General features: G+C 42.4%; 2 protein-coding genes and 1 long non-coding RNA gene across 5 annotated transcripts in view; 2 read left to right on the top strand and 1 right to left on the bottom strand.

The window, feature by feature from the left end:
* The first annotated feature begins 11243 nt into the window (after positions 1 to 11243).
* CRACDL (CRACD like) lies at positions 11244 to 36269 on the top strand. Of its 2 annotated transcripts, none has more exons than XM_085321505.1 (10): positions 11244 to 11313; positions 12276 to 12444; positions 14820 to 14955; positions 15327 to 15488; positions 16149 to 16217; positions 19213 to 19440; positions 21479 to 23099; positions 33256 to 33458; positions 34932 to 35067; positions 35881 to 36269. In XM_085321505.1, the coding sequence occupies exons 1-10, from the start codon at positions 11265 to 11267 to the stop codon at positions 36024 to 36026; spliced, it is 2919 nt and encodes a 972-aa protein (XP_085177631.1). In that variant the 5' UTR covers positions 11244 to 11264; the 3' UTR covers positions 36027 to 36269. The 2 variants fall into 2 exon arrangements, with proteins under 2 accessions (XP_085177631.1, XP_085177630.1); XM_085321504.1 differs by having other exon boundaries at positions 21479 to 23103; positions 33239 to 33458.
* On the bottom strand, positions 29576 to 38617 carry LOC146586332 (uncharacterized). Of its 2 annotated transcripts, XR_014897826.1 has the most exons (3): positions 38299 to 38617; positions 32447 to 33039; positions 29576 to 29770 (listed from the first exon to the last, which is right to left on the bottom strand). It is a non-coding gene; the product is annotated as an uncharacterized LOC146586332 (long non-coding RNA). The 2 variants fall into 2 exon arrangements; XR_014897825.1 differs by lacking the exon at positions 29576 to 29770 and having other exon boundaries at positions 32362 to 33039.
* Positions 38618 to 50523: 11906 nt separating this feature from the next.
* The window catches only part of MGAT4A (alpha-1,3-mannosyl-glycoprotein 4-beta-N-acetylglucosaminyltransferase A), an 80235-nt gene continuing 63019 nt past the window's right edge, over positions 50524 to 67739 (top strand). The window contains exons 1-2 of the mRNA XM_085321546.1: positions 50524 to 50647; positions 55141 to 55438. Of these exons, the coding sequence (XP_085177672.1) occupies positions 55345 to 55438 (94 nt within the window). The 5' untranslated portion in view covers positions 50524 to 50647; positions 55141 to 55344. The remainder of the gene's footprint in view (positions 50648 to 55140; positions 55439 to 67739) is intronic.

Here is a 67739-nt window from a genome sequence, read left to right as displayed (position 1 = left end):
TGGAGGTACTGGAGAGAGTCCAGCGTAGGGCTACAAAGATGATGAGAGGGCTGGAGCACCTGCCCTATGAGGACCGGCTGCGAGAGCTGGGCCTGTTTAGCCTGGAGAAGAGAAGACTGAGGGGGGATCTTATCAATGTGTATTAATACCTGAAGGGAGGATGTCAAGGGGATGGGACCAAACTCTTTTCAGTTGTCCCATGTGACAGGAGAAGAGTCAAAGGGCAGAAATTGAAGCACAGGAAGTTCTGCCTGAGCGTGAGGGGGAATTTCTTCCCTGTGAGAGTGATGAAGCACTGGAGCAGGTTGCCGAGAGAGGTTGTTGAGTCTCCTTCTCTGGAGATCTTGAAGGCCTGGCTGGATGCAGCCCTGTCTACCATGCTCTAAGTGCCTCTGCTTGAGCGGGGAGGTTGGATTAGATGATCTCCAGAGGTCCCTTCCAGCCGTACCCATTCTCTGAGTCTATGATAATCCTGTGCATGTGCACACTACTACTTACCCTGGACAGATTGGCACATGCAAATGCTTTCTCCTGCCTAATCCAGTGAAATGAGTGATTTTGTGCAGATGCTGTAGGACACTAGAGACTTGGCTTTGAACATTTGACAAGGCAGCAGTAAAAACTATTAAGCTGCATTCAGGATATTGACCTCCAAAAGTCTTATTCTGAAGTGACAGCTGGTGGTGAAACATGCAGAGTGACTTGCTGGATCTCCTGCTTTCATTGAGCTTATTGCAGCAGGGAGGGAGCAAAGGGGAAAGGGAGGATCTGAGGAGGGCAGAATTACTTCTGTTTGCTTGTGTGAGTCCATATACTTGCTTTGGAGCACTGACCATACTTTGCAGCACAGAGCATAGGCCTGCAGGTGTACAAGGATAAAAAAAAAGACTACAGAAAATATGTCCCCTGTATTTCAAACACAAAATAACAACTGTGATCTAATGGATATTAAGAATGAAAATTTTGCATGTATATGTAATAAGGGAATAATTGACAAAGMATTAGCTCTCTTACATTTGTGAAATTCTGACTCTGCTTTTCTTATATTTTGGAGGAAGGTAAAGATGGAATAACTTGGCAATGCTGCTTATTGTCAGGTTGTCAGAAAGCAACTTTTTGGCCTGTCCATATAAGAAATTATTCAGCTTGGGGAAGACTTTCCGCCTTAAATAGACTTCCAACAGATACTCCTGTGGTAGTCATGTTTTGCTGTGACCTTGCACTAAAAAATGGCTTGCTCTTTTTCTAACAGTGATCTGAGAGTTACTTGGGGGGAAGAAAGAGGAGTCGTCTGTGGCTCATCTCTTTCCCATCTTGGCTCAGAAAAATGATTATCAACTGAAAGCAGAGAGGTGACTGGATAYGGAATACTTAAAAAAGACTACATATCATTCTCATTTAGAAACCTGCCRCATGTACCTCTTCTGTAAGAGCCTTGTACAACAGCTAAATAAGCGAATGTTCAGCTTTGTGTTTGGCCTGTGGGGTTTAGCGAAGCAAGAACGTGGAATGTGTTTACAAGATAGCAGTTATTGCTGAAGTATGTGAGCTCTGTTGCCTGGGGAAATTTCAGAGGACTGAGATTGCGTTGACGGTGGCTCTACTTCCTGGACAATCTATGTGGAKGCTGGGAATCCACACTGGCCTCACAGTCTGCAGCGGGAGATCGGTGGAGGGAGTGTGGTGAGGAGGGTGGCAGGGGAAGATGTTCACCTTCCCCACTGCCTCCAGTGCCCTCCCAGCTGCATCTCCCTCCATCCTCACCACTCCTTGCTAGGATGACCCAGGCGGGGTACTGGTCCTTGGACTGGAGACATGGCTTCTTTTTATCAGTGCATCCGAGGTGACTCCAGGTTAGCGTACGACGGCAACTGGTTCCGCAGAGCGGTGTGGGCTGAAATGAAGTAAAACAGAGGGAGCGCTGAGGACCGAGGGCTCCTAATGGCACCTTTAATRAGCAGCTCCTGGAAAAGAAATCTGATTGTGTTCTGTCTAGTGTCGGAAAAGAGGCTGGTATATCTCTGCATAGAAGGGCACAGACTTCCTTTAGAATATTTAATTCATTGTCTTTGCATWCTCTACTTCCTTTTTCTTCCTCTGTTTTAAATATTCAATATTAAAGTTATTCTGTGCATGGTACATAGATGATCGCAATGATTATTTCATCTTTCCAATATAGGAATTTCTGAGAAACTCAGTAAAGAGCATCTGTTTCTCTTTATTTTGTGCACTTCTCCCTTTTATTTTATGTTTGGCCTAACCAGACTCTATTTTTCAGTACATTCTTGGCAAAATATTTGCAAGTAGCCCTGGGATATAGCTATGTTCTGTGTTTGGACAAATGTGAGATTTGAAAAGATTTATCATTAACTGTTAAGGAAACTTAATAGAACGGTTGACTACACATATTAGGTAGCTGAAAGTAAATACTGCACGATAGATGGGTTTGGAGTGGATAAAAATTGATCCAGATTCAGATCTAATGTAAACAGTTGCAATTTGCTTCATAGTCCGGTTAACTTGGCCCACTGAGCTTTGTTTTGAATGGCAGCTAAAGCTAAATGAGGATCTCCTTCTGGGTAGTATTAAGTGCTTTTTGCAAAATGCCAAACATCTTAAACTCCCATTAAACTCAACATTTTACAAGATCATGCTTACATTCACTTACTTGATGGGGCAGCAGTTCATCAGGGCTTACTGCGGTTCCAGGTGAGTCTTTTTCTTTCTTTGGCACAAAGCAAGGGTGTCTGCGTATGTATATTTATATGGACAATGTACTATATTCATGGTTCCAAAAGGCAGGGAAAGATCAATGAAAGTCCTGTTACGTTTCATTGAATTTAAAGCCGTTGCGACCTTATGGCAACGTTGATTTTTCTACTCTTTCTGAATACCAAAAGAGCTTGTATGATTATTTTCATGCAATAGCTTCAGGAATGTTCCCAGTGCTGAATTCAAGAATAATTGCAGTTGTTACATGGTAGAATCAAATGTAATTTTGCTCTAACTAAAGCAAGACATTTTACTTTCTTCTCCATTGGTTTTAAAGGAAGGAGAGGCACGATGAATTTTTAAGACTCTGCTGATCCTTGGCTCTCAGTGACATTAGCTTGCTATTGTATCAAAAAAGATGAAATTTCTTCAGAACAGCATTCCTATCCAAAGTACTCTGTAGGCACACTTGAACTATGTAATGCCTTTTCAGTTACGTTTTCAAGTCTTTTGTATGGCTGTTGTATTGGCTTTTTTTTTTGTTTAAAGAAAGACTAAGGCTTTTCCTGTGAACAGAACATGACAAGAGGTTCKTTATTGAGCTCAACAATGTGTGTGTGTATTTTCAGGAAGGATAATTCTCTTTACCTTTCTAGGAGATACACTGTTCCTTGTACTATGTGGGAGATGAGGCTAGGCAATGTCAGCCGTTCCTTCTGGCCTCCTGTGTCTGTGTGTTCGTTGCAGTTGCGCTCTTCTAACAGCAGGAGAGCAAGCCCTTGCGCTCCGCTAGCTGCTTGGGAGGAAGGTTGAGTTTTATAGAGTGATTCTTTCCTTTCGTTTTGCTTTCCTGCAGAAAGGATGAGGGAAAGAGGGTCCATCAGTTCTTGAGAAGCCCAGGCAGAGACAGCAGGGTGTTCCCTTGTCCTGGGAAATTTGTTGTGTTTGTAATAGAGGATGGAATGTGCTGCTGGCAGCGGGCACGGCAGGCGGATGGCTGAGGGTCGGGCACGAGAACCTGCGCGTTACTTGGAAATAAATAGTGACAAATGCGCCAGGGACGAGCCTGGTTAGGTGGAGGAAAATGCATACTGCTGAAGAGAAATGAAAGGAGCAAAGAAAGAAAACTCTGTCCAGAGCACGTATTGAAAGGCTTAGGAGGATGCGYTTGCTGCCTCTTGCATTTTCCCTGTCCTAGGCTGGGAAGCGTAACCGGCCGGTTACGGCAGGTCTCGCTGTGTTAACACAAAGGCTCAGGGGGGAGCCCACGTAGTGAGCTATATTCTATCTTCCCTTTCCCTTCTTCCTTCCAGCAGGATCTTTTATCGCTTGAGATCCCTTGATGTCTCGTCAGTCAGTGATCACAAGGTCTAGTAAATTAGATGCTTGCAGACAAATGTTTCAAAGACTGTTGCTGCCCAGTAGATACAGCCACCACTTCATGTTTATGCAATATGCAACAGGTGATTTAGTGACAGATAAGGGTAGTGCAAAGGAAGGTGCTGGTGCGGAGCAGCAGTGGGGTTTCAGTAGTTATACGTGGCTGTTCCCTGTGCCAGAGTTTCCTGTTCCTCCACYACCAGCTCTAGAAGAGAAAAAGTGTTGGTTCAAGTAACTTCAGTTTGTCATTCTGAGGGAAAGCAAATCACAGCTAGCTCTACTCATTTTGAAAGAGAGTGGGAAGAGGATGGGAAGAGCCTTAAAAACCATGCTTTTTAAGAAGGGCATTTACTTTGTGTGCAGGCTGGGGGCTCTCACCTGGATTCTACTCTAGGAGAGAGAGGATGTGCTTAGCAAGGCTGCTCTGAGCATTAGGAGAGGCACACAGGCTCGCAGCGCGCCATCGCGGTTGTGCCACGCATAGGTGTGTTGCGTGCTACAAGGAAAGCAGTAGCTGGAGAAAATGTCAGCCACAAGCAAAGAAAATGAAACTTTTCTGAAGCAATAGCACAGATTAAAAAAGAAAGAAAGAAAGAAAGAAAGAAAAAGATGGGGAAGGTGTACCAGGGTCAGTGTGAGACTGATGAAGGTGGACAACAAACTGTCATGTTTTAGACAGCGAACCATTTGTGAAAATACCAAAGATCATGTCCCCATGGACACCAGTCAGAGTAAACAGTTAGGCACCAGCAGCCTCATCGCTGAATTGTTAAAAACAATAGAGAATACATGAAGTCAGAGACTTTCCAAAGTAACACATTTAATTTACTGATCAAAAACATTGTAGCAAAATAGAAGGAGCTGGTCATCTGCCCAACTTTGAAAACAGATAGTAAAATGTTGTATAAAAAGTATCCGAGTGTCTGTCTTCTTCAACTGGAATAAAGCTTATCTTTGATATTTTCTGTAAGCATAGTGGAGGAAAACAGTGTAATTTCTCAAAGGCCAGACTTCTTTCATTAAATATTTCTAATGTATCACCCATCCCAAAAGGATGGGAACGCAGCTAGAATGCGTACACATCATGCAAAGGCACTGACAGATAGTAGGAAGGCAGGATGGCTGCTCAGTCCCACTGAGAGTGTCTGGGAGGAGTGGCTGATACCCCTGAGGGCTGTGCTGCCGCTCAGAGAGAGCTGGACAGGCTGGAGAGCTGGGTGGAGAGGAACCTCGTGAGGTTCAACAAGGGCAAGTGCAGAGTGCTGCACCTAGGGACAAATAACCCTAGGCACCAGTCCAAGGTGGGGGCTGACCTTGTGGAGAGCAGCTCTGCRGAGAAGGACCTGGGAGTGCTGGTGGATGACAAGTTGCCCATGAGCCAGCAATGTGGCCTTGTGGCCAAGAAGGCCAATGGTCTGCTGGGGTGCATTRGGAAGAGTGTTGCCAGSAGGTGGAGGGAGGTGRTCCTGCCCCTCTCCTCATCCCTGSKGAGGCCTCATCTGGAGTACTGTGTGCAGTTGTGGGCTCCCCATTCCAAGAGAGACATGGAGGTACTGGAGAGAGTCCAGCGTAGGGCTACGAAGATGATGAGAGGGCTGGAGCACCTGCCCTGTGAGGACCGGCTGTGAGAGCTGGGCCTGTTTAACCTGGGGAAAAGAAGACTGAGGGGGGATCTGATCAATGTGTACAAGTACCTGAAGGGAGAGTGTCAAGGGGATGGGGCCAAACTCTTTTCAGTTGTCCCATGTGACAGGAGAAGAGTCAATGGGCAGAAACTGAAGCACAGGAAGTTCTGCCTGACCGTGAGGGGGAATTTCTTCCCTGTGAGGTCAGTGACGGAGCACTGGAGCAGGTTGTTGAGAGAGGTTGTGGAGTCTCCTTCTCTGGAGATCTTGAAGGCCTGCCTGGATGCAGCCCTGTCTCCCATGCTTTAGGTGACCCTGCTTGAGCGGGGAGGTTGGATTAGATGATCTCCAGAGGTCCCTTCCAACCTTACTGTTTCTATAATTCTATGATCCTATAAGTACAGGTTTGGAGCAGGAAGATGTATGGCTTTGGAAATGGTGGTAGAGTTATTATCAAACTCTCATGCGCCTTTATACTGAGCTTTTTNCGTGAGGGGGAATTTCTTCCCTGTGAGGTCAGTGACGGAGCCCTGGAGCAGGTTGCCGAGAGAGGTTGTTGAGTCTCCTTCTCTGGAGATCTTGAAGGCCTGGCTGGATGCAGCCCTGTCTAACATGGTCTAGGTGACCCTGCTTGAGCGGGGAGGTTGGACTAGATGATCTCCAGAGGTCCCTTCCAACCTTACTGTTTGTATAATTCTATGATTCTATAAGTACAGGTTTGGAGCAGGAAGATGTATGGCTTTGGAAATGGTGGTAGAGTTATTATCAAACTCTCATGCGCCTTTATACTGAGCTTTTTGAGTGTATTTATGCAAACTCATTTGATTCCCAGAGATCTGTACTGGACTCATGTGTCTATACGCCTGCTAATACCTGGGCTACTATGTGCCATGCTAGGTCAGGTGTTACACCTCCCTATGCTCTGTAGACTTCCTCTTGCAGAAATAGAGAAGCAGAGGTTTATCTTCATAACATAAGCTCAAGATGATARATGACTTCTAGAAAGGATTTTGTAATAGGATATGTTTTGAGAGATTTAATTTTGGGTAGGTAGAAGCTTCATGGCTAGGGAGCACTGAAAAGTAGTTTGAGAGTTTGAAAGGGGGTATTCTTGGGCTTTCTATTAGTAGGAAAAAGTTGGAGTAGCRTGGCATGTTGAAAAGGGGGGTTTCTTGTATTTTGTAAATACTTTCTCATCATGCACTCATTTTCTTGCTCTCCTTACACACCCTTATGCCATAACCCACTGTACAATGTCTTCAAAATCCAATCTTCTGTATCTTCAGGGATAAACCTTTCCTTGGGAGGCAGATGATCACAGCATACTTTTGAATCTGTCCTGGGGCTATGTCTGCAGAGTGCTCCTGCTAATCCAGCRTGCTGGAGATTTGGAGCATCTCCAGACCTGTGAAAGCTCTGTTGATGCACCTGCTGCTGGCAGGGGATCACTGTGGATGCCCTGGATTTGCTCCCCCTTTAAGATTTGCTGCTGTCCCTTTTCTGGAAGCCAGGTGCCAGGACAAGGGACAGCTTGGCCTGTGGATGGTGCTTTCGTTTCAGGTCTGAGCCCACAGGCAGAAGGGAAGGGCAAGGAAAAAACATCTCAGTCATCATCCCTGGAATTTAGGATGTTTTCTTTTGCGGTTGTTACCGCTGCTAGAAGAGTGAGTCTGGGTATTTGGGTTTCCTCTATATCCCCAGAATTCCTGCATTTTCCTTCCCAAATCCATAAGGCTATAGGCATTCATATCATGATATTTGAAAGAGAAAAGGGCAGGTTTCTCACTCCCTGAAGTGGTTTAAATTCTTTTAACCACTTTTAACCTTAATTGCTTTAAATTCAGATTTTAAAAATCACTTTAATTGTTTTTTTCTTTGTTTACTAGAAGTAGCAGGTTCTTATACAACACAGGAATAAAAAGTGTAAATTGCCATCATTTAGTTCAGCAGTGATTTTTTGATATATGTATCTGGATATACGGACATTTGGAAGGGATAGAAAAGTGAAGAAAAAACTATTTTTTGCCRTATTTGCTCTTCATCCTCTTTGCTCATGTATTCTCAGCTGTATTTCTTGTATCTTAGCTCATTTAGAAAGGGTGTGAGAAGGAAGAAGGAGAAGGGAAAACAGTTTCTGCTGGGAAAAGTCCAATATTGAAAAAATAGTGTTATAAGCTTGGGTGATATTTAGCAATTTATCATGAGACATTTTGTGCTTGTAAAATCTCATAATAAATTGATAAACCAGATATCTCTAGCGCTCCGCTGTGAAAAGAAGTGAACATAAAATGTAAAAGAAAAAAAGAGGAAAAGAATACAACTGCCAGTAGTGCGGTAAATCTCTCCCTTGCTAACAGGAAAAGAAGCGGTGAGACTGCTCCCRTAGGATAAGAATCCTGCTGAGTCTTCAGATCACAGCATGATTTAACTTAGCGATGGACTTCAGCAAATGCCTGGAGAAACCGGAAATGAGAAAGCTCAGCAGTCTTGCTCCTTAGCAGAGTCTTCAGCTCCAARCTTAAATGCATGCTACAGGTGCACGCGGGCGAGGATTTTGAGCTGCTAGATTTTTTTTTCAATTTCTATGCATGATTTATTTGAGAATTCCCGTCCTCCAGTTACAGATGAGCATGCCCGTTCATCCAGCTAAACAAACAAGTCTTTCTTTGGTCATAGCAGCGGTAAAACTCCTCCCCAAGCCTTTGACACTTGGTTGTCACTGTGCAGCCACACCTCGTCGTCCTAGTCACAAAGTGTGTTTTCATAACATAGCAACGGCAGAGAGAGCTCCTAACCTTCTGCTCTGCTGGCCACTGCCTTCTTTCCTATAAACCAGCATAGGCCTGAGAGAATTAAATCAAAATGCTATCTCTGGATTCAGACTGTAAAACTTGCATTTTAAGCTCAAACAAAGCCTGAGATATATCTGTTTCCAAGCTGTGAGGATTGAAAGATTAAAGCAAGTCCACGTTCAGTGTAATTGCATGCCAAGAATAAACAGCAGTTTTTCTAAAGCCTTGCAGTTACCCCATTGTTAAAAAATACCAACTATCTGACCCAAACTTCTAGCATTTCTTTAACAGAATTTAAAGCARCCCCACCCCAGAGGCCTGATGGAGCTCTCCAAACATCTGTACTAGAGTCACAACCCGCTGGTGTTGTGCATTTGGGGTTTCCTTCATTACGAGGAGATCACTCTGGGCACCTCTTACCCTCAGTTTGGATGACTTTCTGTTCCATTCCAAGGTTGTGTTCCCCTGTTTTTTTTTCACTGTGTTCAGGCTGAATCTCTTCAGCAGCTCTCCCAGAATCAAACTTCTCCAGATCTTGGGCACTTTAAAAAGACATGCCAGTTCCTAAAATAACTTCAGAAAACTAGATAAATGTTGCAAACCTGTGGCCACCTGAAGAATGGCCATGTGAGGTCAGAAGGAGACTGAAGCAATATGCATTGGTTCAAGACCCATGATTGGCAAGAACAGATCTCATCCAGGTTCAGTGTCTTTCCGTTTCTCTCGAATGAGAAGATGAATGCTGCAATCCTCATCATCTGTGACTGTCCCTGCGTACTTGGTGCTCAGAGTAGAAGCACACTTCATAACCTCAGATATCACAGATTATTCYCTGATGTTTCCCTAGTCTTTATGTTTTCTGACATTATGATGAAGCTATTTTTTTTTTCTTTTGGAAAATTGGCTGCTAAGGAATGAGGTTGAATAACAACCCATTTTGAGATTGTTGGAAGTGTGTTATCTGCATTAAATTTACCAAAGAGAATATACTTACACTTACCTATGTGTTTGAAACTAACATTTCCATTATGCTGGTATTTCTCACTTGATGGTTMTGCTATTCAGAATTGACAAAATGCGACATCTGGATTAAAAAAATAGGCTCTCCCCTGACTACAGCTGAATGCAATGGAGCTATGCCAGTTTGCCACAACTAGGGATCTGAATTATGGCATCCATAATTTATATGGAGACTGTAGGATCACCTCTCTGGACACGTATAGCTTATAGATACTACAGGGTGTGCATGTAATGGCTGAGGTTTTAAAGGTATGGATTTGCCCATCTGTCATTGCTATTACAATGCAACAAAGTGAATCTGAGAGCTAAACACCTGGAGCTTGTTTAATAGTTGACTAGATATACATATTTATCCATCACTAACTGCTGGCCAGGTATGTTTTAAATATCTATATAATCCAACTCTGTTCTGATCCAGTTATTGACTGCACTGAGACATTCTCAAACTCAAACCAGGCTGGCTTTGCCAGCACCCCTGTGGGCAGTGCCAGCTGCAGTGACAGGCTGTCAGCTGCGACAGCAACACCTGGTCTGGTAGCCTCCATGCCAGGTTGGTTTCATGAGGGGTGAGCTCCTCCAGTTGACCTGGGGCAGACCCTGATCACCCCAGAGAAAGGATTGGGGCGCTCTGCAACAGCGGCGATGTTATGGACCTTGCTGCATTGTCAGGCAATGCCTCCTGGTGTAGATTTGAGTAATGGGTGGTTCATTTCCATATCACTAACTCTTTGAATTTATGGACCTCCTTACTTAAGTCTGCTGTTATTTCAGGGGATCAAAGCAGCCCTACGTGTGTTCAGTCTATCTAGGTTCCAGCACGAGGGTCTGTCACCACTGTGACCCCATGAGCTGTTCCATGGTATCACAGTCACATCCAGTCAGTGGTATCCCTGACTTTATACTGACTCTACCATGAAATTACGSTTTTCCAGATGAAGAAAGGAGAGCGCAAGCAGACTTCTATTCTGAAAATAAGTTTTATATTACAGATATTTTGTCCTCAAGCTTGGAACATGTAATGTTTGGGAAATACTTTTAAATTTGAGAACCTTAATGAACAAAGTAATATTTTGCTTCTGTTTTTAAAAGTTATTTTATTTTTGTAGTTTTTCTGTTGTCTGTAAGAACAAAGGAATAAAAATAGTTGTTGCCTTTTCATGAATTTGTTGAAAAGAAGAAAAAGAAGAATCCATAGAATATTTCAAGTTGAATATAAATAAATTCAAAATACCATCTATTCTTTACTAGCATTACTTGCGTATGTTAAACAAATGCTGTATTTACCAGAAAGACACTATGTCTTTGGCCAGGGCAACCTGTGTGGTTTCAATAGGAGCAGAAAAGGAGAGCAAGAGAAGTAAATGTCCACAGATTTATACTTTTAGAAGCATTGGATAATYTCATTAACTGTAGTTTTGAGTCAGGAGAGGTTACTAACAGTGCCCTGGTTAACTCAATTATAATAGCCTTTTCTTATTAAGTGTAAATATTCTATGTAATTTATTGTGCCATAGCCTGAGAAATGTTGTCCTATGGGAAATTCTTGTTTTTTTTTTTAAAAAAGTATGTATTTATAAATACAGTACATATATAAAATTTTCTTTTACAGATATTATTTATGTATTTTAGTACCTTGCCTATATAAATGTTTATAGTTAAGTAATGTTATTTCTTTGATATGACTGATACTTTTTCCATCTTCCGTAGTGACTGTCACGCCACTTCCACAAGGATAATGGACCCTAAGGTGCGAGAGAATGAAGGATTTGGAGAGGACAGTTCAGGTAGAATTGCTGGGTTTTCCACTGAATGAAGTGTTATGACTTTTTGTGCTTGGATGCCTTAGCTTTATCACAGAAGTGATTCTGTTTATTTAGAAAATGTGTCCTCCCTTTCTCTCTTTCCGTCTCCAAGGCAGTTGTATTTTTCTTGTTGTCAGAGACTTAATACAAGTTTTTTGTAGCATCTTGTGACAAAGTTAACTTTTTAACCAACAGTATGATCTAACAATAACTGAAACACTGCCAGAAGTGTCTTGCAGTAATGTCATAGCAACTTATTTGGGACAGGCACAAGTTTTTGGGATGTCTTGTCCAAAATGCTGATTTCATTTTACATATTTTTCTTCTTGGATTGTGGAACTGTTCCTAATTCAGGTCCTTTCTCATTGAGCAGACTAGCATTGCCTTTCAAGATTATTGCTTGATTCCTATTTTAACACTTTTTGTGATCCATTGAGCCTCATAATTACCATTCAAAATATTCTGGAATGTACAATACAACTGATATTGTGAAGCATTAGCCTCCTGACACTATTTATTCCACCTAAGCAAGCCATTTCTATGTTTAAATTGGTTTTGATAACGACATTGTCCTTATCTTCACTATTTAGCTTGCTGAACAAAGGCAGTGTTTCCAAGTTGTAATTTCTTCTCTATGTCTCAGGCAGTTAATGCTAAAGTTTTTCTTAATAGTCTAATGTTGCCTCTCAAGAGGCAAGTAGAAACTCTGTTAGAAAATATTCTACTTGTAGATTATTTCTTATATGTCATAAACATTGCAATCCATTCTGCAAGATAATAGTAATTTCATGGTATCAGTATAGATGTGACAGACATTAATGCAAGAGTGGACCATGTTGCCTCTTCTAGGACCAAATCCACTTATGAAGCTATATGGGATTTATTATTTTTCCTAAAGCTTGCAGATGCTACCAGTAACATCTTCTTTATGTGTTGTTACTTAGGAAAGAAAAAATCGAAGTTCAAATCTTTCAAAAAGTTTTTTGGCAAAAAGAAAAGGAAAGAGACATTGTCATCTGCTGGGAGCAGCAGTCTGAAGCTATTCCAGTCAACAAGTGATGTCACAGCCTCACAAGGCACGTGTGTTGGTTATGATTCTGAAGATGAACTTGAGTAAGTCTTTGAACTGTGGCTGGTAAACAAATGAAGAACTATTAGAGTGTTTATAGATTAAGGAGACCCCTAAATTATCTCCTCCTCTTATTCAGAATGCCATATTCTTGAACAGCTGCCTGCTTAAGGAAAGTACAAATTAAAAGGTGAGGCAAATTGCAGATGAGGTGGGTGGGGTACAGCAAGAAATAATAATTTGAAAAGTTTTCATTTAAGCATAGATAAACCTTGAGTTATCATTTCAAGAGAATRTAATTCCCTTCTTCAAGTATGGATAAGATACTAAGTTTATATCTTACCAGAACAGTGTTTTGCCCCTAAAATGCATCTTTTGAAGACAGTTAAATTTAGATGGCTTATGATTTACATATGTTTTCAAAAGCAAGGAGGAGATAACAGTATGAATCCMACTGCTATCAGCAGGAATCAGAGGTTGTGTAGCCTTTATTTCTTATGTGCATATGGGATTTATATGACCAAAGGATAGATTCTGCATCCAAGTTAGTCACCGTGGTGGTCTTCTATAATCAGCAGAGGCTAAGACATGGCGCATATCATTCTTGTGTAGGTGTCCGAAGTAGTTCAGGTGAACCGTGCCCTGAAAGKGCCTATTTCTCCCTATTGATTGTAAATAGGAGCCTGGGGTGATCAGGTCTGATGTAGATACCTATGCTGTAATGTCTGAAGTTAGATGGGAAGAATTGCAGCCTGCATACCTGAACGCCTCTGAAAATCCCATCTTCATTCAGGCACTTCCAAAAATCTTGTCTATTACTTTTCATCTGAAATGTCAGCACGAGAAATGTGGTATAAAGTTCAACTGTTTTCTTGGGTGCAAGGGGATTGAAGAGTCCCTTGGCTGCCTAAAAAGAAAGTCCTTGCGTTAATCCTTGCAATAATGGACATCGGGCCTCTCAAATACAGGCAGTGGTTTTTCAGGCACTAGAAACTGTAGTCAAGAGATGCCGTTACGTTTAGGGACTGGAAAAGTAACCATCCAGTCCATTTAAAATGACGTTATGTAATGTGGCCACTAGGCAGCGCCAAACAACCAAAAGAAACCTGTTAACAATTTTTTTAATGTATGTGTTTTGCAGTATTGGCAACAGCAATATTAATCCAGTCTGATCATCTCTGCTACCCTATAATTTACAACTTGATAGTATCAGGTCTAAGAACGGGCTGTAGCATTTTTGTTCAGCAGCGTGTTTTCGAGACCTGGATGGTCAGATTAACTCTGCCTCGTGCTACTCAACCAGGCCATGTCTGAGTGCATACAGTCCTCTGCCTCTTTTGGCCATGTTCCTCTGCCAGTATTGGCAGTGTTATTACATTATTGTTTCTTAATATTTGGTTAAAGCGACAAAGGCCAGGAAATACTTTGAAAGAAAGGAAAATTATTTAGAGTGCTCATAATCTGAGGAGACATGCAGGGTACCTCCGGTACACTTCTGGAAGATGTATGTCTTCTAGAAAGAGAACAGCAAAGGAATAGCATGCTGGGATAAGTGTGCACAAGCAACATTGCTTATCTAGCTGCTGTTTCAGTCTATGTAAAATGTCAGTGCATTGAGCAGCCGTAACAGCCCTGACTGGCACTTAGCAAATTGCTATAGATCACTGTGACCTTGGATGCATTACAGAGATCACATTTTCACTTAGATAAATTGTTCTTCTGATGTCTCTAATGTTTTAAACAAAAGCAGCAGGCTTTCCTTCCTTCTGCAGCAGGAATACAGATCAACTTTTTCCTCCTATTGTTTTATCAAACATATTTATAGCAGCCATTACAAGGAAAATATTACTTTCTGCCATGTTTGTTTATGTTTCTGAATGTCCCTATGACAGTACCTTAGATCCAGAAATACACTTATACTCCATTTTTTTCCTTCTCCTTCCCCTTCTTTTGCCAGATAATTTCTTCAATTAATTTGGTAGTTGCTTGAATCCAAACAACTCAGTATTCAGATTTACCATTTCACCTGCCTTATTTAAAAAATTTAAAAGAAGAGCATTCTAGAAGAAATGCCATGTGCACACATTTCCAGTACCTGCTCAGTTAGGCTATGAGCTAAGCAGAGGAAAATGAGCACAACAGCTTTTCATAAAACATAACTCAACTGCTGGGGTTAAACCATCTCTGACTTTGATTTAGTTTGTTAAGAATATAGGTCCAATTTTGCAATTTTGTGCTTAGCTTTTAAGGCACTACATAGATTGACCTGAATGACTATACTGTATTCAGAGAGAAGTTTGGAATCTCAGCTGTAATGTATGTGATGCACATTTATCCTCCACCCCAAGTTAAGGGTTAAGAGCAAGAGGACTGACAAAAGATGCCTGTGTGCTTTCACAAGTTTGCTGTATTATTCTAGGACCCACAAAAGCATTATGGGAAGCAGAGCTTTGTCGCATGATAGCATTTTCATCCCTGAGACTGGACAAGAGCCTGCAAGGCCAGTAAGAGTGTTTTCTCAGGAGAACATTTCTGATCGAATTAGAGCTTTACAGGTAATTTACACAACATATATTTTTCAAATGCAAGGGATGCCTTCCCAGATTTGATTTTTTTTTWAAAAAAAATATATAACCTTTATAGTTCAATATTTGATTACTAAGTAATTGTCATTTGCRGATTACATTAAATGTTGAATTTGTTAATTAGACAACTGTATCATATCTTGGTTCTACTTAAATGATAGTTGTGAAATGGATAGGTTGTTTGGCCACCTAAGAAGACCTCTAAAGAAAGATGTCCTGTGCTCAGGATCGTTCAATAGTAAAGTTAAAATTAAGGTGACTCATTGACCTGAACTGAAAAAAATGCAGTGGGGAGACCTCTATCACTTTCACACATTAATATATTTTATGACATATTGTAGTTGAAACTACAGCACAACATGAAATTGGGACCTCCACCTCCATTTGGACTTCATGCAAAGCGCTCAGAGGATGCTGGGACCAGTTCGGAAGATGATGGATTACCCAGGAGTCCTCCAGAAACATCTTTGCTTCAGGAAATCCTAAATTCAGGCGCGATGAGAGTGAGTAGTTCGGGTATTGACAAAAGTCAGTGAGTAGTTCGGGTATTGACAAAAGTCAGTGTTTAATGACTTATCTCAGCTATCTGTGGAAGACAGAAAAAATTATTTGGTTTGCAAGATGTATTACTACTTCATCTCTGAATCATTCAGAAATAGCTTACTCAAAGTGAGAAAGTGGTATCTCTTTGTGTAAACAGCTACTTAAAATCTCTCTATTTCCATTGAAATATAAAGATCATGCCAGAAAATGTAGAAATAGGAAAGAGAGGGTGTGTTTGTGTGCATAGGATCGGAGGTGATGTGGGCGTTTAGGGACTACAGATAGCTGCCAGGCATAAAAAAAGGCTGAAAAATCTGTAGTCTCCCTCAAATGTGCTGATTATAATCTCTTCCTTAGTTTTTTTTTTATGTGGTCACAGGAATAATAAACATATAAGAATCTTTTCTTTCTTTTTAAATGATAGTTTTGTTACAGATGATTTCGTTCTTTATCTACATGTCTTATACTTTATGTTTGCAATGTCCTTGCTAATCCTTAAGACTATAGAGAAAAACAACTTACATTGTCAGTATTGTGTGCACTTTGCGTAGATGATTTCTACCAGTATGTCCGTCTCATTTGTCATCTTTACTGAATTTCTTCCTCATTCCATCCCACAGTTCTCTGACTCTCACAAGCACCTTAGCTCTTTGAGTTTAGCTGGAACAGGCAGTGAAGAAGAAGAACAGGTAACTTCTGCCAAATGTATTAAGGGCCAAGCAATTATGTGTATTAATCTTTTAAAGGAATGCAAGGCATAAATATTATTTCACTGTCTGCTGCAAAAATAACCTTCTGTGTATGTAATTGCATGTCTATCTGTTTTACTGTTTCAGTGGCTATTGTTCTAACATAAAAAGCTATGATTGTTTATCAACATAATTCTCCAGCATCAAATAATCTCCGGTTTRTAATAACTAAGCCATGTAGTATCTCATTTCTTCAGCAAACTTGACAAATATGATCTAATCTTCAAAATAAATAAAAAAGAATTAAAAAAAAACAGATTTAGACACAGAGAGAAGTGGTGTCCCTTTTTTAAAGATGAGAAACTACTGTAAAGGATGGTTAAGTTATATGCCTAGCGTGAGGAAGTTTGCTAAGGAGACATGAACAAAACGTAGGTCTTCTGATACCTACCCAGATTCTTGCTTTATGTACAAAATTACCTTGCACTGATACAGAAACATTTTGCCTGATGATAGTGATTGACATTGCTGCTTRGAAGCCTGGGATTCAGTCTTTAATCAGATTCTGGCCACGTGAGCTAGCGTAAGCTGTAAATTCTACTGAAGTGATATTTTCAGGACTTGAGTACAAGCAAGTAGATGGTTTTCTTCAATCAGCAGTCAGACATTGTGGCTGATTAAAGAGTGGTTTTGAAAGGCTCTGAAGAGTCCCTTTTAGTTGTCTGCAGCTGGAGTCATGGTGGAAGCAACACAGGGGGTAAAGTAAAAAACATTTCCTAGAAATAGGAGAAGGGATAGAGGGAAATTGCAAAAAGGAAATAAAGAAGCTGGTCCCAAGCTGACCATTTCTTGGTAATTATGTAAATTGCATTTTAAGGCCAGCTGCAGCAGGGCTCAGCAAAGATTTCTGGCCCCACTTGTTAGACTTACATGAGGGTGTTTGAAAAACTGCTTATATACAGTGAAGTCTTAATATGTTTTAAAGAAAAAATAGAACATGTGAAGAAAGTCTTTCTTGAAAATTGGTATGAGTTCACTGTAAAAATATTTGTCCGTTCCAGATGTATATTCACTAAAGGAGCATTTATGTCTCTCTGTAGCTCCATTAACGTCACTCTCTGACTCACTCTCCAACTGCAGAGACGCTGTGGTGACTATGGTTGGTCAGCTTTTCCACATGCCCCATAAGGTAGTTCAGAGCTCTGTGCATCCCGGTCCAGTCTGAGAGTATCTCCAGAAGGTAGCAGCACATGAATGYGTTCCTCCGAAAATGCAGAATTCAGCTGGCGTTTCGGAGAAACTCGGCCTGCTTCTAGAAGTCAGGAGGAGATGTAACGGTGAACCTGCAGGCCTGAGGGGTAGTACGGTTTTGCATATCACAACTCTGAGGTTTTGGGTGGCAACAAGACCTTGAAATGTCTTGGAAGCCTTCTTAGATGGATTTTTTTTTTCACAAGCCAGGCAGTCTTTGCAGCCAGCACAGAGATGGCATTCACTCAGCCTGCTGGAATTTTAACTGGAGTAACAAACCAGATTCTTGCTTTTCTAACATAATGGCCAACACTGAGCTTTGCCAATGAGAAGAAATGCAAGTTTTTAAGGAAAATCTGAAGCCAAAGAAAGGCAGGCAGGCAGTGACGGGCCTTGAAAGAGAACATGTGTTGTGTCTTATCAGGGAGCTGAAATGTCAATGTATTCACTGCTAGGTACTAATGTATACTGCAGCCATGTATCGTTGCTGTACATTAGTCATATTTGAATACTACATTGCAGATACTGTAGAGAAACCCTACTGCAAATTAGTGAGAGCATCCATTATTCAGCATGGTTGAGTTGCTTCCTTTTTTGTTGTTGTTTTTTATTCTTAATAGAAAGTATGATTGGAAGCTGTGGATCCAGCCTCTACTAAAATCAATGGGAGTTCTTCCCTGAATGTAGAGGAAGCGGTAGCAGGCCCTAGCTATATTCCAGAGTATCTTCTGGCTGCAGAGCGTGTGCAGAACTCTACATGCAGAAAATGCTGACACTTTTTTCCTCTCCATATAAAATAAACACTATACTGCTCTTCCCCTTTCTCAACCATTCCCTTCAGTACAATATGACTTCCAGAAGTCTTCTGTCCAGCTGAATAAGGCATGACAAAGAAGGAAAACTTCCRTAAGGAAATGCACTAGAATTTCAAGCCTCCAGAGGACTGTTACCAAGAGCTGKCAGAGGTCACTTTAACGTTATGACAGATAGCTCGGAAATACCGTTTTGCCTATTTGCAAACACTGAAAGAGAGAGAAAGGAAGACCCCTTCTTAAAGAGTCATTTTTCRCAAAGTTCTCAGTCTCCTTTTTGCATCAGCCCTGGACTTGGGTGTTTTTTGTTGAGGCACATAGGAAAGTTGAATTTCAGCTTTATGAAAGTACTGCACATTTTGGGGGCATTCAGAAGTTATTTCTGGATGGTACTGGTCAGGTTGGAAATTCCAGGCCACTAGTAGGAATTGTCCATCATTTCCTCCCCTAAAATAATCTATAAATAAAATGTTATGCTTCAGGGTAAACTCTCCACTTATTTTGCAAAAAAAAATAAATAAAGAAAAAATAACTGTGGRTAGGAGTCTAGATAGATGCTGGAGGAGAGACCCACAAAGGAAATTTCCCCTTTAGGATTGGTAACTGAGTATTCTTCATATATGTATTTCCTAAAAACATGCTGACTATGTATTTCTGTGCTTTAGATCTTYTAGTTAAATGTGACTTGTTCTCTCGCACTGGACTATATAACATGATATTCTCTCTGCTAAAATACAAAATTGCTAACACTAATATCCTGTGTGCAACATTAGGAAATCCAATTTATTTATTAAAAAGTCAAAAAGAAACCAGGACAACCACAAAATGCCAGTAAACACGTCCCCTTCTCTGTAAGATTGTTATTTTCATGTCTTAGTTTATTAGTTTATTTGTTTGATTCTCCATTTGGGGATTTTCTTTTCTTTTTTTAGGTCGCACTGGGTCCTTCTAGACCTCAACCTACTGCTAGCCAGCTCTTCCCTAGGCATGGAAGTGCTAAAACTGGAGGTCCCCAGATATCTGACAGCAGCATCTCGCCCACAGCCAACTTTGACACTCCACCTGAGCTCTCATCTTGCTTGGATAATTCTGCTGCTAAACATAAACTTTTAATAAAACCCCGGAATCAGAGATCCAGTAAAATGAGAAGGCTTTCTCAGGTAATTATGAAAAAACAGTGTCACCATTGAAACAAAAACTGGAACTTCTTACTGAGTTTCATGTGCAAACTCAGACTGGTTAAGGAAAGTCACATGAGTGCACAGATATTTTGTTGGATTTTAATAGCCTTTATTTAATACGTATCTGGAGTATACAGTAAGAACAGAATAAATATTTTGAGATTATTTGTTAATTCTCTTGATGCAGTAGTTTCTGTGAAAGTTTCTTCTTAAAGTTACCATGCGGTACAACTTAGTGTCTTGTCCATGAGGCAGAAGTTGAGGCTGACTGGTTCTTTTCATACTTTCAGAATGTTATCTTTTCAGAAAAATTATGATCAGCTTGTGCACTTTTCCTGGCCTGAAAGATCCTGTAAAATCTTGAGTCTTTGGGACACTATTGATGAAGGAGCTGTTTCTTTTTCTTTCTTTCTTTCTTTTTTTTTTTTTTTTCTTTCTTTTTTTCTTTTCTTTTTTTTTTTTAACTTCCCAGGTATCATTGAGATTATATTTTCAAAAATTACAGAAATAAATTGTGAGCTGTTACTTGTAACCAAATACTGATTGGGCACATAGGACTGTTCTGCATTCAGTCCTTCTCCTGTCCCAAACTTGTAAACCCTTTATGTGCACTACAGAGACTTGAAAATAAGTCTTCACAGGAAAAAAATATGTGTATAACTGAAACTGTTGTTCTTTAAAGTAATTTAAAACATCTTTTATCTGGTTCTTTTTGCATCTTATGATGGAGATTATTTAATATTTCTTCTTTTTCTCCCGTTTTAGACCTGAAATTTACAATTCCTACCACAGTATTTGCACTTTATTATCTGTGGTTTCTTTCAATGTTTTAAACACATTAAAACCGTTAAATTGGCTTGTTTAACATTAAGGATATCATTCTACTTTAAACTGCCAGATGATTGAGCCCTCCTGGTTTTCCATCGAGAATGTTTATACCTTTTGATATTACGATTTTTAAACATTTGCCTGCCCCCTTTTTCCTGTGTACTTTACTTGTGGCTTGCTGACTGCTGTCTTTGGCTTTTRTATTCCTGGGTTCTCACTAGATATGGGCTGTGAATGCAGGTGGCATTGCAGCTTTGTCTTTGCAATTGTATTTGCAAATCTGGAAATTATGTGAGCTCTAAAAGTGTTTTCAGAGTTCAAGTTTTGTGTTCTTAGAATCAGGGCCTACATCCAAAACACATATTTACCCAACAAACTACAGTGATTCAGTAAGCTCATACAGGCACCATATGAAAATGCATATTCAACAGTTTAATAACATGCTTTGAAATAATCCCGTATATTTAGCCAGTCCTAAGTACATATTTAAAGAAGCTTACCTGAAGCTTAATCACAAAGAATTCACAGATAACCACACATGTATTTATAAACCTTCATCAGATAGTCTAACTTTTGAAAGAAAAAAAAGGCTTCATACAAGGGAGGCAAGGTTCTAATGCTGTATCAGTGTGATTAGACAGAAGATTGCCTTATGGGGATAGATACTCAGCTGGCATAGTGTGTCATAACCTCAAGGACTTATTCAGTAGTTTTTTTTTTCTCTTCTTTCTATGTACGCTTGCCTCTTCAAGGTCATATTTCAGAAAGAATGGGTAGTTTTATTTTTAATCCTATTATGGAGTAGCAAAATACAAAGGGACAGATTTTTCTCTTTCAAGTGCTGCTTTTTGCCCAAGAGCAACACAACATATCCAGTATGCTCTGGGGCATCAAGTGCCAAGGACAGTCCAATGACCATTGTTTTGATGAACTTCCCATCTATAGAGGCATGAAAGCACCAGCTGTGCAGAACGAAGTTTCCTTGATTACTTTTATGTTGGTTAAATACATTATACCATGGTCTGCTCAGCCAAATAAGCATCTAGTATGTAGGTTATGAAAACAGCATGCTCAGCATTGAAGGCAAGTATTACTTTTCTCTCTAAGATCTCAGTTGTAAATACAATGATAAAAAAGAAAAAGTGACTCTGCACATGGTGATCAGGCTTTCTGAATTTCTTTGTTTCAGAGGACCCAGTCTGAATCTCTGACTGATCTGAGCTGTACACCAGAAGAAGAGGAGGATGATGACAGAGAGATGCAGACAGACTTACCGGATGCTGTATTGAAAACCAGTGAGCAAGAGCTGCCATGCAGCACAGCTGCAGCACAGGATGTGGCTTCATGGCAGAAGCCCAGAATGCCTAAGGACCTTCCCCCTGGTTTGAGACCAGCAATGACTCAGCCTGCTTCTGAGTGTGCTGTTGTACAGGAAGCCGGGCTACCAGAGGATAGACCAGAGAGCTGCCAACCAGCGCAGGAAACAGTAAGCACAAAGCCTGAGTCCTCACTGCTGCTAGATGGTAAAGACTACGCAACTTCTCCCTACTGCAGTCTGGACAGAGAAATACAAAAGCAAAAAGATTCCTCAGAAACACTGGCTCTGCTGTCTGAAGGTGAGGGTGATGTGTCAGTCAATACTTTAAATCAAGAACATAAGGAGCTTCCTACTGTATCTCCAGTACAGAAAATATCATTTGAAGAAGATATTTTACTTAATAAGCATAATCTTGTTTCTTTGGACAGATCAGAGGAAAATATACAGGATGATAAGATATGTGTGGAAATGTCCTGCAACAGAGAGGCAAAGAAAGAAGTTGCTGTATTGTCAGAGTCTATCCAGCAGTTTCCCAAAGGTTCTTTCCAGCACGTGGACTCATTTGTTGTCCCTTCCCATATTCTACATCCTGCTTCTTCAAMACAGGTGGGATCATCTGCTTCCTGGGCTCTAGAGGAAACAAAGACTACACAAGASGCAGCTCCTTTTGATAAGGAGAACTGTCAGTCACTGACCCACAAGGAGGAAGTTTTGGGGAAGAAAGCAGAAAAAGCAGCCAGTGAATTCAATGCCTTGAGAAAGTTTTCTGTGTTCTCTGCCCGAGAAAGGCCAAGGACCAGAAGCCTACATTTTCCAGAAAGTGCAGAGTGTGAAAGTTCATTAAATACCAGAGTCTTCCTTTCCAAAGCAAAAGTGTCCTTGAGAAGTGAGAGGTGGAAAGATTTGCAGACAGGATCAGATCTGGAGGATGGAAAAAGTAGCAACAAAAAACAGACTTTGCTGCCAGAGTCCAACAATGAGATCACAGGCCAATCTGCAGAAATGTTGGCTGGCTGTGTTTCTCAGGCTCTTGATGTGGGTCCTGCCCCAAGTGATTCTTCCGTGGTATCTCAGAGTCAGCTAGGCTGTGAAGATAAAAGTCCTTTTCAAGTAAAACTTAGATCCACGTCGCTGTCCTTGAAATATGGAGACAACTCTTCACAAGAATCAAAAGGGATTAAAAGATTCAGTGCAGAGTTTAATTTAGAAAATGAGGGATTGACTTCATTTCTAAAAGGTGAAAAGGCACAGATCAAAAAGACAGACGATGCAAATTTTGGTGGTTCTTTAAATGATAACATCAAATCCAAAGCAAGGTCCTCTGAACAGCTTAGTGGCAAACCTCCATTGCCTAAGAAACCTGCCTTGCAAAACATAACTATTCCAAATACCAGTGCAAACAGGGAGAAACAGGACAAAGTTATTCAGTCTCCTGAATCCAGAAATGAAGATAGAGACTTGGAGAAAAAGTCAAGTCCTTGTAAACTGCCTGGTAAGACTCCTGTTTTTTTATAAAGCTATCTTAACTCTTGAGCAATGGCCCTATCTGTGAAAGAGTGTGAAGCACTATTGTGTCAAACACAAAGGTGGTGAGTGTGAGTTGAGGCTCTACCTTCAGTGATGTTGTTCCCTCATTTTCCCTTGCTGAAAAAAAAAACTAATAACAGCAGGAAAGAAGTATCAGACAGAATAAGATATTTTAACTGGGATTTTAATATTTCAAGGCATTGTTTAAAGGATGTTCAAAGTGACACTTAAAAAATTTAAAAAGTGCATTAGCCAGTGTTCTGAAACAAAAATATTGAGCTACTAAATGGCACCTTAAGAGCTGCTGTATGGCAATTCGGGAGCCAGGAGCACGTGTTAAGTGTAGTGCTCTGTGTGGGATGAGTGACTCAGATCTCTAGACGTTCTTTTTCACCATAACAGTGAGGGAGAAGTACTACTAATTGCCCAGCATGCTCAACACGCTGTTTATTTGTCATCTCCCCTGAGTTTTGCTTACTCATTTATGTCTTTATCGTTACTTGTTCCCTGTTTAAAAACAGATATTAGCTACCCTGTAGCTTCATGGAGTTTAAAGCCAGAAGAGACCATAAGGTCATGTTTACTGCAGATTSTTAAATTTCATCCAGTTGTCCACATTGTAAGCCAAATTGGGTTAGAGTAAAAAATCCAGTCCTCTGGAGACTGATGTATTGTGTGCCACAGGCAGAGAACAGAAAAGACTGAAAGTGGCACCAGTATCTGAGGTATTTGCAATGTCAGGAAACAAATTAGGTAGAGTACACTCAAACAATTCTAGCAGGTGACCTCTGCTCTTCACTTCAAAGAAAGGCCAAAAGGAAAAGAAACTCTTTGGGTCTTCTGATATATGGGAGAAATTTCTTCCCTGCTATGAATCCATCTGGTCACAAGGCTGATGCTAAGCATGTGAGAGAGATGGCAGCCGAGCAAGTAAAAAGGTTTCTGTGTGCCATCCCAGAGGTCCACCCCTTGGTTACTCTTTGGTGGATGAGCTTAGTCTCTGAGCTTCGTAAGAGCACAAAATGCAAAGTCGTCAGGATACAGTAAGGCAATTGTCCTTTAGGATGACAGAAACCTCTTCTTGGCCCCAAGTTTCCCTTTATATAATCCCAGYCCTGCCTTAAACATGTTTTCCCCACTGTCTTCCCTTGAAGAGTATTTGATTATTCATAATCACCCTCAATTCTTCTCTAATCGATTAAGACAGGCTGTAGTCAGGGCTCTTTCACACTGTTCTTAGGAGCCTCACACTGAGAATAGATGAGGAGGAGACCTAACGCTGTGGGGTCAGTCTGCTAGAAGATGGAGGAATAGGGATATATGGCATTGAGGCACTGGAGTTACAAGCTTAGAGGAAATAGTAGGCATTGGAGAATTGGGAAGGTGAAGAAATGGAGCCAGGGAGCACGTTTCTCTTGTGGCTTCTTCACTGCTTGTGCAGCCCTAGGACTGAGGCTCCTGTCCCCATGTTCAGAGATGTCYTCTGCAAAATAGTGTGTGAAGGTTAGAGCTTGCCCCGAGCCAYTTGGCAGGGGTGCACAGACCTGGAGCTTGACAGGGGGCTGCTTGTTGAGAGCCCTGTTTCAGATATGTTCCTCTCCACCTGATATTACTGTAAGAAATTTGTATGGTCTATGATGGTTTAACATGGCAGTTCACACTGGTCTGTAATTGTAGTTCATCTTCTTCTTTCTTTACTTAATTGCTGTAACACCTTAAGCAAAGCTACCAGTTTTCAATATATTTCCAGCTTGGAATAGCTTTGTGGTGGATTCTGACATTTTAGCAGGCCAGWACTAAAAGAGTTTGATTCTAAATATGAAGCATTCTGCTCCAGGTTGACTCAAGTTTCTCTTTATCTTACTACAGACCTTTCCCCCTAGATATTTGATCAAACACCTCCTTGTCCTAAGTTATTGCATGAGCCTGGGCTGGCTACCATTAAGTTACGGGTGAATGAGGCATGACCGTGTCTCTAATTGCCCTGGCACAACAGTAACTTTCGCAGGGGTATGTATATAGTACTACCTAAGAAGGATTACCCTAGCGCCTTTGGGAAACTCAGAAGCAGTGCACTTCTGCACGACATAAGAGAGCTACAGGATACAGTAAGGAAAATGATCAATACCTCTGCAAAAAAAATATCATTTTATGCTCYATGGAATATTTGCCTCAGCCAGAGGCTCCAGAGTGTATCTTTGTAACTGCAAGCAGCGGTAATCAGAAAAGCATAATYGGCATGGCTCTTCTATGGTACGTGTGGTTTAACAACAGCCTCCAGCCTTCAGATATTCTGGGCCACCCGCTTCTTTTTTTTTGTCTACCACCCTTCATGCTGGCACCCAGCCCACTTCTATTCTTTGAGCTCATTAGTCCTTTCAAAGAGCTGTGGTTGCTGTTGAGAGGCGCTCATGTGCTGTCAGGGAGTTTCAGCCTACTGCAYATTAGGAAATTCCTGGGCTGAACCAGAAGGCAAGCTGTGAAAGCAGGATGCAAGGCAGTGCAATTTCCTTTTCATGTACAGCCATCTAGAAAACGTCAGTTCACTGTGTGTGTCATGRGGTGAGAAGGAACAAGTTGGTTCTTTCAGTTCAATCTTTAACTTTCAGCACTTTTGGAAAACTAGTACCAAAGGCAATGCTGTTGGCATGCTGGCTTAGCACCAAAAACGAAACCAGCGCTCTCGGTCACTAGAGTTTCCTGYGGAACTAGCAGAGGATTGCTGGCGTCTGGGTGGCTGAAGGGAGAAGTTTTTTATGTGTGAGAAAGCAGTCACCCTAGCTGCCACAGAGGAGTAAATTGCAAATTGCTGCAGCTAAAGGCACAAGTCTTTGCAAGAATTTAAAAAGCATCCTGTGCTCTTTGGGGCTGAGGCACTTCTCTATAAATCCTTACAGAGCAGAACCCCAAAACTCATACTAACAGGTTATTACAAGAGCAAAACCATAAGCAGTACCTGTGTGAGTGTGCACATTAGGACATAAAAAAAAAAATCGGTGACTGAGGAGCTGCAGCAGGCTGACTTTCTTCTAAAGACAAAAGGGGGGACGGTGAATGCTGATGGTGAATGAAGTTGGTATGTCTTGTCATACTGGACTAGCAAATCCAGTCTTTGAAACAACAAGAAAAATGTTTCTTTCTACATAAAATTGCAGCCCTTGTAAGTGTAAGATGTTCATTTTCAGCTACGAGAAGACTGAAAATGTTACAAAATGCCTCTGCTGTATTTTGTACACACTTTTGGATTTAAAGGAAATAGGTATGGCATCTGAGACCATCTCTAAAAAATCAAGCCCTAAGCTCAGAGTAACGTTTAAGATGCCTTGGTCGTGGTTATCTGTACATGCACGCATACATACATGTATACATAAATACCCTGTTCACYGCCCCTACATACACTGGAATATAGTGGGTATATCTGTCTGTCAGTAGACAGTTACATATGGATTTCTCTTTCATTTTCTATACATGTTTGTGTAAATCAATATACAATAATAAGTCAACCTTAGGTCTCCTTTTGTACATAAAAATTAATGTTGTATCATGCAACTAGCAGAAAYATATCAAAGCATAATATGCCAACATCAAGTGTACACACTCATTTCCACTGTTGTTAGGCAGAAAAAAATCTACTTGTAAGGCCAGGCCTCTAGTCTCTGAGAAAAAACAATTTCTGCTTTAATAAGATTTTGAAGAAAATAGATACGTGCATTTAATATGACTTCAGCAAGATAATTTTCCGTTGAAGATCAACAGGTTCTTGGCTGGTCAGTTCAGCTCTTGTCTGGTCCAGCTGAGAAGGGCTCCTGTCCTTCTTATCTGAGTGAGGGAATTTCGAAGATGTGATATAGTTCATTTTGTTTTGGTGGTTATCTTCCGGGGCCAGTCCTGAAGCTACAGGAAGTGATGAAGAACCCAGGGCTGGCTGCTGGCAGACTGTGCGGCTGCTTGTGTGTTTGGTGGCTGAGTGGTGAAAGAAGTAAGGGAAGGGGCTTCAGAAGCCTTTGGGTATGGTTTCGAGTGGCAGCAGAAGACCTTTAATATAAGTGAAATGTTATTTTTAATGCTTGGTGACATTATGCATGGAGCAATTTGACAAGTTCTAACCTGGTATTTTCCCATTTTCGGTGATTTATCGCCATGCTTCATTCCAAGGGGAAGAARGGAATCTTCTCTCAAAATGCCTCGGGCCAGATCAATTTCAAGGAAACAAAAGGCAGCTGCARTCACAAGGTTAAAAGTATGAGCGCATGAGAAATAAATTACTGCTGACAATATTCTTTGTTATTTTATGAAATTGAGTAATGAGATGAGTAGCGTATTGTTTGAAGTAACATCTTGTAATAAGAACTAAAGAATAAGCCTCAGAATTCAGTTTTAATCAGAAAATCTYGACTGTAACAAGCAAGAGGATAGGAACACCCCTGCTTCACAGAAGGGGAAACGAAACGCGGAGCCTTAGCAGAGTTTGTGCCATGTGCAACTCAAACAACATCTGACAAAGGTTGCCTGCGCCTTGCATTTTGGACCACGTTGTCTGCCTAAAAGTAGACTACACCAGCTGGGAACTGTTGTGCTAGTTGCTGGGCATGTGACTTACAAGCAGAAGCAGGAATTAGATTGTACTTTTGAGTACTTTTGGTTCCACTTGGGCCATCCAGTTCTGTAAATGCTGTGCTTCGCCGCATGGTGAATCACAAAAACACGCGGACTGCCTCATGACTGCGTGAGATTAGATAGGAAGGACTCCTTCGAGGTGATCAGACAGTCACTGAGTTGGGGGAAAAGATGTGCAAGGAACACTTCTCTTGTGAACAGTCACTTCCTGGGAATGTTTGTGGCCTCCTGGTGCCCTTCAGGGCTCCAAGGTTTCATAGAAGAGTCTCAGATAACCTTSACCTGCTGATTTGCTTCATCTTACTAGCTCCTGTGTTACTTCACCATCTTTCATGTTTTGCATGTACTGTAAATTGGCTGGAACAGTAACCCATGTATACTGCCAAACCACCTTCTCTAGTGGGGAGTGGGAGGATGAAAAGGACCTCTGGGCAATCGGAAGAATAATAAATAGAGAAAACACCACTTCCTCCTCTTACAGTAATTCTGACTGACGGATGAGGTAGTAAATCCTGCACAGATTGCATCTGATTATTTTCTGCTGAAGCGAACACATTTTATTTCTCTCTTGCTGGCCTGACTTACTTTCTGTAGCAAAGACTTTTACAAGATGAAGAGTAGAACGTAATAACTTAAAGAAACAAGAAAGCCCCTTCCGTACAGTAAGCAGATCAACTCTCGATCCTCTGTAGGTGTTATTCCTGCACTGTCCTAAGTGTCAGTCCTATGTAGATGTAAATAAATTCTGTAAAGATGATCATAGAGAATTTTTTGCTACTCTCACAGGAACATTCTGCAACCATCTCTTATGGGATGATACCTGGCTCTAAATTAGCTACCTTCTAATCTGTGTGACTAGGATGTGTGGTTTCTCATTAGGGAGAACTGTTGGAAGAACCARACTGCTTGATGTCTTCCATTGCAACATCTGCCTTATGAAAAGCGTTGTTATGATAGTGGCCTCCAATCATACCCCTGAGAGATGGGAACCCTGTTGTGCCAGGGAATACACATCGAAATAACAGAAAGATGAATCCTGAGTACGTGAGGAGAACAGATAAATAAGAGCACAGGTAACAATGAGACTGTTGCATTTAGGGCAGTAAATAGAGCCTGAGCATACCGGTCATTTTGTCAGTATTGCCTTGTGGGAGCTGAGGAAGAAAAATAATGTGTGGTTCAGCTGACATTTGTGAGAAGTTCCTATGCCTGTAACAAGGAAATGGGAGAAAACACAAAGGGTGATTTTTTTTATCACAAAGACTAAAAAGTAACATCGCTAGCAGAGTCAAGGCAGAAGCCACATTTCCGATATCATGGAAAAGCTGGTGGGTGGCTTGAGCAGGACCTGCAGGGTGAAGACTTTTGTGTTTGAGAGCACAAAGGTATCAGAGGTGGTGAGGAAGGTCAAAATGTGGTGATGGGTGAAGGAAAATGCTCTGTGTATCAGTGCTCTGACAGGGGCTGTYTGAAGTTTGACACTGTTCGTTATAGATGTGGACAAATACAACGTATGCTTGTTAYGTTTGCAAATACTACCAAGCTGGAAAGCATGCAGGCACACTAGAGGACAAGAGAGACATGGAGCTACTGGAGCAAGCCCAGTGGAGGGCTGCTAAGATGRTTAAGGGACTGGAGCATCTCTCATATGAGAGAAGGCTGAGAGAGCTGGGAATGTTCAGCCTGGAGAAGAGAAGACTAAGGGGGCAACRTCTACAAATACCTTAAGGGAAGRTGTCAGAAGCATGGGKCTGGACTCTTCAKTGGTGCCAAGTGACAGAACAAGAGGCAACAGGCACAAACTGAAACACATGAAGTYCTAGCTGAAAAGGAAAAACTTCTTTATTTATAGGATGACAGAGCACTGGAACAGGTTACCCAGAGAGGCTGTGGAGTCTCTTTCCTTGGAGATATTCAAAAGCTGGCTGGACGCAATCTTGTCTAATGCGTTCTGGGTGACCCTGCTTAAGATGGGGTTTAACTAGGTGATCTCCAGAGGTGCCTTCCAACCTCAGCCACCTAAAAAAAAAAAAAAAAAAAAAAAAAAAAAAAAAGAAAAAGAAAAAGATGAAATGTAAGATGTTGAGGACTTAGGGTGAGAGAAGCCTTGTCTCCTGAGGCGTGGACAAGAGGTCTAGACAGGTGAGGACAGAGTATATTTACAGGATGGAGCTACAGGAAGGGTCCAGCGTGCTATAGGGAGAACTTCAGTGGGAAAAGATCTTGGTAAAGCTGACATTACTAGCCATTCACATTTCTGATGCATGGGTGTTCACTGGGGCACACTAGGAAAATGAGTTTAGTAATTTGGATGGAAAGTAACTAAAATTATAAGCTTAGACTATYTTATCTTGAATGAAGGACCCTCTGAGAAATGCTAGAAACCACCACCACCATCAGTAGCAGCAATCGATCTGTTTATCAAATGGGGCTATCTTAGGTCTGGCATTATTCGTTATATGTAAGGACATGGATGAATACAGTGTATGCTTGTTACATTTGCAAATATTACCAAGCTGGAAAGTGTGTGGGCACACTAGGGGACAAGATTAGAAATYGGAGTTATCTTGAGAAATTGGAAATGTAGTCTGAAAAGAACATTTTCATTACAAGAACAAAGTACTGGTGTATGTGAAAAAATAATCAGATGCACAGTTATAAATAGGGACTAGGAGAGRGGAAATAACAAGACTTGAAGCTCATAAACAAAAGTATGAAACAACAGTAAGATAATACTGCAAAAAACGTCGTCATACTGAGTGATGTATACAGGAGACTATCTCCAAGGCATGTGGGGTAACCTTCCACTTCACCTGATGCTAGCAGTGTTTCATCTTGAATACTGTGTCCCAGCTTTGAGCACCATATTTTGAATAAGATCTGGGCCAAGTTTGGACAATTCCTACAGGAACAAAAGTGATGTAGAGAATGTAACTAATCAAAAAAGTTAAAGAAATGGGGAGGACATGGTGTAAGTCTTCAGATGCATTAAAGGCTACTGAAATTTGTTCATGTCCATAAAGTGTAGGAGGGGTTATAGAATTAAACTGAAGCAAAGAAAATTCAGTTTAGCCAGTAGGGAGGAAGATCTAGTAGGAAAAGGCTGCCAAGGTCTAAGATAGATAGTCTAAGGAGACTGAGATCTCTGTCTCATCTTCAGAGGTTTTTCAGAACAGATTAGATACCCATTTGTCAGGGAACAGTTTATGTGAAATTGCCTTGCAAGTGGTATTGCCGTGGAGCTGAAGGATGGACTAGATGACATCTTGAGGACTTTCACAGCCTTATTCTCTATCCTCCTTTGAAATGAAACAAAAATGAAGCCAGGGCAGATAGTGAACAAGAGAAGGGGAGAAGATTATGAGAGAAACAAGTGTGTTAGCATGAAAAGACAGAGTGCAGGGGGTGCAGAGCACTGGAGTAAATTCCCATGCAGGATGGAGCTTTTTCCAGTGTCTGGGGGCCCCTGCTTTATCTGGGCTGCATTTGCACAGCTGGACTTCCTGGCTTGTTCCTCTCACAGGATCAAGATCTGCACTGATCCTACAAGATCACATGAGTGAGCGTGAGGGGAAATGCAGGCATTAAYTGGCAAAGCATCTTGCTCTGATATCTTGCTATTCTTGCTATGCTTGCTTGCATCTTGCTATGTTATCTTGCTAAACGTGTTTTCTGTTTTTGTTGGTTTTAGACAATGTAGGCTTTACAATGTTTTCTTGCTCAAATAACTAGTCTGTTTCTGGTGAAGTACAAGTAGTGACACGGGAAGATACCTGAGCAAAGAAAGTTTATGGGCCCTTCAAAATGTGTGTGGATTCACAGATTCCAGCTCAGCGTTCAGACTAGTCCCAGCTCAGTCTGTAGTACGCGGCTTGGGAGAGCAACATCGCCTTCATCTCCTGGGCCTTTACCATGCCTCTTAGACACACCTCCAGAAACATCTGGCTGCTTTCCTGACTGGAGCCATGTTCTGCTAAATTAGGCCATAAAAGCCCTCCAGAAAGGTGTCTGTTACCTTCAGTGGTGGTGGTGGGGGGGGGTCCAGTGCCAGGGTGGCCCAGCTCTCTACCAGCCTCCTTCAGGCGCAGCAGCTTGGCCCCAGGGAATGCAGGTGCCCAGGTGCCTGGTGCTCTGCTGGGAAGACAAGGCTGCAGTGAACCAGCCAAGCAGAAAAAATTGCTTGGAAAAGCCTTGCTCTGGCTTAAAGGAAATACTGGAGTAACAGAGCTAGAAATGAGATATYGTATGTCAGTAGTGCTTCCTGGTGGAGCTTGCCTCATCCCAGGTCCCTGAATAGGATGCTGACTAGGTAACAAACTTTTTTTAGGGGAAAGACTGTGCGTGATTTTAGGATGAAATGCTTAACTTCTRCTCTGAAATAGCCTTCCATTGGCTTGGGTACATTAGTGGCCAGAAATGGCTGGGAGAACTTAACTCATTTTCCTCTGAGGCACTGGCATTACTCTAACCAGAGTGTTTAGTATTGCTGTTATTCCTCTCRTAAGCCATACAGACTCCGTGTTAGCTGGAAAACTGAATTTTGAGTGCAATGTAAACCCATGAAAAAGTGGGGAACGTGGGGGCTGGAGCCAACAGAGGAGCTGAGACTCTTCCCTTGGTCAAATTCTGTTCAGTGTTTGGACAGGATTTCCCGTTGTGGAATGTTTGAGTATAGGATATTTCACTTCCCTATACCTCTAGATACTGCTTGTCTCTTAACAGCAATTCTGAGAGTGGCAGGGTAGCATTTTTGACCYTTTCCTCCAGGAAGAGGGCTTTGTATATTGTCTCACTGAAATCTCAGTTGTGGTAGAGCATGACGAGAATGATTGCCCAGATGAATAGCACAGTCAGTGTCAGCAGGGATAAGTCAAATTAAACATCACTTCAAAGGACTCTGCATTAACCCTGTGCTTTCGGTAGGATTTCTGCGTGGTCAGATGACAYGGATCGTTGTGCTTTGTTGCCTACAGTGACCGCGGGCAGTAAGGGGCTACGTGAGCTCGGCTGCTCTGAGAGGGGTGGATGGAAGGCAGGAACCAGACGAAGACATCAGCTACTGCTGCTCGAGCATGGAAAGAGCAAGGGGTGAAGGCAGCTGCCGCAGGGAGGGGTTGCCTTTCTACCACTGCAGTCCAGCTGTGTCCAGGTTCCAGTCAGCTGTGGCTTGTCTCTGAGGAAAAGGCCATGAAGCAGATCAGAGGAAGGRGCAGAAGTGGAGACCTTGGAAAACTGGTAGTTTAATGAAGCTTGATTGATGTTCTCGCACCTTCCTCCTGTGGCTGCAGCTGAAAAAAGATGAGAAATGTTATTCACAAGTAAAATGGTAACGTAGAGTAGTGAAAACAGGAAGATTGCTTCCTGGGGTCCAAACTAAAAAAATCCTTTTTATCCAGGCTTATCGCATTTCTTCATGTGACAAATCAGGGTACTGAGCAAGTGAGAGCTGAAGTTAATTACAACTCTGTTTCAAATAACCATGTATATAAATAATCTGTCAACAGAGCGAAGCGTGCCCTCCCCAGTGGTTACTGGAGACTCCGGAAGAGAACCTGACAGTCCTGCAGAGCCGGTCTGGATTACCATAGCGAGACAAAAGCAGAGAGGCATGCAACAGGAGCAGGACCTTCTTAATAGAGAAAAGCTTGTGACTCCGGACGTTAAGTCAGATACAGAAAAACACAGTAAAGAAAAGGAAAGAACAGAGGTACTTACAGTACAAATTTGTAATGCTTCTGTATCACATTCCTGCAGTATTATTTAGCTCTACTGCTATTATACCTGTCAAATGTTGTAATGATTAGAGACGCTTAATAATGATAAGTAACAAGACACTGCTCTTGTAAATGTGGCCCCTGGTTATTCAGATAAGTAATTTCGTATCTCCAAGAAATCCTGGAACTATTCCAGATATGTAAAATGTCTTGGGTGCCGAGTACATGCTTACCYGATCGAATGTGTATATTATATACTAAAATAACCAAAATGAGGTGCTAAATTGTATTGAGAGATGTCTCAGACATCTCTCAGTACAGAAGAATACAGTCTCTGGTTCTTTTAAGCACACATTTCACTGTATCTCCCATACCTTTTGATTGATTTAAGACTGAATGAACAGCTTGGTCCCAGAAGCTCCTAGGTAACAATTTTTAGTGCCTGAGAAGTGAAGTAGGATAAAAATAACTTTTGCACTTGCAGAGACTGCCAAGATATAAATTCTGGCTCTTTATATACTGGTAACTCAGACACACATGTGGTGACACAGAATACGGGCTAAGAGGTCCTTTTCAACGATCCCATGCAAAAGAAGGTTACACCTGTAGCAAGTGATCTTCCCAGAYGACAAAGCTGTGCTAGCAGAAGCACTTGGTATTAATACAGAATACTAACAAGGCTTCCCTGTTCCTGGGCTGGCTCATGGAGGCGAGCAGACTGTGAGAACTGCTGTATTGCCTCATGCACAGTAAAAACCTTATGCTGATGCAGGAATGTGTCCTTTACCAGTAGAGCATTCCCAGTGCAAATGGCCTACTTTCTTACTTAGAACAGTTCTGCTAGAAACTCAGATTACTGTATTACATCTTTGAGTAAGAAAAAAGATCTCTAGATGATGAAAAACAGAAGTGGTGAGATTAACAAGAATTAATACCTAATGAAATGTCTCGCAAGATTATAAACTGCAATAACGCTGAATATTGTCATAGCAGTTAAAACACCATGCATTTAAATGGATCCCAAAATACAGTTTCCATGTCAGAGTAGGAAATTCCAGCTCTTAGTTGGCAAAATTTCCTAAAATTCATGCCATGCATTTCATTTCCCTAGATCAGCTAATGGATAAATCTGCCAAGATGCTTCTGACTGCAGTGTGTGAGGCTTGGTGCCACTGTACAACTCCCACTTTCTCTCTCTCCCACATGGCACCAGAAATTACCACTTCAGAACAGTTTTTGCTAGCGGCAAGAGAGCTCACAGGAAAATGCACTTGATTTCTTTTTTATGGAAATTCATTTACCTTTAGCCCTCCCAAGCATCAGTGCCCTGAAACACAAGGTCTGGGAGGCAGAAGGGAAATGCGTGAGTGAACCAGGCAACAGGCATCACACCCACTCCTTCTGCTCGTGTTCTTCCACACTGGTTTCATTCTCTGTGCRTTACTTGCATTCTTCTCTGTACCTAGGGGTCAGTGAAGCAACACTGGAGCAAACCTTCACATGTGGCACCTAAAAACTCTTCTGAAGAACAGAGGAAAGAGAGAAAGTCTGAAATGAAAGAGCTGCTGCCAAGAAGCAACTCACTGTCTCATTCTGTCTCTGGTAGGAAAGAAAATGCTTTAAATACTGATGTAGGCTGCTATCTCACAACCTTGTCAGAAGACATCGTGCTTGACTGTGCTGGAAAAGGAATAGGGCGTAGATCCTAATCTCTTCCCTGGTCCAAAATCAACAAGGGCAAATTGTTTTCTCAGCACTCRTATCTAGAGTTTTATTTGGTGGAATATTCCTTTTACCACTTTGATTAAATTAAAAGTCCTGGTTACATAAATGTAAATCAAGAACGTAAGGAATTTCCACAGGGCTGGGTCCCAAATGTCCTAGTGTAGAAAGTAAAATGAATGCAAAATTAGTTTCAGTAGCATTCAGTTTGAAAGTGGTTTCCTAAGCAAGCAAGAATGATGTGATCACAGACTGCCTGCCTATTAGTCCTCCATAATATCTTTGAATCTATTTGGTAAATTCAAATTTGAAAGCGGGCAGAAATCTGAAAGGAAATTAAATGCCTCCAAGTTGAAGGCTGGATAAAGGAAGAAGTCTCAAATAAACACTCTCACTGAGGAAAAGACTTTTTCTTTTGGGGGTTGGATGTTACACAAGTGATAGCAAGAAATCCAGATTATCATGTGTTTTGAAGTAAGTTTAGGGGACAAAAGCTATTCATTAGAAAAACAGATTATGTTCTTTTCTGCACAGAATGGTTAGTTCCTCAACARTGTACTGTTAAAGAAGTTTCTATGTGAAATGTAAAGACTTTATACTGCAGGGCAAGGCCCTGGAGGTTTTCAGTGAAAAAGCTAAGGTGTATAGCTGTACAGCAGGCTAACATAAAACGTACATGTATTTTATTCACAGTAGTTCAGTCGCCAACACTGGTGGATAAAGAGGAAATAAGCCACTTCAAGAAAGCCAGTAATGCCACTGCAGATCAGCCATCATGGATGGAACTCGCCAAAAAGAAATCACAGGCTTGGAGTGATATGCCACAGATTATAAAATAGAATGGCACAGACRAACAGCATCTTTTGTAACTATGTCAGCTACTCAATTTGAACTTCTACAGACCAGATAATCACAATGAAGAATCTCTGATGCAGGAGAAGGGTTTTATTACACAGCTGCGGAGAAAGCGTGCAATAGATGCAGTCAAAAAGTTTACCTTAAACTTTGTAGCAATCAGGATTGCAATGGCAATGCATTGCTTAAATTATGCTAAGGACACACGTAGACTTTGCAAAATAAAAATTCTGCCGTCTATACTTCCTGTGTTTTCTGCTTTTAATGACATTTGCACCAAAACAGTATCTCTGATGAACTGTTGTTGTTGCTACAAACTTCTATTTGTTAAATTTTCTCTGGTTATAAACTGTGCACTAATATCATGACTCTGTTAATATGTTTCACTGGAATTGCCTGACACTCTTTTTAGCAGATTTGTTTGGACTAGAGAGGTGTTCACAAATAGCCACTAGTGAGTACTCCACTGAAGTGTGTTGCCTGAGCTGAGTGCTTCTCTAGCTGAGTCACGCTAGCCCAGTTTCTCATTTTAGGTTACATTTCATGAGGCACAAATATGCACAATTATGCATGGGCATGAATAAAAATCCCTTAGCTTTTCTGTGAGCAAACTTGGTTCCACAGTGTTTGCAAGATGAGCAATGAGGAAATTGAAGTGAAATTGGAATCTCATTAACGCAGCCACAGATACTTTTCTCCCCGAATTTCTCTGGTCGCTACTATTTTTCTTTTATGTGAAATCRTCATTCTCATTTAGGAGCATAATATTAGTAGCAACAGACAATTTATGAATTCAGTTAAAAAATAAGAACTGGAAAGTCTTGAGCCAAACTGAAATGTTGGAGAASTGTGAACTTCACCCTTAGGGTGTCAATTCTAGACATCACCTCCTACACAATCTTAATTATTCTCATTAAGAAATAATGGAAAGCACACGGGACTTTACTACAGTTAAATAATATTCTCATGCCTATCAGATTGAGCCTCCAGCACCATTTTGGGACTCCTGCTCTTCTAGGCTCCTCACTTTTACCTGTTTAATACCATTGGCAAGAGAAATATTTGCTGATGATGATAGACCAGAATCGCTCTGAATATATTGTAACACCTCCCAGTGGGTTATGCAATTGCAATTACAGAAGCTAGCAACAAACCCTGTTAGGAAATTGCTTTAAAAGTAATGCCCCACTGCTAGGACAAACTTCTCATTTTTGTGTTTGTGTCTGTGTGTTTGACGTATTAGCTTAACACTAGGTTCCCTAGGTTTCTTTAAGTATACATTTATGATTTTGTTTACATGTCACATTAACGTTCTTTTCAGAAAAATATATGGCGATCTTAGGAAACCTAGGATTTCCTAACGTCCCAGTTTGCAGTTTGGAGATCTCTTCTGCAAGGAGGTGGGGAGGAGAATCCAAACTGCCCCAGTAATGACAGTGCTGTTTTGTAATGGAAAATGAAACAGGGCATTGGAATATGTGAACACCTGAGACACTGATAATGGTTTTCAGGCACGTCCTCTTTTGTCACGGAAAATAGGAGGAGGAAAAACGAGTTTTATTGCATTTTTGCAAATTTTTGGATCTGTAAGTCTGTGGTGGCTGCTGAAGGGCTACTGCAGCTTCTGCACAGATGCACTCCCACTCGTCACTTTAGCTGTCAGTGGTATGGTCTCAGACTGGTTTTTGCCAACTGGTCGGAGTTTTTTTAATTCAAATCTGTAGGATATATACTAGAAACAGACATATTTTCCAGGTACAATAAAAAAATCATCTTAACTCCCCCTCTCACCAAAAACTTTCTGTAATAAATAATTAGCATAAAGTGTTATTTTAAAATATGCTGTTACAAMCTGTAGCAATTTCAAAAAAAATGGATTCTATATTAAAGAACCATACTATATTAAAAAAATTAGTATTATTTTATAGTTACTGTCATCTCCCCTGCTCCCTGTCCCATGCAAAGAGCACAATGTTTTCAGGACGTGTGCTTGAGGTATAGTTGAAGGTCCTACCTATTTCCTTATAATTCGCTCACTGTTTAAAATTATTGCAGTTGTGTTGAATCATGACTGAATTTCTAGACTATGACCTGAGCAGATTATATGAGGAAGACTACGAGTCTCTCGGCCCAGCTCCTGTTTTTATAGASAGGCTCAGGAACAGCAGAGCAGAGAGGTGGAGCAGCGTGCCCTAACCAGCACTAGCTCAAACCCATTTCCCCCCCCCAGATATCCAGGTGGCCCCACGCACAGACCTGCCGAAGAGCGGAGGTGGCGGCAGGGGGACCAGCTCCCCACAAGGCTCAGCCCCCGGGCCGAAGGTGGTGGTTGGAGCTGGTCTGGGAAGCGTGCCGAGGCAGGAAGCCCTGCGCCGAGGCCAGCCTGCGCGTTGCCRTTAACGGTGCCAGAGCCTGGGCGCTGCCGCGCTAGCGCTTCCGCCGGCTTGACTTTCTAGTGCGCTTCACTGCTGGCGGGGTGTGAACGCTGCCACGGGCGGGCAGGTGACAGCTGGTTTCTTGGATCCATGCAAGGCCACAAGCAGCTGTGGAAGGGGCCCGTGGCCTTGCAGGCAGCTCGGTCCCAGRCGAAATGCACGCCAGCCTTGAAGATCATGCCGTAATTACAAAGGCATTTAAGTATCTATCTCAAAATAGGACCAGCTTATGCTTCCCRTAAGTGGTAATATGTTGTATTTTTCTTCCCACCCAGTGCATAACTGAACAGGAACCGATTGCCGCAGGATGTTGTAGGCGCCAAAGGTTTAGATGGCTTCAAAAAGCTGTTGCACAAATCGGTGGAAGATAAAAACCATCAAGTGCTGTTCAACACAAAAGCCAGGGCCTCTGCGCYGGAGATGTCGGCTGAAGCTCGTGAGAGGCCTTGGCGGGCGGCGAAGCTGGGTGCTGGTGGTGGTCATACTCCTGCCACACGCATCTGCTACTGGCAATTGCCAAAAAAGAAGATAGTTGGCTATCTATCTGGCTCCTTGATTTGACCTACTTAGGGGATTTTTATTTTCTTACGGCATCACTGTACTCAGCTTGCTTCATTTCAAGGCAAAGGACCGTGTGAGCTACTGCTGGAGGGCTGCGTTGTCAGCTCACGGGCAGAGAGTAGCTGCGGAGCCGGTGTGTTTTTCCTTGGTCGCATGGTTGGCTTGTGGCAATGGAAAGATGCAAATACAAGGAGATTGCCGTCTGTGTATGAACGGTGATTTATGTTTCACATTTTATGCCACTGGAAAAGCCTTTCTGATCGGATCAGCTTTCCAAGGATGTCATTGCATTTTTCCAGCTGAGAAGCAATACCACTGACTCAGACTGATCTATTTGCTCAGGCAGCCGAAATATATATTGCAGGTATATAGCACCTAACACTGGAATAAAATTTAAAAACTCACTCGTTGTTCATGACTCATGCACATAAACTAACAGAGTTTGAATTACAGTCAAGGAACAGCAAGAAAATAGACTTGAAAGATAGAACAATTCTTCTCCCAGAAGTGCTGCRTGATACATCTTTCCTTCCTGTTTAATGAGCAAGGTGACATTTTGGAACCGGCTGCCCTTCCCAGCGGTACGGTACTGCACACAATGCAAATGGCATTACGTATCATGTGTCTTTCAGTGCAAAACRTTTAGATTTTTGTAGTAAGCGCTTTACTATTTTGATTATTAGAACCAGCTACCTCCCAATGTCTAGTACTTCTATGAAAAAATCACAATAAAATGATTTTTATTGTTGTATAGCAGAGTACATCAATTTTAAGGCCAAAGCATCCCTCTTGCCTTTACTTTGGTATGGCGTTTTGCCCTGTAATGCTTTTGACAGTAAAATGTTTACTAAATCTATTGCATTTTTTAAAGATGCAGAGGAATATAGAATCTTGTTGTCAGTGAAAATATCCAAGAGCAGTTCAGCAAGCAGCTTGCTCTAATTTTGCAATGCCATTAATGCCCACTTAGTCTAGAGGAGTATAATAAACCTGCCAAAATGTTTGCTTTGTATACTTGATGAGCACTCTACTGTAGGTAACAAAGGTTTAACTACAGGATTCTGCCTGCGGTTAGAAGATAACTTTGTACTCTTACAAAGTAAGAAACAAACAAACCCACCCAACAGCAGCCACGTAAACAYTGGGCCAAGCTGTATATCTCATAAAACCCAAGGGTGAAATGTAACCCTGGGTGATCTAGCAGGGCTGCTGCACAGGATTAACTCTCACAAGAGAAGGCACTTCACTGTGAACTGGCTTCAGTGTCAGGCTGTGCCTGCGTCCGCGGGTGAACTTCACCTTTGCTCGAATATTCCTGACGTTCACCCAGCCATTCAGCAATTCACAGGAACTGTTGAGATTTTATTGCTGGAGATCTTTTAACGTCCGACCTTGCAAAAAAAAACAACACCATTTGACAATTTTTGTGGATTATTACTCCCAGATAATTTTCTGTATCCTGTTACTCTTTGAAGCTGGATAGCAACGTGACATGCAGTCACCCCATCCATTCAGATCTTCTTCCTCTGCAGCATCTTTCTGCCTTGGTTTCACCCGCACATTCTGGTTCTCTGTGTACATTGGCTCTATACCCTGGAGAAAACCTTCCTAACTCACCTAAGGCCGCTCAAATGGAGGTCATTCAAAAAACGAACCATCATCTGCTCTCTTCAGGATGCCAAACGTCTCTCTTAAGAACTGTTACGCATACAGACAAGACAGGTTTAAGCTTTTAGCTTGTGAGGCTTTATTGTTTGAAATAAAACAATACATGCTGCTGGTTAATAATCCCACTGAATCAGGTCCTGTCTTCTTCAAGACTGCCGAAACAGGTACCATGGCATCTGAGTGCCTCCTAATTCACTCTAGTAAGTAGTCCCCATTCTTCCCAGATATGGTCTGATTTCTGAAGTTTGGAAGTAACATGTATTATTTGGCCTTTGAAAGGTAAGCTCAGAGAAACATGCCAACAGAAGGAAAAGCACCACTGCCCACCCAAAGAAAAAGACCATAAATCTCCTATCACTGTCTATGAGAAAAGGCCGTTCTGCCCCAACTGGTCCCACGATGATTACGAGCATGACTGCCATGTGGTCATCTATTGTCCGTGCCATCAGCTCGAATGGGCTGCAGGTTCTCCCCTTGGGTCAGCACGAGGAACAGCATAACCAGATCAGAGACGGAGACGAGGGAGAGGAATCCAGCGTGACCCTCCTCACGCCAATGTGTCGCCCTCCTGAACAAGCGGCTGGTATCGGGCTGCTCTGAGATGAGGCTGCAGTATTTACCTGTGTAGCGATTCCAATTCAAGTCCCAAGACTGTTTCCATGAGTGACCAAGGTGCTGTAACAATTTCAACACTGTATCATAAACCGGAAGTCACTGAACTGGAGAGTCAAGTTTGACCCAACTCATGCCCTGGTCAATGTGTCTCCCAAAGAAATCCCATCTCCACTTTATTCCTTTTTCCTCTCCTGTTTAATGAGACTATCAGTAAATCCCTCAAAACCATTGCCTACATCAAACAACCAACTGGAGCTATCTGGAAAATGCAGAGGAAAATACCCAGAGTTATAACAAGAGGAGAATTCAGTTAATAACAGTTCTGGAAAACAAAAGCCACCTTTCTCAGCAGAAATAACAGAAACCCCTTAATAAGTTTTTGGCTCTTCCTCTTTGTGCTCAGCACAGGAGATAATTTTGATGGGCACGTTGCCTGCAGACAAATAGAAGAAAAAGGCCCAGAGCATGTCCAGACGTAAAATACATCTCCCCAGTTTGGCTACTCCTTTAAAAAGGGGTTGAATTTGTTAACCCTTTTATACTACTTTGTGTCATCTTACAATATTTGCCCTAAGTTTACAGAAGTGACTATATTTTGCTTCATGAAGTCATTTGTTTGGTTTGTGTCGTTATTTTGAACAACATATGTAGACTCCCAAGTAAGAGGAGCCAAGCTGCAGCTCCCTAGCAGTGGCCAGGTGTCCTTGCTAATCCCWGAGGACAAAGTATAACCAACCCGAGAGGACTGCAAGGGAGCACAACGCCTGCTTCTGCGCTAGTACCTTACAAGTCGTTCCCTTCACCCTGCAAGTTGTTGAAGGCCTGTTGGCAGTTCAAAACTCACYGTACGCTCTTCCAGACCCTCAGGCTTTGGGTGGTTCAACAATGCAGTAAATCCAGCTTCTAGTGCTCCCAGGACCAGCTCAGAAACCCTCGGGGCAACTAATGCCACATCCTGCCTGCGCACTATGAAAACCAGATGATGCGACGCAGCCTGAGCAGAGGCTGGCGGCCTTGGTGCTGGGCCAYGAGGCATCAGGCCTCCTGCGGCCACCATAAAGCTAGGATAAAAGCTCAAGGCATAAACCATCATATAGGAATGYGCGCGCAACGGTGCGCGGCAAGGTAACCTGGTACACAGGTACACACGCTATGCTGCTATAACCTCAGAAGGGAGAAAGAAAAGCAACGCCAGGAAAGAAGGTACAGCCAGGGATAACATAGCCACCCATCTGGCTCGGCGGGGGGTTCTTCGTGCTCTGTTTCTTTGCTGCTTCCTCTTCCTCCTCGGCAATTTTCTGCTTGTTTACCTGGTGGGCTGATGCCAATCAGTAGCAGCCTTTAAAATCAGATTCAGCTACTGAATCYCCTCCATCAGATGAGAGCAGGGCACTAACTGCCTGGGGCAGTGCGTTGTAAGTCACTTTTGATGGTGGATCTTGCTGTCAGCTGCTCTCTACAGAGACACTGAGCCTTTGATTTCTCTTTTCACACCACATTTTCCCTTTAGACGCCTCGAWTAACGTGAGGATGTAATTTCTCTTACCTTGTGATTGTGACCTGGAGATCAGGGTAGGCAGATTTTACTYTGACCTACCTCACCAAGGCAGGAGTGAAGGGAGGGTGTTGTTTTGGCTTAGGAAAATGGCAGCATCCCCCTTGAGAGTTCATTTATGTGGGCTTACATTTTGATTTGGTGAAAAGAAGAGGGTGGTTATTTGAAAAGATAAACTTGTGCTGGTTCTCCCTTCAGGCTCTCCCTGTTGCACAGATATAGCTTCTCAAATCTGCTTACCAGTTCCTGTGTGGTACAACTGCTGGCAAAACTGTAACGCTCACACTAATGCTTAGAAGTTACACCAAGGACAGCGGAAGAGAAGAGGTGGTTTCCTGGCTGCTTTTATGTAGATTAATGGACAAAAAAGGCATCTCTTAACTATACGCATGTCACAGAATTTGGCTTGAGTAAGCTAGAATCCTTGTTTGAAAGCATCAGGTAAGAGGGTAGGACACAGGATTAATCATCTCCTGCATAACACTGCTGTAATACAACTAAAGAACAAAGWTGAATTTAAGAGGCCATCTTGCCTAAATAAAATAACCTTCAAATAATTGTTATGTTTCCCTTATATGTAGGTTAAAAGTTCAACTTATTAAAATATTGATTTTAGAGTAGRAAGCTTGCTTCCAGCACTTAAGACATTCTTCCTCCTAGAGCAGTGGGTGATGACTCCTTTAAAAGCTAGCAATTTCTGGTCCTGTACATAGGTACTCCAGGTGCTTCCCTTCAAGGAACTTGGAGCTTTTACCTTAGTGCACATTAACTGTTTTGATCAAATCACAGTATGTTACTTGACAACCAGAGTCCTTTTCCTCTGCAGCTTGTGAGTTTTACTTGCTCAGCAAAACCTCCAGGTCCTGGCTAGTGCTGAGGACAGCCCTAACACATTTAGAAACTTCAGTCCAGATTCTGACCCTCCATGTTGGTGAACTTTTTTCTATTTATACACTARAATAACTGAGGGCAGAGGTTCAACTCACAGACTCCCTCCCTGGGGTACTCCATTACACAGAGAGGCCTTTGGCTGGCCCCAAATTTCACCTTCCTTAAATGCAGGGCTCATTTCAACAGACTCTTCAATTGAACCAGACTTTTCAAAATGATACATATTGATTAATGTATGACTTAGGCAATTGAATACTGTCTCCCCATTCTCACCAAGATACAGTAGCAAAACTGTTGTGTCTCTTTAATTCTAGTTTACTCAGTTGCATGTAGGAGTTTTATGCTGGTATTCGCCATGCTTGGGGACCTACATTACAGCAGCATATTTTGATTACTGTAGCTAGTTGTAGTTACTTGTTTGCTTCTGACTAATATATTTTATGAATCTTCCCTGCTGTTAATAGATGTAGTGGTGTTTAATTATTGAGACATTTTATGAAAATGTTTTYGAGCAGAGGACAATTTTTTATGTTCTAACTAAATAATTAAACATTATGCAAATGCTAACAACCCCAGCATTCTGGTTATGTAAAACAATACTTGGATGATGGCCATGTTTATACACAAAGTTAGTATTGCTGGGCTGTAATTAGCAGCAGATAGAAGTATTGGCTTGATTTAAAAATATAAGCAGGTTTTGATGAACTAGGGAGAGTGCAGGAACGAGCTGAGCTTAAGGGACAGGCTGCAGGTACGTGCTGCGTAGGCAAGGATGGGATGTTTCCTCTGAAGAACCACTTACCGTGCCAGTCCCCATGGGCACAGGGGAGCAAGGCCAGCGCTGGGCTCACCCTCCTGCAGTTGGGAGCCTCTCCTCAACGCATCGGGAAGAGGCAGGGCCATGGTGCGGCCTGCCCTGTCCGAGAGATGAAGCGATTGCTTTTCACACGAGCCCGCTCACCTGTGCTACAGGTGATGCTCTTCACAGCATCCTTGCTTCCCCCCCTCCCCCCATTTGACACTGGCACTCATGAATAAAATTTGCCTGTTGGTAGTTTTAAGGTTTAATTATCCATATGCATGCTTGTCTTGGGATGAATCATCCTGAGGCTTGGCTTTGAACATGTTCATGCATATATGCTGTAATTCTGGGTGTAATTGCCCTAAAAAACAAAGAACTCTGTACACGTCAGCATTGTAATTTGTTACAGCTTTGTTTCTCTCAGGAAAGGARTAACAGTGTGCATGACATGAAAGGTATTAGTGATACAGCTATTGTAGTTATCAAACTTGTCATCTCTGGCATGTTACCAACTTCAGAAACAGTTTATTAATTTGGGCCAGGATGGCTGAGTGGYTGAAGGCACTGCATCAAAGTTGCAGTCYCCCTGGGAAAGGTGAGTTCGAATCCCACTCCTGACAGGTTTCTTTGTGGGGTGGTGGGTCTCTTTTGACCCTGCTGAGCAGGGAGGTTGGACTAGATGATCTCCAGAGGTCCCTTCCAACCTTACTGATTCTATGATTCTACACTCTGGTTGCCAGTAACACTTACGGCTTTGGCTGGTGTCTGCTCCTGATCCCTGTCCCGTTTACTATAATTACCTGTGTGTTCAGTGGGCGAAATTAACATTTGCCCACACGGTTGTACAGCATGTGGTATCACACAGAACTGTCATTCTGAAAAGTACTTTTTCAGTATAAAATATAGTATCAACATATTGCTCTTTAACTGTTTCCCTTTGTATGCTAGCAAAGTGATTTGCATGCAACTGAGAGAAAACTGCATATCTAGTTTGCATGCGGAGATGGGAATCTTATGTTCCATCTGAATCCATGAMGAAAGGAATACATCACTTTATTCAAAATACCTGTCTTCAGTGTTCTTCATAGGGGATGGGGACGGAGTTGCCCGATAGTTCCAAAGCTCTTAAGTTATTACTGTCATTTTTGTTGTCCTTTGGTGCTGCAATAACGCCTATCTCATTGCTACTTAGATGTTATTCCATATTTACATACAGATATACTGGTAGGGTTCCTGTTCGATTGAAGTGCTTTTGTCTTTTTCTTAAAACCTTGGTGTAAAACGTCCTAGAATGCAGGAAATTGCACTCGTTATTTTTAAATGCTATGAAGGATGCTCCTGTCCTATCTATGTTGTCCTAGCCATATACCATGCTCCCACAGCCACTTAGATAACTACAGGTTTGCTTTGTGGGGAGGAGATGGGGTTCTAAATTGGAAGAAAAAAGATCTTCTCAAATAAAAGAGACATCACTAAAGCCTTTAAGGGCAGTCAAAATGACTTAATATAGCCTGAATTCCTGCTGTGATAGGGCAAAGAATGAGATCTTTTCCTTACAACACAGCAAGAGCTCTGCTAGTTTAAATGGAGAGCAGCTCTGATAATTATTTTCAGTGCTCCAGAGTTCAAACRTGTATGGGGATTGTCTTGACACCTGCTGTGTCTCAGGGGAATACAAGTTAAGGTTAATGTTACATACTACAGATAATTTGAGCAAGACGGTCTGAAGATACCATCCTCTCATTCCTTTCCTCTTCCCTCCCCTGCTCCAAATCAGCTGCTTCCAAAATCAGTTTGGTAAGTACCTTGTGTTCAAACGATAGGTCTCATCCTCCCCAAGCTGATTTCACRTACTCAGGATTTATGTCAGGTTGCCCCTGGTCCTGCTGCAGAGCTGAAAGAAAGGCACGGGGAATACGATATTCACGGTTAAGCTTAGAACAAGCAGGTTCATGTGGAGTGGCACAGGGCAGAGACAGCAGTCACATGCACACAGGGTGCCCAGGGCTTTGTAAAGGCCAACGATGCAGGTCTGTGCGGAGAAGCAGTATTACAGCATGTAACAGAAGATTATTTCATAATGTGTTCACAGAAAGGGCAAAATAAATATTGTTTAAATGTAGCAATTTCTTGGTTACTAAGCATTTGTAGGTACAGTCATATCTTAATGCAGTTTTCTACATGCCTTTGTTGAGTACTTTGTTGAGTACTAGCGCACTGCAATGGATGGTACACAAGCCACACGTTAATACATAACTCTACATCTAGCAGCTTCATGTATACAAGAAGATTACAGTACTACAAAACAAAACCTGTCTTTGCAAACTAGCTGTTGTTGAAACATTCCTTTGTTTCAGTTTATGTCTATAAAAACATAATGAGTTCTGAATTTGAGCATCAAACCTGTCTGTGAGATGGGAAATCCTTCTGTATTGTTACACAGGCATCAGTTTACCTAGTCATCCTGAGAGGATTTTAAAGCCTCCCTTCCGTTTTCCATCAGCTCATCTCCTAGTCTGTTCCAGTGCTAGGTTAGCACCCATGATTTTAAGCTCAGCTTTACTTTAAGAAGCTAGTTGAAAGAGTGGTTGCTTTTTTCTCTCCCTGTTGCTAGCCCAGTGCTGTAAGGACTGCACGCAACTTTACACAGAAGCTAGACTGGGGCATATATGTTTTTCAGGTGCAATGGGCAATCATTGCCAATCCTTCCCTGATACACACTGGGTACATTTGTGCCCCTCTGTTTTTACCATGAATATCGAAATGCAGCAAAGCAACAGCTGAAATACAATTTCATTAATCAAGGTACTCTATTAGCACATGGCAAAAAAAGATTTAAGTCATGAAGGGCTTACAGTTGAAAGAGGTACAACTGGGGTGAAATGCAGGAGGAAGCACTGACAGTGACATTGTTTTTGCTCAGTTAAACTAGGTTAGTGTCAGCCTGTGAATAAATTTTTTCTGAGACAGGATGCAGTTGTCAGTCAGTAGACAATCTTCAGATTGTCATTTTTCACCTGAGCAACTGTTAAGACTTTCAGTGCCCACTGCCAGGGTCTTCAACTTTTTTGCATCTTTCTAAATGTTCAGGAAAACCAGAGGATTAGCAGTGTGAAATAATGACAAAACGATACTTTCATGCTTCTAGAAGAACCAAGAAAATTGTTTGGATAGAAAGCTCCAAATTCAATGAATGGTGATAACCTTGCAGCCTTGTAATACTAAACTGACCAGGTGTACCTGAAGCAGTCACTGCAACACATATGAAAGTATTACAGCATCTTTTACCATTTTTGTCATCATTCTGGCATTCAGGTAATACCTTAGTAAAAAGTTCACAGTATGAAATCTTCCCTGTGCTAAAATATGATTATACACTTCTCTTCTGCTGGTACAGAATAGCAGGCTCCTTGGTCTTCTTTTCACCAGGGCAAAGCTGAAACACTAAGGGTTTAAGCTTCTCCTTTTCAGGATAGTTTCTTCCCCCAAATCCCTCTCACTATGCCTGCTACAATATTTACACCTATTTACCTATTAAGGCRCATTTAAATACGAAGTGTTCGGAAGTGCTTAAATTTCTCAAACTGCATTTCAAATTGATACTCCAGTTCAACACCAGTGGATTCAAGATGAAAGACCAGCTAGACAGAAAGAAAGAACGTGGAGATCTGCTGAAATTAAATACTGGTCAGGCCTAAAGGTGAGCTGTCACCCYCACAAGAAGTAAGCAACATTTTAATGGGTCAGCCAAACTGTCCAAACKCTTCTCTGGAAGCTGCACATTTTCCTTCTCCATGCAATTTTTCTATGCATCAAATGGTGAAATAGGCCAAGAGACATTTGATTATTATTGAAGTCAGGTGAGGRTAATGTTGAAATTTTTTTCTATCCTGAACTTTGCCTTCCTTCTCATGAAACTAACATCAGGGGAAGAAGTCAGAACAACTAAGAAATAACCACATTACCACTTTTTGTTTGTGGAAGTTAATAGTTAATTGGATACTGTCAAGATCCACTTAGTAAAAATTCCTAATGCAAATTTTTCATCACCGAAAGAAGCAGGAAGGATAGTCATCTTGAAATAACTAATTGTCATTAAGTTCATCTCAGTACATTCATTTCTTCAGACTAATCTCTCCTTTTATGCAAAAACATCTATCACTATTTTTTTCCAACACAGAAGTGCAAAAAACCCATATCCCTAAAAAACACTAATCTATGGAAGACAAACAATTGTGGCTCTGATGTTCTTAGCTTGATGAGATCTCTACAGGAGTTCTATAGAAGGTGCACATGTGTATGTGCCTACACCACTTTTTGTTCAAAAGTTATTGTGCTGAGCTTGTTTTTCAAAAATTCTACTTCATTCATTTTCATTACAAAAAGGAGAAATGAATCACACATTTGCACAATAAATTCTCACCACTCATTTAACAAACAAAATCATAGGACAGTCTGGGTGTCAAGACCTTACAAATTTCTGAGTCCATTTGCATGCTCAGCCTGAATTGCCACAAGCCCCTCTTCTCAAGCTTTGAGATAGCCTGCAAAATCACTGAGGACTGCTGAGCAGTTGCCTGAATACGAAAGAATATTATAATATGTTTAAGCTTTGGTCAAAAGAAAAAAAACTAAGGAAATTTGTTAAATGTCACTATTAGAATAATAAAGAAGATTCTAGCACTGTTTATAAAGTTCTGGTGGGGAACTATCCCACTATACCCAAGGTAACAGCCGTAACTAAGAGCAAAGATGTCTGCTATAGACTTTTCCTAAATCAGATGGAAGGCAAGGGGGGAAAAAAAAGAGAAGGGGGAAGACTGAACACTTAATCAGTTAACACTGCACAGGAAAAACATGTTTTTTTGCAAGACAGAGAGCATCTCACCCTGACCTGGAGGTGCTATTTAACAGGAGCCTGCAGAACCTGAAAACATGCYGCTCTATGTAACTTTGTGGACACTTGAATCAGTGAAGATAAGGAACTCCTTAGAGAACTGAAACAGTGCAAGCCTAAATAATAAGCCCATAGAGTAAMGTTGCCACTGACCTCCTTTCACTAGTCATGCAGTCCAGCAGTAACGACCCTCTGGAGGAAAGCAAGCTTATTTTCACACCTCCAAAGCCGTACCTGTTTAACAGCTTCTTGGGCAGCGTGCATGCCATTGCGACATGAATGCTCTCCCCACATCCACACCAGCGATTCGTACAAAGGACAGAGGGTCCATTTAACCGGTGTGAAGCAACGAGCTGCCTGCTAAATCAAGCAGTTTGCTCTGGGAGACAACTAGCGCAGCATGCACCYATGGGTAAAATTCATGAGCCTGGCCGCTTGTCACTGGAGAACAAGCRCATCACACAAGGCACAGGCACGTGCTATGCGCTTGGCACAGACAGGCAGYGCAAGAACTTGTGTGCTGAGCTCAACTCCCCTTTGGGAGTACAAATGTACCCTCGCACCCCAGGCCAGAGGCCTGGCCCAAAAATGACACGGGAAGACCTTCTACCACCACCACCACGGAAATGAACCCCCTCCAGCTACCCACTGAGAAACCCATAAGCAAGCGCTCAGGCTACCAACCCCTCTATGGCCTCCTCCAGAGAAACAAACCCAAAAGTACAGCTTAACAAGCACGGACAGACTTTATGTGGAAAAAAGTGGGCAGCAGCTTCCACCCACCGCCTGCGCCCGCAACGCAACAACTGAGAGAGGCCTCGCGAGACTGAGGCCTTTATAGCCGCGGCCGAAGGGAGCGACAGGCAGCTCAGCCAATGAGCGGCGCACCTCGGCGCGACGCCCGTTCCCATTGGCTGCCTGCGGGGACGGCGTTGGGCCGGGGGCGGGGCTTCCGCGGCGGGGCTGCCGGGGGGGGGCGCGGTGGGGGCGGAGCGCGGCCCCGCGCGGCTCCACGGAGCCGGGCGCGGGGGGCGGCTGCGCGAGCCCGGCGCGGCGCTGACGAGGGCGGGCGGGGGAAGGAGGGAGAGGGGAGCGCGAGCCCCGGCGCGAGCCGAGACAGTCGCTCGCCGCCGCCGCGCGCCCCCGCGGCTCCCCCTGCCGGAGCGCAGCGCAGCGCACAGGTGAGGATGGCAGCGGCGCTGCCCGGGACCCGGTTCCCCCAGCGGTCCCCGAGCCCCCGGTGCCGGTTTCGGGCTCAGCTTGGAGCCGGCAGTCGGGTAGGGGTAGCTACGGCGGACCATCCCCTCCACCCCCGCTTTGCCCCCCCGCCCYCTGGTCTTTTGGAAGCTGGGACCGGACATCCCTGCTTTTCTGCACCCTTCGGTGTGGTTTTGCAGTGGAGGCGCTTCCCCTTCGCACCCTGCGGCGTTGCGCGAGGGAGGGCGGCGAGGGGCCGTCCTGCTCCGCGGTCCGTATGCATGCACCCTTTTGCGCGCACATGCACCTGCGTGGTGGTGTAACGAGAGCTTGCGGGTCCTTCGCAGGACTTGCTGCTACCCCTTTCCTCCGCCCAGCGCTGGGGGTGGCCGCGGCCCTTAGCGGAGCGTGAGGAGGGCGCCGCGGAGGTCCGGAGCGGAGATGCTCCCCCTCCTCCCGCGGCTGCCCCTTCTCTCTCTTTCCTCCCCTCCTCTTTCTCCCTCCGCTCCGGGGGTGCTGGGAATCTGAAGGGTTTTTTAGCAGAGTTTGCAGCTTCCTTTCCCTCTTCCTCCCGCCTCCCTTCCCCCTTTCCAAAATCTCCTTCCAGGCGCGTTGGGCGCCGCGCAGGTTCCCGGACCCGCCGCTCTCCCCTCCATCGCCGTTAGCTCTCGCCCGCCCGCCGCTGCTGCCCGCCTGAATCCTCGCTCCCCGAGTAACCATTCACTAACGGGGAGGAGGGGGGCGGCGGAAACGGCGAGGAAGATCCCGACTAACTCGGGACGCACCGCCGCGGCCGCCTCCGTTTCCGCAGCGGGCTGAGGGGGGGACTCGCCTGCGAAATGGCAGCGCGGTGGCGGGCGGCGAGCCCGGGCGTCAGCCGCCGGCCCTGCCGGTAACGGCCGCCGGCCCTGCCGGTAACGGCCGCCGGCCCTGCCGGTAACGGCCGCCGGTGGCGGCGCGCGGGCGCCGCGGAGCGGAGCGGAAGGCGGCGTTGCCGCCTCGGCCGCGGGGTTACGCTGAAGTTGCGGTGTCCGGGCGGCCCCGGTGCTGGGGGCTCCGCCGGCCCCGGAGCCGGGGGAGGCAGCACCTCCAGGCGGCCGCCGAAGCGGCGGGCCCGTGTCTCCCGCTGGGCGCTCACCTGCGGAGCGGGGTGGCAGTGACCTCCTTTGGGCAGAGATGGAGGAAAACGGGTTTTCATTCGCCGCCGGCGACAGAGGGTGCCGGTGTCGGCACGGAGGATGGAGCCAGCGGGCTTGGGGAGGGGGTTCAGCTTCCAGGCTGGGGCCCTCAGCTCTGGGTAGCAGGAAATGTTTCGTTGAAAATAGGGTGAAAAAGGCTCTGCCTAGAAATTCTCCCACCTCCTTTCCTTCTTGTTTTCTTTTAATAACGTACAGCTCTTGTACGCCTTACAGAGCAACCTTCTAAATACAGTACTGATGCCACCGTAGGTGCTTTTGCAGAATGGGTATGGGCTGATCCTCTCAGAAGTCTGACACTTTTCAGGCTTTGAACCTGCACAGCCAAACCCTTCAGCAAGCGTGTAAGGAAGCCAGCTGAGCATTTGCAGGGGCATTGAAGTGTATCAGATTTTATGGTTTGCAATTGAAACTCTGCTTTGTATGTATTACAGGAGTGTCTTGATACATACAGAAGCTTTATGGTTTATTTAAGACATGATTCAGTAGGGTGCTGCTCAGCTTCTGCGAGATGCTGAGTACCTCTGGTTCCCATGGCCTTCAGCATCCAGCAGGGTCATTCCTGTTTGCAGTGGCAAGGTTTAAGTTGTGTCAGTGCTGGAAAATTTCACAGGCKTCATGTATCTAGTTCTACTCTGCCATAACATAGGCTTAAACAGAATTACCCSTCAGTTAAATTAGCTTAGCTTGTGTCGTAAATTATTGAACAAATCTAAAGTGACCACCTGGGAGTTAAATAATTTATGTGCATCTACATGTGGATTTTTGCTGGCTTAACTAGATCATTTTTTAAAAGCTAAAATGCTTCTAGTACATGTATGGCCTTGATGTATGCAGTCTGATGTAGTGAAATACTTGAGTAATCGTCCAAGCACTGTTAAACTATAGCTGAGCTGCTTACGCCTGTGTTAAGAGGAGTGGGTGAAGGGGGCAACACCAGAAGAACCCTGGTCTTGTATAAAGCATACAGAGAATAAGGATAAAAGTAGAACCAGCCCACTCAAAACCAGGATAATTCTTAATTTAACACAGTTTTATGCATACTCACAGGTAATGTAATCATTTTACTATTGATTTTTTCCTTATTTTCTCTTCCCCTCTCCTCCCCATTTTAAAATTCTTTCAGGTGATATTTTTCTGTAGCTTTAAATAGCACAGTGAGAAGCCCCGATCACAACCTCTAGATTTTGTGGCAGCAAATGTAAAAATGGTGCCCAGACTTTCTGGCAAGGCATACAGTTCACTTTCCTTGTGTTATCAGATGGTATTTTTACTTTTCTAGCTACCTTGTCTGGTTGCATATTGGACCAGTGGTGTGTTGCCCCTGCTGGGATAATCCACCTAGCTTGTATCCTGGTCCTTTGTGTCCGCTTGGAGTTGTTCTGGAGGGATGTGACTGCAGCTAGAATAAATAGTGGTTAAGGCAGGCTACAGATTAGGCATTCTTGCTTCAGAGCAACTTTAGCCCTGTTAAACAGTCAGTGTCATTGGCATTGTCAGTGTCTTAGTCACTTATTCTAGTAGTCTGGGAATGACCTGAATTGTTCTTGCAGCCAAGCCACATGAAACTTTGGGCTTCTGGGATTCTTTTCTATCCTTGTTATTAAAGTTCACTCAGACTTTCGTTGTGTGACCTAATTGCTGTTGCCTACTCCTCTGACTTCTGTGATGTCCATCTCCTATTCAAAGTGTTTGTGCTGATAATATTTCATGGCATGCTGTGCTCTCCATGTTAGTTTTCTTTACATCTCTCAGCTATCTTTATCTTTCATTGTGTTGAATTCAAGTTTCCTATTTCATAAAGCCTTTCATAGTTCTTTCTGTTCCTGCTCGTTATTTTGTTTCTTACTGAATTTTACTATCCACTTTGTCCACTTCCTACATACATGCATTTGTTCTGTACTTCATAAGCAGTATGTGATTTCCAAGTTAATGTTTAAAGTCAAAGTCCTGTCTGTGCATAAAATTCCTCAACGTGCAAAGCACATTACTAGCACAGTATGTGAGGTAATCATAGTCAGAAGGTAACCGCTTTCTGTAGCCTGGAAGTTGTGAGCAAAGTTTGAACACAAAAAACATGTGGTTCTGTAACTTAGTTGATCTCTACCGTTCCTTTGTTAACCACACCTGCGTGTTCATCCTGTCTTGTTTCAAGTTCTTTCGTAAGGGTTGTGTGTGCTGCAGTAGCTCAGATTTGACTGGAATTTCTAGGTACTAGTATAATAATAATAATGAAAAATTTCCCTGATGTTCTAAATGTACCCAGGGAAAAGATTGATGGAGATTGCTTGTGATGGGGAAAAGTCAAGGGAAGTCTTTATTGCTGGATAATATTCATGWATCAGATGGAACTTACTGTGGGGGAAAACTGGCAGTACCCTGAAAGAACGTCAAATGTTTATACCACTGTAAATGAAGATTTGACTCTTCAAAAACAAATTCTCCCAATTTTTAAAGCAGGGCATGAGATAATTTACTTCATATTCTCTTTGTCCTGCTTGGCTAGGATATTGTGTTTAGATGCTGGCTGTGTTCAGTTGAGGATTTTGTAGCTGGGATTTGAAACCTTCATCTGGAGCAAACCTAACCTGTTGAATAACCTCTGTGCTGTATCCTTGTGCATCTGCAGTGAGGATAGAGGAGTGGTATGGTCATAGCTTGGTATTTCCATGTTTTTTGTGCATTGCTGCCAGCTGTTATAGAGTGGAGATTCTCTGCATGACCATAATTTKTGCTTCAGATGAAGCTAACTAGGAAAAGAATTGGTTGTGGATGGATCAAGTATTTTTCGCACTGAGCAGAGAAAGAGAAATGATGTAGATTTATATGTGCTGTTTAAAGCCATGGTGTCTCAGTTTACTGGCGATAGTTCCAGTACTACAGTTACACTAACCCCCAGTGATTCCAGAGGGAATTTGTCAAACTGAGTACTTACAGTTGGGGCCTTAAGTTGCTTGCTTCCTGAGAACTCTCTCATATCTGCTGRTGTAAACTTAATCTTGCCTGGAGTTTATGATAGAATTGTGATATAGGTCGTATATATGTTTGTCCTTTAATAACCAAACACATGTAAAATGCAGTTCTTCCAGATACAGCGAGTTCTAATGGAAAAGGATAAACTAGTATAACAAGTGCTATTCCCTGAGCTGAGACTGGGGCAGTGCATGCAGGCCATAGTAATGAGCATATAGTAGCATCTCTCTGCTGTATTTTGGTACATGAGGGTCTCTTGTAAATACTATTTTTTCTTAAACTGTTAAATTTTTGTTCCCTTTAAACAGAACTAGAAGAATAAAGRGAAGTACAGAAACTGATAAGAAAGCTGAACAACAGTTTGGAATGGATTGATTTATGATATATTTGATATGTGAGAGCTACATTTTGTGTTGCTGCTGCTAGTGGTGGACTTCAGCTGACTTCATTACAGCAAGCCTAACAGRTTCTAATCGCTAATAGAACGTAAACAAGTGTGATGCTGAAATGAGATGAGGCTCCGAAATGGAACTGTGGCCACCGTGTTAGTATTCATCACTACTTTCCTCAGTTTGTCCTGGTATACTGCATGGCAAAATGGGAAAGGTAAGTAAAAGGCTGTAAAAACAGAATGTGAGTGTATGACATAGGAATGAATAGTACAGCTATGTGTTGCTGCCATCTGTAAATTGTATAGTGACTAGCTCTGCTCCAGAAGGTATTGCCTTGGTGAGGAATAAATACCTGCTAGTAGATCTTGAAAATTAACTTGGAGGGAATCCTTTAAAAAAAAAAAAAAAAAAAAAAAAAAAAAAAAAAAAAAAAAAAAAAAAAAAAAAAAAAAAAAAAAAAAAGATAAGAAAGGTTTAGGTTAAACTGGGGGTTTTTTTTGTTTTGTTTTGTTTTTTTTAATCTGGTGCATGTTTTTTGGAGAAGCAGACCCTTCTGGATTTTTCTGGGTTTTTTTTTGTTGTTGTTGTTGTTGTTTTTTTGTTTGCTCTGTTTGTTTTGTTTTTCTTCCTATAGCATATGGCCAACAAATTAGGCTGGCGAATGTTATTTCTGGTGCTGCTTTCTGTCTTCCCTGATGATTTGGTGATGGTAATGGCAAACTGCCAATCAACATCATTCAGTGAATTTTGTTTCTCACAGTCTTTGAAGGAAATGTGCAATATTTCTTGTATAAGTATGATTTAAGAAATATAGTAATGTGAACAAGTTAGCCAAGTAATGGGAAATGCATCTATTATAATAATATGAACAGTCTCATAAAATAATGAAGAAACTGTCATGTATAATATTTTTCCTTTATATATGCTTGTTAATCATATTGCAGTCCATGTGAATCTTCAAAAATTCTGTTTTTCTGATGGTCAGAACTGTTTAATGTGAATAAAATGTTCTGGGTTTGTCCTTCAGGAAAGCCAATAAGCTTGTTCAATAATGGTATCCAGAAGTAGGATGTTTGTTTTATAAAGGCCAGGTCTCCTGAAAAATAGTTGACCATGTCCTCCAAAGTAATTTTAAAACACATTCTGTCTTAAATGAGATTGTCACATATTTTGTTCTGACAGTTCTGCYGAGCACCTTATCTTCAGCTGTGATTTGAGTCCGGTAAGAAAAGCAAGCTGAGAATTTTCAGGAATACCGTCTGTTGTAGCACAGCTAATATGCAACCTTTCTTTAAGCATAAAAGAAGAATGAAAAAGATCTTTGGGGAAGAAGCAGATGAGTTCTGTGGCTTATTGAGTATTTTTTCACTGGACATTTGTAGGAGAAGCAGATGCTGTGTTGTCCAGTCTCTGCTGTAGCAGTTGGTCAGTAGGCTAGTCTTGTGAATGTAAGCACCAGTAAAAATGTCAGGTTCTTGAGGTTGTGGTAATGTACAGATCTCTTAATTGGACAACAGAAGGGTAGAAGTGTCAAAGACTGACGATAAAGGGTATTTAAATCACCCCATAAGTAGATTTTTTTTTTTTTTTACATTTTGGTTAATACGTATACATTCTGTGATTAAACTTCGTGTTACTGATTCTTTTCTTGCTAAAGAAGGTCACTGTTGAGACMGTACTGATCTGTATGGTACTTGGTGACAGTCAGTGCATGTTTAAATTTCTGTTGGTCAGACAGGTCTGTTTTTGATACTTGTTTTTTTTCCATCTCAGTGCTCTGAGTAAGTACTTCCTTAATGGTAGTATAAAAGTTATGCTTTTTATCTTCCTCCAGATCTTTCTGTTGAACATTAAGATGGTAATTTGTTAAATAAAAGTCAGTGTAACAAGATGTCAGTAAAATATTAAGTAATCATGAATTGCAGTTACATAACTGTGATCTAAGCAGTTTGCTATTAGGGTATTCCTTCAAGTAAAATTTATACGTATGATAAAATATTAAGTATAAGACTAACATAGATTTGAGTTCTTTCAGTACCCTGTTTTAAACTCAAGACATTTCCACACTAATGTGAAAAGCTTTGAAACTGACTATATACATATATGTATGTAGCATACTGTGTATATAAAGTATATATATACATACATGCATACATACATATATGTGTATACATGTGTATAAATTTATTCTCTAAACTTGTTATCATTTTATTTAGTAAGCCTTATGGGATGATCTTTTAATTCTTTGATCACTTTTTCATTTCAAATTATTGACTGGTTCAATTATAAGCAAATAAGGCACTTGCTCCCATTCATGAGAGGCTCTGAGGTTTCACTACTATGATCATTATCTTTTTTTATTTATCTACATTTATATGGTATGTATTAGACTCCTATAGGCATTTATCAGTCTTGGATAGCAAGTAAATCTACTCTTACAAAGCACTCAAAAATAAAATACTATTACAATTTTTAAAAGAAAAAAGCAAACCCCCAAATTCTTAGCTTCTAGTGGTAACCAAGCAAATTTTGCTTTTAAAAACAGAAGCATAGTGCCTGTTCCAACAAACCTAAGCCACTATTCAGATGATTCGTCTTAATTCCAGAACTAAGAGATCTCTACATAAAGGTCTTGAATGATTGTCGTTTGAAAAGTAGAACTGTTTGCACAATAGTGGTGTCTGCGGTGGTGTTTCTGTAGATCATATCTTTCTCTAGTAACTATGTGTGGTCCCAGTCTGTGAAAACATACTTGTGCAAGGCAGGGTTTAGACACTTCAAGGTRACAGAGACTTTGACATTAGTTTAAAGAGCAAAAATTTATCTCCAAAGATCAGTGCTCTACAAAGTGTAAGGATATGCTGAAATGCTGTTCAAAGGTAAATTCTCTGAATCCTACCTTCCCTGGGAAGAGCATGATTCTACCTTAGTCTGGTGACCAGATTATATAAATAACAATGATCTGTCCTGTGAAAGGTTATTTGAATGAAATGACCAATTACATGTTTTTGTGTTTAAAGTTAACTCTGTTCTAAGAAGGTTGATTGAATTAGCTCTTATCTTTGAACAGTATCTTCAAAATTAGGACAGGATCTTTGTCACTTCCTAGATACTGCATGAGGTCCAGAAGTGCTGGAGCTGTAAGAAAGGAGTGCAAACCCTGAATATACCTGGGGAAGACCTCTCCTTTCTGTGGGAAGCATGAAAAAGAGTTGTAAGGCTGCTTTCTGGTGTTAAAAATATGCTTGGATGTGGTTAACTCATAAATGAAATACAGATTTTGGAAATCCAATTTTATCAAAATGGAGATTACTTTGAAGTATGTAAGAAAGCACTTTTAAAGGATCTGCGCTGAGAAGTGCCATTCTTTTGTCACTTCAGATTCACAGTTGGTCAGTACAACATAAGAGGTTCTTGAATTCCTCCTAGGGCTAGACTCTTACGCAAATGACAACTTTATGCTTAACATCATCCATTGTGTCTGGATCACACTTTCCAATACTGCTAACCTGCACAGGGTTGARGGACTTCACCTCATTTCTGAGCTACAGAAATACAGTATTCTGTATTTCTGTATATCCTAAGGGCACTGCTCTTAAGATCCAGCTAGTACAAGATATCACTCTGTACCTATTATACCAATCACAAAAATTACATCAAAGATATTGTGTGCTATGTAGACTGTGATCTTGATGCTTTGCCTTAAATATGACTAGTGCTCTGAACCTGAGTACGTAATGATCCAGGAGGATTCTGCTGAGGAACTGCTTCTTTGGCACAGCAAACTTCCTGTCATCCTCTTGGAAGTTAGTAAGTAAGGTAAATAGAATGGAGCAAGGTAAATGGAATGGAATTCCAATGATGGAATGACTGGCTGGGTAGGGGAGGGGAGAGCAGTGGATGTTGTCTACCGTGACTTCAGCAAGGCTTTTGATACTGTCTCCCATACCATMCTCCTAGAGAAGCTCAGGGAAGTGCAGGCAAGATGAATGGGCAGTGAGGTGGATTAAGAACTGGCTGAAAGGCAGAGCTCAGAGRGTCATCATCAGTGGTACAGAGTCTAGTTGRAGGCCTGTAGCTAGCAGAGTTCCCCAGGGCTCAGTACTGGGTCCCGTCTTGTTCAGTTTGTTCATCAATGACCTGGATGAGGGGACAGAGTGCTTCCTCAGCAAGTTTGCCGATGCTGCCAAGCWGGGAGGAGTGGCTGATACACCTGAGGGCTGTGCTGCCATTCAGAGAGAGCTRGACAGGCTGGAGAGGTGGGCGGAGAGGAACCTCGTGAGKTTCAACAAGGGCAAGTGCAGAGTCCTGCACCTAGGGAGGAATAACCCCATGCACCACTACAGGCAAGGGGCTGACCTTGTGGAGAGCATCTCTGCAGAGAAGAACCTGGGAGTGCTGGTGGACAAGTTGACCATGAGCCAGCAATGTGGCCTTGTGGCCAAGAAAGCCAATGGTCTGCTGGGGTGCATTGGGAAGAGTGTTGCCAGCAGGTGGAGGGAGGTGATCCTGCCCCTCTCCTCATCCCTGGKGAGGCCTCATCTGGAGTACTGTGTGCAGTTGTGGGCTCCCCATTCCAAGAGAGACATGGAGGTACTGGAGAGAGTCCAGCCAATGGACTGTTATTAGGGCTATGAAGATGATCAGAGGGCTGGAGCACCTRCCCTRTRAGGARYGGCTGTGAGAGCTGGGCCTGTTTAGCCTGGGGAAGAGAAGACTGAGAGGGGATCTTATCAATGTGTAAGGGAAGGTGTCAAGAGGATGKAGCCAGACTCTTTTTAGTGGTGCCAAGCAACAGGATGAGGCAGTGGGCACAAACTGAAACATAGAAAGTTCCATTTGAATATAAGGAAGATTTTCTTTCTTGTGAGAGTGAYGRAGCACTGGACCAGGTTGCCCAGAGAGGTTGTGGAGTTTCCTCTGGAGATACTCGAAACCCTCCTGGACGTGATCCTGTCTACCATGCTCTAGGTGACCCTGCTTGAGCGGGGAGGTTGGACTAGATGATCTCCAGAGGTCCCTTCCAACCTCAACCCTTCTGTGATTCTGTGACAGTAATTGACAGTGCCTTGTATTACTTATGGAAGGCACTTGGCTACTGGAAGCGATAAGAACTGGTACAGAGGGTGTATCCTGAAAATCTGAGGCAGCTTAACCCTGCAGGATTGTGTAAATGRTGTGGTTCCCAAAGTAGTCTGAAACTAGTAGTGTATGCCACCTCTCTTCYGTGTAAAACATCCTTTTCTCTAATGCAGCTCATGAGCTAGTTAACCAGCTTTCTAGGCTTGCTAGAACGCATGAATACTCACTCATGCTTAGGCAATGAGGAGGAGCTGCTTTAGCAGCAACCGCTTTAGCAAATTTTGGAGTTACTGTTGCTTTCTTGCTGTTAATAATGACCTTTTCTCTCCTTTGGAGAGGTAAGAAAATGGCCTGATCTGTATAATAAAACTGTTATCTCCCTCCTCTTCTGTCTTTTTTTGTAAAATTAGAATTACCCTTCTGTGATACTCTGCCACAATAATTTTAAGTGCTGAACGATACCAAACTTAACAAATTAAATTAACTTAGGCATAGGAAAACATAACCTAGCCTAAAATAAAAGGCATCAACGATGGGAAATTCTGCAGTGAGAAACAGGGATATTACTTCTTGGAGGAGAAGAGCCCTATAGAACCATGGAGGAAGTGGGACAGAGAGGAAAGGAAATGATTATTTTGGGGGCAATGATTATGCTTATTTTTCTTTAAAAATAGAATAGAAATCTGAGAGATGCATCTAAATGCTTTGCAACCATAACTCATCTTAATTTATACTTTGATCCAAAAAGAAGTTATCTGAATAAATGCTGGTTAGAGTCTTCTGGCTGCCCATTCTAATTGTCAGCATTATGTGCCAATTTACCAATGATATGAATTAATACTAATCAACCAAAAAAAGTAAATGGACAACAGTTGGGGAAATGTGGGGTTGCAGTAAGGGAAAAGGAAGGAATGGAATGGTGAAGTAGAAAGTGCATATAACAATTCATGTCAGTCAATTTGTGAGGTGAACAAGGTCTATTTTTCTTTTCTTTTGAATAGAAAGGAAGTGTTGGTTTCCTTTAGAAATGCTGTTGCAGATTTCTAGGAGTTGAATTTAAAGGAAGTAGTTTCCTTTTTAACACCAGCACAGCACATGAGTATTACTGAAGTTTTAATCTAAAATACACTTCAGATTTGATTTCCAAAGTTGACAAATTCACATGTGACTTACTGATATTAGAAATATGAGTTGAATTTCATGGTGGCCAATCAGGAGTGTAGATTTAGCATGATTATTGTGAGTCCTTGGCAGTCTATGAAAGTGTAGATGAATCAAGTGGAAGAAGCACATATTTCAGCTGCTCAGGTAGGCAGGCTGCAGTTACCAGTAATATTTTATCTGTCTCGTGCCTGTTGCAACAGAACTTCTCACTGCCACTGGTAATTTTGACGAGTTTCACTCAAAAGGATCACAGTGAAGGGGGCTTTTGCAGCACTGCCCTGTCCCTTTGTCCTGAGTTTCAATAAAGTGCTAGCCAGATTAACACAGCATTTTATGCAATTCTAAAACTTGGTTGCTCCTAGAATATRTGTGATCAGTCTTGGCCTACAGCTTGAGATACTGCTCATGACAGTGGGCCGGCCCTTGGGGTTGGGAAAGGCTGCTTCTTTTGCTCTATATGGGTTCTTTTAATAGTTGTTCAGCCTTAGTCTTCTATGCTTGCGTGATTTCTCCGAAACAGGCTGTTGTTCTCTTGCAGAGGATATCACATGAGTAAATTAGCTTGGAAAGGCAGTTGCCTCTGACACAGCTGCTCATACCATACCAACTCTACTGCAACAACTAAAAGTGTGTTAGAAGTTCTTGTAAAAAGAAAGGATCTAATCTGTTGTTTGTGGCTGTGGTGGATAGGACGGGATATAATGAACTGGAGCTGAAGCAAGGGAAAGTTAAATTAGACAAGTAGATGAGATATTTCTAATGATAATTTCAGTTACATACTGGAGTTTGTTGTTGGGAGGGGTGAGGAATTTCCTTTATAGGATTTTTTAGGAGTAGATTAAACCAGTGAAGACAGTTGAAAGTCATCAGTACCATTGGTACTTGGTACCAATAGAGATTTGGACTAACACAGAAAAAGTGAGTTACACTGGGTTTTCAAATGAATTTGTCACCAAGAATGTCAAAGCTAGGGAAGACTTTTGTCTGAGAGAAATTATGTATATAACTTTGAAGCCATCTTGCTGAAGCTAGCTTTGAGTGGGAGGCTGAACTAGATGACCTCCGGAAGTCCTTCCTAACCTGTTATTCTATGTATTCTTGACTTGGCCAAGTTTGTCTCTACTTGTGCTGAGTGACATGCCAGTGCTTTTCATTAGTAACTAACATTGATGTTTGAATAAGATATGCAGGAGTTGCCCTTTATTATGGTGACCAGTTAGTCTCTTMAAATATACAAAATATTTCCTTGTATTTTAGCAGCTTCACTTGTCCTATTATTGTTAATGCTCACAGACCTTTCTATGCATAGAAGCCATTAAAATATTGCTAGCAGAATTTCAGAAAGTTGCTTGTTTTTAAGTGTGATTTTTTTCCCCACCCCATAGTTTAGAATAGTATCTTATATAATAACCCAATTCCTTCTGTGTAGTCCAAATTTTATTTGTTTTATGGATAAAAAATRAGCTTTTTAAATTTTTGATAAATCTCTACAGTTAAAATACTGTAAATTGCTTCTTGTTGGGGCAGAATATTGGCAAACCTATAGTGTAGTTTTGTTTGTTTATAGTGCACTGTGTTTTGTTTTCCTGAAAATGGCAGAAAGTGAAGAGAAAGTGGTTTCTGTGCTCACAGTGCAAGGCTTTCTTCCAACTAGTCCCTCTCTAAAAAGCAATTACTCTAGATAGCTGCTTTTCAGGTTATCTCCTTAGCTTTCATGCAGCTTTCTGTCATTTTCTGCTGATGCTTTCCAAAAGCATACTATCTATCCATCAAACAGTAAACAACAGAAACGCTCTTTTTGCTTGTGACAGTATATCATTTTAATATATTATTCTCAAATTATTAAATCTTTTTCTTTTGCTTGTCTCACTTAAATGGTGCTATTGTGGCCCACAGATTCATCGTGACCTTATATATCAACATCACGAATATGTAAGTTTCCTCTGACACCTCAGAGAGAGGCTTGGCTAGATCTTTTTTCCATTACAAATTTAAGTAAAGTAATTTGTAAATAAGCAGCCCTCATATTTAGGTGTGCAGCCGCTACAGTCAACCTGTAGAGGTATTACTGGTGAGAGATTTGAATATAAGAAATCTGATGGAGTTGTGTTATGACTTGTTGGATTGTTGTTAGTTTGCACCCATGTGGGAACATGGTGAAACTATGATTCTGAGTTGTTTGCAAAGTGGACAAGTTAGAAGGAATCTGTACTTAGCAACTGAGCTTGTTGAACACAGTCGCTGAGGTACAAATCAGTAAGGAACATCAGCAACCRCTRCCCACCAGCATGTGTGCAATCAATAATCAAACTTCTATGGTACTTCACTTGTTTCCAGAATTGTAAGAGGATCTGAAAGTTTCAGCTCTTAGAACAGTGTTGTGGTTGTGAGGTGGTAGCACATCTTCTGACCACCGCTTCTTTTGTTAGCTGAATTTTCTTCTAGTGTGTTAGAATGTTAAACTAGGGAACATTTGACCATACCTCTGCCATTACTAATCTCATTTTAATTTAGGAAACAAGTTTTTCTTGTTGTGGTTTCTAGTTTGTACATGTATGCTTTTTTGGCTTCCCAGGGGAAGGAAAAGAATGGTTTAACTCCCAGAACAGAGTTAATGACAGTTCTGTAGTAGGAGTAAATCATATTGAAGTTTTCAGAAGCTTTCAGCCTGTCAAAACTGAATGGTTGCTTTTTCATTCTGAGTCATGCTTTTTATTTCCCTGTATGCCATTTCCTATGCCATATTGATCTGTTGCTGAGTTAATCCATCTGAAAACATGCAGCATCTTAACTCTCAAAATTTGAACCTTAAATGTTCAAACAATGTGTGAACATAAAATAYGAATGATGGTTCTTGAAGATGGGTTGAGGGTGCCATACATCTGGGTTTTCCTAGACATAACGTGTTTCTCTTCATGGAAATCTGGCCTGGCCAGAAATCCCTTAGATACAGAGTCTGTTAGCCCCAAATGAGTGGTGCTGCACAGGCATCCTATTGCTGCCTAGATTGCTTTATAACCAGAAATCCCAATTGTGATCACATTGTGTGTAGACAGTGACCGTTTAGGCATATGTGATGACACCTTTGGGAAGCTTTATGTAAGTATTTAGTAAGTAGTTACTGAGTGATTAATTACACAATAGTCCCCATGTTTTGGGGATGTTTCAGAGGAATCAACTGCTCAGCTTTGCCCAGTGGGTTGGCACATGTGCTGTGAGTCACGTAGTTCCATGGGTTTCTGGAGAATGTATAGATGTGTGTGTGGAGATGTGCATGTACATTCTGGAGAATGTATAGGTGTGCATGCAGGAAAGACAGGCCAGGAAGGCGAGGTGGTGGAGTTGCTCTTTATGTGAGAGAGCAACTGTAATGCGTCGAGCTCTGCATAGGGGTGGAGGAGGAGGAGGCAGTTGAGAGCTTGTGGKTAAAGATCAAAGGGCAGRCTAACATGGGGGACACTGTTGTGGGTGTCTACTACAGGCCACCTGACCAGGAAGAGAAAGTTGATGAGGCCTTCTATAGACAGCTGGAGGTAGCCTCACGATCACAGGCCCTGGTTCTCATGGGGGACTTCAGCCACCCTGACATCTGCTGGAGGGACTACACAGCAAGGCACAAGCAGTCCAGGAGGCTCCTGCAATGCATTGATGATAACTTCTTGTCGCAAATGGTGGAGGAGCCTATGAGGAAGAGTGTCCTGCTGGACCTTGTCCTTACCAACAGAGAGGGACTGGTTAGGGATGTGAAGGTTGGGGGCAGCCTTGGCTGCAGTGACCATGAGATGGTGGAGTTCAGGATCCTGCAGGAAAGAACTAAGGCAACAAGCAGGACTGCAACCCTCGACTTCAGGAGAGYGGACTTYGGGCTCTTCAGAGACCTASTTGGTGGAGTCTCATGAGTTAAGGTCCTAGAAGGAAGGGGGGTCCAGGAGAGCTGGCTAGTATTCAGACATCACTTCCTCCAAGCTCAAGAGTGGTGCATCCCTATGAGTAAGAAGTGGACAAGTGGGCAGTGAGGTGGATTGGGAACTGGCTGAAAGGCAGAGCTCAGAGGGTCGTCATCAGTGGTACAGAGTCTAGTCAGAGGCCTGTGGCCAGTGGCGTCCCCCAGGGCTCAGTACTGGGTCCCATCCTGTTCAACTTATTCATCAGTGGCCTGGATGAGGGGACAGAGTGCCTCCTCAGCAAGTTTGCCGATGCTACCAAGCAGGGAGGAGTGGCTGATACACCTGAGGGCTGTGCTGCCATTCAGAGAGACCTGGACAGGCTGGAGAGTTGGGCGGAGAGGAACCTCGTGAGTTTCAACAAGGGCAAGTGCAGAGTCCTGCACCTCGGGAAAAATAACCCTAGGCACCAGTCCAAGGTGGGGGCTGACCTTGTGGAGAGCAKCTCTGCAGAGAAGGACCTGGGAGTGCTGGTGGATGACAAGTTGCCCATGAGCCAGCAATGTGGCCTTGTGGCCAAGAAAGCCAATGGTCTGCTGGGGTGCGTTAGGAAGAGTGTTGCCAGCAGGTGGAGGGAGGTGATCCTGCCCCTCTCCTCATCCCTGGTGAGGCCTCATCTGGAGTACTGTGTGCAGYTGTGGGCTCCCCATTCCAAGAGAGACATGGAGGTACTGGAGAGAGTCCAGCGTAGGGCTACGAAGATGATSAGAGGGCTGGAGCACCTGCCCTGTGAGGAGCGGCTGTGAGAGCTGGGCCTGTTTAGCCTGGGGAAGAGAAGACTGAGGGGGGATCTGATCAATGTGTACAAGCACCTGAAGGGAGGATGTCAAGGGGATGGGGCCAAACTCTTTTTAGTTCTCCCATGTGACAGGACCAGAGGCAATGAGCAGAAATTGAAGCACAGGAAGTTCTGCCTGAACGTGAGGGGGAATTTCTTCCCTGGGAGAGTGACAGAGCACTGGAGCAGGTTGTTGAGAGAGGTTGTGGAATCTCCTTCTCTGGAGATCTTCAAGGCCCGCCTGGATGCAACCCTGTCTACCATGCTCTAGGTGCCCCTGCTTGAGCGGGAGGTTGGACTAGATGATCTTCAGAGGTCCCTTCCAACTTTACTGATTCTCTGATTCTATGTGTTGTAGAACTATACTTAGCTTAGTTTGACATTTTTTGACTAGGAGCGAGCTAAAACAGGATGCAAGACTTCACTCTTGCTCTTGTACTTTGGAGAGCCAGAGATGAGTTGCATGTGATTTTGTGGTGTTCTAGCTATGTGTAGATTGCAATGATGAAAAATTTGATTTGGGTGAAGTGAAAGTTTATCTTCATGTAGGAAAATCAATTGAAACTAGAACATTCATGAAATGCCCTACATTCAGTGTTTTGTTATGAGTAATACCAATGGCTTTTCATTGTTCCCTAGGACAGTCATAATGATAAACTATTGACTTGAACAGATACTGAAAGTAAGATGGCTGTGGTTAACCTTTTTCAAAATTTAAAATGTCATTGCAATTTCTTTCTGTCTTAAGGCCTATCTCTTTATTCTTTTTTTTTTCTTCCTTCTGTCACACCTTCATAATTTTTTTAATCTGTCCTGCTCACTTAGGTCAAATCTAGTATTCTCAATAATACCATGTTTCTGTAAGTTTTGAGGAAACAGGCCATTAGGAAGAGGATAGTCCCTGCTTGGCCCACAGGGAGGGAAGGGCTGGAGCTGAGCAGCTGGCTTGGTGTTTGCTGGTTGGTTGGCTAGTGCTCGTGTTCCCGCTGGTCACATAGCATGTGTGGAGCTCTCCATCTGCTGCAGCACTGCTGTCTTTTGCCTAACTAGTGGTTAAAGGCTATTACTGTGTGATGTCTTAAGGGAAGTGGGTAGATAAGAAATGGAAGTGTTACAGGGAAGTCTGGCAGAAGTAAATGTATGAGGAGAGAAGGAGGGGATAACTTAYGAGGGCTTGGGTGGTGATGCGGAGGCATGGACCGAATCACAGTTCTGCTGGGATGAGTTTATAGTGGTGGAGGCAGTGAGGATCCTGCGGTGGGGAAGGGAGAACTGAGCTAGAGCTGGGACCATGGAGATACAAGTCCCGCAAGTGAGAAGCTAGAGGCAGCTGTAGGGAAACAGATCTAGGGAGCTTGTGCAGATGTAGTATCTCTGGTTTAGGATGTTTTCCCCACCCCACCTCCTGGCCAGTCTTAGCTCTCAGTAGTTGTACAAAATTGCCATAGTGCAAGGTGAGAGAGAGAGAGGTATTTTATTTAAAATTCAGGTGGATATTTTCATATAAAACGTGCATATTGGCTTTGAAAGTTGGACCCCATTATTCT

This window comes from Rhea americana, unplaced genomic scaffold (genome assembly GCF_003343005.1).
Source record: "Rhea americana isolate MKP2758 unplaced genomic scaffold, rheAme1 scaffold_7, whole genome shotgun sequence".
NCBI lineage: Eukaryota > Metazoa > Chordata > Aves > Rheiformes > Rheidae > Rhea > Rhea americana.
Note: the sequence above shows the minus strand (reverse complement) of the source record. Positions and strands in the feature narration are given on the sequence as shown.